The sequence below is a fragment of the Arachis ipaensis genome, chromosome B4 (assembly GCF_059453495.1).
Source record: "Arachis ipaensis isolate K30076 ecotype BB chromosome B4, ASM5945349v1, whole genome shotgun sequence".
Classification (NCBI taxonomy): domain Eukaryota; kingdom Viridiplantae; phylum Streptophyta; class Magnoliopsida; order Fabales; family Fabaceae; genus Arachis; species Arachis ipaensis.
The window spans coordinates 39,054-100,001 of NC_142439.1; the positions used below are offsets into that span (position 1 = coordinate 39,054).

Sequence of the window (60,948 nt, forward strand, 5' to 3'; positions counted from 1 at the left end):
GAAAATCCTAGAAAAACCCTATAAAAACTTAGAAAACACAAGAAAACCCTTAGAAATCCCTAAAATACCGTAAAAAACCCAAAAAAACCTAGAAAACCTTAGAAAACCCTAGAGAATCCTAAAAAAACCACAAAAAGTCTAGAAAACCCTCTAAAATTATAGAAAACCCCTCGAAAACCATAGAAAACCCTAAAAACTCTCGAAAACACTAGAAAACCCTAAGAAAATCCTAGAAATCCCTAGAAAATCCCTAGAAAATCCTAGAAAATCTTAAAAAACCCTAGAAAACCCAAGAAAACCTCTCGAAATCCCAAGAAAAATCTAGAAAACCCTTAGAAATTCCTAGAAAACCCTAGAAAACCCAAGAAAATCCTAGAAAACCCTAAAAAATCCTAGAAAAACCCAGAAAACCCTAGAAAATCTTAGAAAATCCTAGAAAAACCCTTGAAAACTGTTGAAAACCCTAAAAAATCCTCAAAAACTCTAGAAAACCTTAAGAAAACCTTAGAAAACCCTAGAAATCCCTAGAAATTACTAGAAAATCCTAAAAAACCCCTAGAAAACCCCAGAAAACTCCTGAAAATCCCTAGAAAATCCTAGAAAATCGAAAAATACCTTAAAAACCCTAGAAAAACCTAGAAAAACCTTAGAAAATATTAGAAAATCCTAGTAAAACACTGAAAAATCCTAGAAAACCCAAGAAAAACCCTAGAAAACACTAGAAAATCCGAGAAAACTCTAGAAAAACCTAGAAAACCCTAAGAAATCCTAGATAACACTAAAAAACCTAAGAAAACCATAGTAAATCCTAGAAAACCCTAGAAATTCCTAAAAAAACCCAAGAAAATTGTAGATAATTGTAAAAAATCCTAGAAAATCGTAAAAAAACCCTAGAAAAGCCCTAGATAATCCTAGATAATCCTAGAAAATCCTAAAAAAATCCTAGAAAAGCCTAAAAAATCCAAAGTACCCTAGAAAACACTAAAAAATCCTAAAAATCCTAGAAAACCCTAGAAAAACCTAAAAGACCCTAGAAAAACCAATAAAAAACCCTAAAAACCCTAGCAAACCCTAGAAAATTCTAAAAACCTCGAAAACCCTAGAAGCTCCTAGATAATCCTAGAAAACCTAAGAAAAACCCTTGAAAACCCTAAGAAAATGCTAGAAAACCCTAGAAAAACCTAGAGAACCCTAGAAAAATCCTAGAAAACCCCGAAAAAATCTTCCAAAACCCTAGAAAACACTAAAACCTGTAGAAAACCCTGAGAAAATCCTAGAAAATCCTAAAAAAATCCTAGAAAAACCTAAAAAATCCTATGTACCTTAGAAACCACTAAAAAATCCTAAAAACCCTAGAAAACCCTAAAAAATTCTAAAAAACTTCGAAAACCCTAGAAAGGCCAAGAAAAACCCTTGAAAACATTCGAAAACCCTAAGAAAACCATAGAAAACCCTAGAAAAACCTAGAAAACCCTAGAAAAACCCTAGAGAACACTAGAAAACCCTAAAAAATCCTCAAAAAGCCTAGAAAACACTAAAAGCCATAGAAAACCCTGAGAAAATCCTAGAAACCCCTAGAAAAACTCTAGAAACCCCTAGAAAACCCTAAGTACCCTAGAAAACACTAGAAAATTCTAAAAACCCTAGAAAACCCTAAGAAAATGCTAGAAAATCTTAGAAAAATACAGAAAACCCTAGAAAATCCTAAGAAAACTCTAGAAAAATCTAGAAAACCCTAGAAAAATACAAAAAAATCCTAGAAAACTATAGAAAAACACTAGAAAACCCTATGAAAACCATAGAAAATCCTAGATAAACCTAGAAAACACTAGGAAAACCTTGAAAAATCCTAGAAAACCTTAGAAAATTCTAATAACCCTAGAAAAACACAAGAAAATCCTAGAGAACCCTAGGAAAATCCTAGGAAACACTAAAAAAATCTAGGAAACCCTAGAAAACTCTAAAAAACCCGAGAAAACCATAGAAAAACCCTAGAAAACAGTAGAAAATCCTAGAAAATCCTAAGAAACCCTAGAAAACCCTAGAAAAACGTAGATAATCATAAAAAATCCTAGAAAATCGTAAAAAACCATAGAAAAACCCAAGAAAATCCTAGATAACCCAAGAAAAACCTAGAAAAATCCTAGAAAATCCTAAGTACCTCCTAAAAATCCTAGAAAATCTTAGAAAACCCTAAAAGACTCTAGAAAAACCCTTGAAAAATCCTAAAAATGCTAGCAAACCCTAGAAAATCCTAAAAATCGTCGAAAATCCTAGAAAACCCTAGATAACCCTAGAAAACCGAAGAAAAATCCTAGAAAATCCCAAAAAAATCCTAGAAAACTCTAGAAAAACATTGAAAACCCAAGAAAAACCCTAGAGAACCCTAAAAAATCCTCAAAATCCTAGAAAACCCTAAAAAACCTCGAAAAACACAAGAAAATCCTAGAAAACCTTAGAAAATACTAGAAAATCCTAAAAATCCTAGAAAATCCTAAGAAAATCCTAGAAAACCCTAGAAAAATCCTATAAAACCCTAAGAAAACCCAAGAAAATTCCCAAAGAATCCTAGATAAATCTAGAAAACCCGAGATAAACCTAGAAAATACTAGAAAACCCTAGAAAAACACTAAAGAGCCCTAGAAAATCCTAGAAAGCCCAAGAAAAACCCTAGAAAACCCTAGGAAAAGCCTAGAACACCCTAGAAAATCCTAGAAAATCCTAGAAAACCATAAAAAATCCTAGAAAAATCTAGAAAAACCCTATAAAATCCTAGAAAACTCTAGAAAACCCGAGAAAACCCTAAAAAACCTAGAGAACCCTAAGAAAATCCAAGAAAACCCTAAAAAACCCTAAAAAATTCTAGAAGTTCCTAGAAAACTGTAAAAAATCCTAGAAAACAATGAAAAACCCTATAAAATCCTATAAAACCTAGAAAACCCTAGAAAATCCTAAAAAACCTTCGAAAATCCAAGAAAACTTAGGAAAACCCTAGAAAACCATAGGAAACCCTAAAAAATTCTAGAAAAACCCTAGAAAACCCTAGAAAAATCTACAATACCCTAAAAAACCCTCGAAAACCCTAGAAAATCCTAAAAAACCCTAGAAAACCCTAAAATTATCCTAGAAAATCCTAGAAAACCCTAGAAAATTTAGGATATCCAAAAAACCCTTGAAAAAACCTAGGAAACCTTAAAAAACCCTAAAAACCCCTAGAAAATTCTAGAAAATCCTAGGAAACTCTAGAAAAACTCTAAAAATCCTAGAAAACCTTAGAAAAATCCTAGAAAATCCTAGAATGCCCTAAAAAATCCTAAAAATCCTAAAAAAATTCTAGAAAAATCTGAAAAATCCTAAAAATCCTAGATAACTGTAGAAAACCTAAAAATCCTATATAAATGTAGAAAATCCTATAAAAACTATAAAAAATCCTAGAAAATTCTAAAAAACTCTAGAAATCCCTAGAAAATACTAGAAAAATCCTAAAAACTTAGAAAAATACTAAAAACCCCTAAAAAATCCTAGGAAATTCCAGATAATCATAAGAAACCTTAGAAAGCCCTAAAATACCCTAGAAATCCCTAGAAAAACCCTAGAAAATAGTAGAAATCCTAGAAAACCATAAGAAACCCTAGAAAACCCTAGAAAAATCATAGAAAACCCTAGGAAATCCTAAAAAACCCTAGAAAAACCCTAGAAAAACCCAAGAAAATCGTAGCTAATCGTAAAAACTTAAAAAACCGTAAAAAACAATAGGAAAACCCTAAAAATCCTAGATAATCCTAGAAAATCTTAGAAAAACCCTAGAAAATCCTAAAAAATCCTAAGTACCCTAGAAAACACTAGAAAATCCTAAATACCCTAGAAAACCCCAGAAAACCCTAAAAGACCTTAGAAAAATTCTTGAAAAATCTTAGCAAACCCTAGAAAACCCTAAAAAACATCGATAACCCTAGAAAACCTAAGAAAAAACCTTGAAAACCCTAGAAAACCCTAATAAAACCCTAGAAAAACCTAGAAAACTTTAGAAAAACCCTAGAGAACCCTATAAAACCCTAAAAAGTCCTCAAAAATCCTAGAAAACGCTAAAAGTCATAGAAAACCCTAGAGAAACCTTAGAAACTCCTAGAAAACACTAAAAAATCATAGGAAACCCTAGAAAAACACTAGAAAACCCTAAGAAAACCATAGAAAATCCTAGATAAACCTAGAAAACACTAGAAAACCCTAGAAAAATCCTAGAAACTTCTAATAACTCAAGAAAAACACAAGAAAATCCTAGAAAACCCTAGGAAAATCCTAGGAAACACTAGAAAACCATAGAAAAACTCTAGAAAACAGTAGAAAATCCTAGAAAACCCTAAGAAACCCTAAGAAACCCTTAAAAAACCATAGAAAAACGTAGAGAATCGTAAAAAACACTAAAAATCGTAAAAAAATCCTAGAAAAACCTAAGAAAATCCTAGATAACCCTAGAAAATCCTAAGTACCCTAGAAAACACTAAAAAGTCCTAAAAACCCTAGAAAAACCTAGAAAACCCTAAAAGCCCCTAGAAAAACCCTAAAAATCCTAGCAAACCCTATAAAATCCTAAAAACCCTTGAAAACCCGAGAAAACCCTAGATAACCCTATATAACCCAAGAAAAATTCTAGAAAACCCTAAAAAATCCCTAGAAAACACTAGAAAAACCTAGAAAATCCAAGAAAAATCCAAGAGAACCCTAAAAAATCCTTGAAAACCCTAGAAAATCCTAGAAAAAGCTAAAAAACCTAGAAAATACTAGAAAATCCTAAAAACCCTAGAAAAACACAAGAAAACCCTACCAAAACCCATAAAACCCTAAGAAAATTCTAGAAAAATCTAGAAAATCCTAGAAAAATTTAGAAAAACCCTAGAAAACCCTAAAAAACCCAAGGAAACCCTAGAAAACCATAAAAAACCCTAGAAAACCCTACAAAAACCCTATAAAAACCTAGAAAATAGTAGAAAATCCTAAGAAAACCCTAGAAAAACCCTAGAAAACTGTAGATAATCGTAAAAAACTCTAGAAAAACCCAAGAAAATCCTAGATAACCATACAAAACCCGAGAAAAACCCAAGAAAATACTAGAAAGTCCTAAAAATCCTAGAAAACGCGGAAAAACCCTAGAAAAACCCTTGAAAAACCATAGCAAACCCTAGAAAACCCTAAAAACCCTCGAAAATCCTAGAAAACCCTAGATAATCCTAGAAAACCCAAGAAAAATCCTAGAAAACCCTAAAAAAAAACCTAGAAAACCCTAGATAACCCTAGAAAATCCAAGAAAAACCTAGAAAACAAAAAAAAATCCTTGAAAATACTAAAAAACCCTAGAAAATACTAAAAGCCGTAGAAAACCCTGAGAAAATCCTAGAAAACTCTAGAAAACCCCTAAAAAACTCTAAGTACCCTAGAAAATAATAGAAAATCCTAAAAATCTTAGAAAACTCTAAGACAACGCTAGAAAAGCCTGGAAAAATAAAGAAAACCTTAGAAAACCCTAGAAAATTCTAAAAAATCCTAGGAAACTCTAGAAAAATACTAGAAAACCATAGAAAACCCTAGATAAACCTAGAAAATACTAGAAAACCCGAGAAAAATCCTAGAAAACCCTAGAAAATTCTAATAACCCTAGAAAAACATAAGAAAATCCTAGAAAACCTTAGGAAAATCTTAGAAAACACTAGAAAACCCTAGGAAACCCTAGAAAACTCTAAAAAACCCGAGAAAACCCTAGAAAAACCATAGAAAATAGTAGAGAATCCTAGAAAATCCTAAGAAACCCTAGAAAAATCCTAGAAAACCGTAGATAATCATAAAAAACCCTAGAAAACCGTAAAAAACCCTAGAAAAATCCTAGAAAATCCTAGAAAATCCTAGAAAACCCTAGAAAATCCTAAAAAACCTTAGAAAACCCTAGAAAACCCTAGGAAACCTTAAAAAACCCTAAAAAATCTTAGAAAGTCCTAGAAAAATCCTAAAAAACCTAAAAAACCCCCGAAAATACTAGAAAACCCTAGAAAACCCTAAAAACGCTAGAAAATCCAAAAAAAATCTTAAAAAATCCTAGAGAACCCTAAGAAAATCCTGGAAAACCCATGAAAATTCTAGAAAAAATCTAGAAAATCCTAAAAAACCCTCGAAACCCCCAGAAAACCCTAGAAAATAAAAAAACCGTAGAAAACCCTAAGAAAACCCTAGAAAATCCAAGAAAAACTTAGAAAATCCTAAAAAAACCCTAGAAAATCCTAGAAAACTTTAGAAAAACCCTAGAAAATCCTAGAAAAACACTAGAAAATCCTAGAAAAATTTTAGAAAAATCTAGAAAACCCTAAAAACCCTAGATACCCCTAGAAAAATCCAAGAAAACCCTAAAAACTCTAAGTACACTAGAAAACCCTAAGAAAATCTTAGAAAAACCTTGAGAAACATAGAAAACCCTAGAAAAACCCTAAGATATTCTAAAGAACCTTCGAAAACCATAAAAAACACTAAAACCCTAGATAACCCTAGAAAACCCTAAGAAAACCTAATAAAACCCAGAAAAACCTAGAAAATCTTAGAAAACTTTAGAAAACTCTAGAAAAATCTTAGAAAACCCTTGAAAACCCCTAGAAAACCCTAAGAAAACCATAAAAAATCCTAGAAAGTATTAGGAACCCCTAGAAAAACATTAGAAAATCCTACAAAAACCCTAGAAAATCCTAGAAATCCCTATAAAACCCTAGAAAACCATAGAAAATCCTAGAAAAATCCTAGAAAAACCTGGAAAACCCTAAAAATTCAAGATAACAAAAAAAAACCTTTAAAAAACCCAAGAAAACCCTAAAAAACTCTAAGTACCCTAAGAAAACCCTTGAAAAACCTATAAAAATATAAAAAACCCTAGAAAAACCCTTGAAAAATCCATTCTAACTTGAGCGTCGGAATGTCTTTGCAGATACCACCCACATTGCTCTAATCAGACGATCCGGCCATCATTCCGACCCGCAAGTCCCCGATCCATCTTACAACCCATACCAGAGTCTTCCAATACAATTTTTAATAAACATATTTTAACTAATATTAGTAAACATACTATTAAACATTCGTAAACTTATTTTAAAAAAAAAATTTTAATAATAACTTTTAACATTTTCATTCTAAACATATTATTACTGTTAGTAACAATTTTTTTTACAAAAATATTAATTACAACTTTTGATATTCCACTCTTATTAATCACGTATTATTTCTATTAAGCCTAAATATATTACAAAAAAATTATAGCACAAAAAATCTAAAATTTTAACTAATTACATCAATTTTATATTAACTCTAAATATTTTTAAAAAACTTTACTCTACATATTCTAACATTTTAACTAATTACAAATATTTTTTAGTGATTTCAAAACATATTCATAAATTCTAACACATTAACCGTCTCCAAATAATACTAACTAATACAATAAACACTAATATTAATTAAAATTAATATTAAATAAATTAACTTACATATTTAGGATAATTTAAAAATGGAATAATGTATTCTTTATATTTAATGAAATTACGAATCACCAATATTATTTTACTCTTTTAAATTTAAAATTTTACTGAACTCCCGATTAGAACACCATCCATACAACTCTTCCTCCCTCTTTGTAAATTTTTTAGTAAGTGAAGATATGAAAATGACTTCACTTGGCCATCCAATTATTTTGTTGTGGTTTATCCGTGAAGGAAAGAGACAGGAGCAAGCAGCCATGTGTTTCCCCTGGTCAGCTGCATTGTGGATAGTGGATACTTGTTCTCTTCCTAGCAATTCCTCCCTTGGGCTGCCCAGGCGCTCCCTCCATCTTTTCTTGAAGTTCCGAAAAAGCCCTTCAAATTGGGCCATCATTTTCAACGCTATACTCGTTTTTTTTCTCCCGAACAGTCACAATTCGCCGCTTTATTTGGGTTTGGTGACTGGATTCGACGATTTCGGTCCTCCCAATATTTTCTTGTTTGGTATTCGGTCCTCCTAATATTATTTTTTATAAAATTAGATTACATACTAAATGGGCCCTTATCAATAAATACACCAAAACTGATCCAATTTTATGATTCGCCAAAATAATAATAATAATAATAATAATAATAATAATAATAATAATAATAATAACAATTTACATAAAGTTAAGATGATGGTCATCCTCCATAAGCTCTGCAACAAGAAATTTTATTAATCCTCAATTAAATAAATGAATTGATTCTGGGCAATTTGCTCATTCATTTGGATTAATACCAGACAAGAGAGAAAAATATTGTAGCTTTGTCCATTTGAGGGCTAAAGAAAAGATACCCGGATACCCCTATTGGGCTCGGACAGAGACGCATCTTCATGTCAGCCACAGAACCACCTTCATTCCAAGAAGCAGCGCGATGTGTTGTCTGCAATTGCAGTTTCAACACTTTCAGGAGACGGGTACTTCAGATCCCTCCCATCATATCTTCACGTTCTGTCTTAGATTCTTAATTTGAGATTTTATTTTACTTTTTTTTACCAATTCCATTTGCATTTGGGGATCTCTTAACGATTGATGCGATCTTGCCTGTTTTAATGATTGTTGAAGGGTCGATTATTTCACATCAATTTTTAGGTGCATGGAACGATGTTCAGTAACTTTTAATGTTTGCCATAAGTAAATAATACCACAACTCCGAACAGTTTTGATTAAATGCTTATTTAAGATCCAGTCCATTTGTTGTGAAAATGGCACAAAGTCTAAAGTTGTTACAAACTGTTTAATTTTACTTACAGAAGGAGCCTTAAAGAATTTGTATTGACTATGATATTGCTCATGGTGCATAGCTTGTGTCAAACAATCATTGCATGTTAAATATGCTGTGATCATCCTCTTTTAAAATGTTGGCGAACTACTTCTCTTCAGTGTACGGTGTATATGTGGCTGTGTGTAAATTCTGCTTGTCTTACATGGCTTTAATTTGCAAGCCCAATGCACACGAAATTCTGTTTATAATAAAAATCTTCTCCTGGCAACTGACTGTATGCTTCTTTGAGGTGTGTATGCAGCATCATTGTCGATCCTGTGGGAGAACTTTGTGCAATGAACATTCATCAAATCAAATGGTATGATACTTTTTCTTGGGAGTGAAATACTTGTTCTAGTAGTATCCTTGAACTTCATAGAACAATACTTTACTATGCAGGCTTTACCTCAATTTGGCATTTACTCAAGTGTCCGAGTATGTGCTGATTGTTTCAACAATTCAAGGTAAACTACTTGGTCTAAAGTTTCAATGTATGCATGTTACATTTATTTTATTTTTTCCCCGAATTATCATGTGACTACAAAAATCAGATACATATTTCTTAAAACATGTTAGATAGTCAACACTTACAAGGAAAAGATGGTTAGGAGAACCTGTGTGACTTATGATCTATATTAAATCATAAAATATGCTAATATCTTGGATTGTATAGTTTTTATCTTTTTAACATGTTGGTTCAATGTATTCTAGTCTGTGAAGTGCTCCAGAGATCGATTGAACATCTTTTTTATTACTTTTATGTTACACGCCGCCCGGGGGGGGGGGGGTGGGATATTGGATTGAGTCAAAACGTCATATCAATCACACCTTGGTGTTTAGGTTAGGTTCTGTGGGATATGAGCTGTTAGCCTGTTACTTGTTAACAAGTTCAACGTCATAATTAGTGATTTTAAGCCAATATGAATGTCCTTAATTAAGGAAGTAACTCGTTAGGAAGAGAGAAGAATATTGAATAAAGTTAGGAGTGTAAGTTATTACAGAGGGGGTCCTTAAGAGACCCTTTATTAATTTTATCAATGTAGCCATGCTGTACTGTTTTCATTTTCATTTCCTCTTCTTGTAATAATAACGATGCTTTCTAAATGAGATCACTATTATATGATAGTCATACATACCACACATGCCATCGTGTCTTTGACACAGGTCTGGGAATGGTTTAAGACAGGCTTCTTCCGGTGGAGTGAGCAGCATAACGGATACAATTTCTAAAATAGATATCGATGCCAATGATGATCCAAAAACCATTCCTACTGCAGGGAGTACACTTGCATTGGGCATTAAAGAGTGTATGTGTGGAATGCCTCTTTGCATTTGTGAGTCTGAGGCTCCCACACCTTCCTCTTCTGCACAACCTCGGCAGGTAATAATTCTTATTGTTATCGGGTACCTTTGTTGTTGCAGTGCATAAGCTCATGTTTTCTTTTTAATCCTTTGTGACGGAAGATATCCTCTCCGGCTATTACCTCTGAATCAAATCCTAAACCTAAGAAGGCAGATACTGCTCCAAAAAATAGAAGCTCCAGTTCATCTAGCAAGTTTAGGTAAGGACCTGCTGGACAAAAAACTGCTTTTGCTGACACTAAGTATGTCTTGAATGTTAACAGTTTAATTATGTAGTTGTGAATCAAAACCTGACGATGTAGAGTGACAGAAATCGCGTTTCTATTTTCTAACCCTTGCATTGTCTACTACCTACATAACTAAAAACTTGTAGCAGGCCATCACTGTTAGGAGCTATTTCTTTTTAAAAACTGAATTCTCCATCAGCTAAAACCACTGTGTAAGCAAAGGGAGAAAAAAAAAACAACTAAAAAAAAGGAAAAGGCCTATGAACGTGTAGAAATTTATGTGTCTATGCCTCTGTGGTATTCAACTGGTGATTTTTTGTTCCTAAGCTTATTGATTATTTATAATGTAAAATTGCAGTTCTGCTTTTGGTCATGTAACCAATGGGACATCGGAGAGAAGCCAGACCGATTATGGAGCCAATGGAGAGGTAACTCCTCCCCCCAATTGTTTACACTTGTGCTATTGCATTGTGCGAAAAAAATCTTGGGTATTGAAAGTCACTTTGAACTGAAGACAGTGCTCTCTCTCAGGGTTTAAGAGAAGCAATAAAAAATGGTGACGTAGCTGCTGTCAAGAAACTTCTTGATGAGGTTTTTCACTTTAAAATTACATACTTACAGTTATAGTTCATTTTCTGGAATAAGTATTTACGGATGCTAAAATGTGCAGGGTGTGGATGCAAATTACAGGGACAAGCAAGGGCTATCGTTACTGCATTTGGTACCTCTCTTACTGTGTGTAGTGTGTTTGTGCTTGCGTGCTTCTGCTTGTTTGTACTTGTGCCTTTCACCGTCAGAATTAATATATTCCAGATTTCCAGTTTTCTTGATATTGGATAGTAATTTTAATATTATCTGTAGGCTGCGGTCTTCAATCAAACTGATATAGTTTTCATTCTCATGGATTCGGGTGCGAGCCTGGAGTACAAAAATGCACAAGGCAATTAATCCTCTCCTTTCTTGATATTATTGTTCCTATTGTTCTTAACAGTGGAAAGTAACAAAACTCCCGGCTGCAAATCATAATCAACTGCTTTTTCTTTTTCAGGAGAAACACCTTTAGATTGTGCACCAGCTACCTTACAGTACAAAATGCGAAAGAAGATAGAAGACGGTGGAACAATGAACCAAAGCATTTGAATAGGTGGAACAATGAACCAAAGCATTTGAATAATCTGTTGCTTGTATTCGTAATCTTCTTATTCGGTGCAGCAACAGAGCTTGAACTATTACCAGTGTCAAAGAACAAAAGAATATTGTGTGTTCCAGAGTAAAAATCTTCTGCTTCTATGTAACGTGATCGAATCGGATTTAAATTCATCAGATTGAGGATGCAGTCCTGTATAAGACACATCTTTGTTCAGCTACCCAACATAGGGAGTAGTTTTGAGTTTGTAAACATGTGAGGTATGACATAAGAGCATCTTTTATAATATGCATGTTACTTACAGTGAAAGGCAATGAATTATGAATGGCGAATTCAATTGATACCACTATGTTTTTTTGGGTGAAGTATGATTTTTGTCCCTAACATTTCTGAAATTTTTTAAATTATCCCTAATATTTAATTTGATTCAATTATATTCTTAACGTTTGAACTAGTTTCAATTCTATCCTTACTGTTAAATTTTTAACCGTCAAAATTAGTCAAAATTTCTTTTTTCAATTTTAACTTTAACTCAATCCCTCATCCCAACCCTAATTGTCCAATTCAATCCCCCCACCAAACCTCCCACACTTTCAAAACACAGCCACTTAAAGTCTTCTTCTTCGGACAAGGGGATCACTGCGTCGCAGCTGATGCTGCTAGCATGTGTCCAACCTCTCCTCCCCTTTGCCATCTTGTTGTCCTTGCTACCTCCCGATCTCTGGCTAGTCGCGGCTCGCCGGCTTCACCACCTTCCCTATCGGCCCTGGCGCCCAGCTCGCCTCTTCTGACCTCCTTGCAACCTTCCTAGCTTCACCTTCCTTCCCAGCGGCACTTCCTCACTCAGCCTCGCTTCCTCTGTGGACATATCTCTAGGCTCCTCATCGTCAGCTATATGCCTCCCCCATGTCGTCCAGACTCCGGATCCCCCAACCTTCATCGGCGACGACTCTCAACATTCATCAGTCACATACATCTCGTTCCTGTTGAATTTATTGTTTTTTATTTCATCTTGTATTAAGTTGTAACCCCCAAAATAGATTGAAGTTCTTCAAGATTGTTGTGCTTTCTGCTATACTATTCCTTCATCTTCCATAAGATTTGAGTTTGAGTTGCATGTGTATATGTTTCTTCATCTTTGTTGAATTTTTCAAGGTTTATGTGCTTTTTCTGCTGTTCGATTTAAATTTCAGTATCTTTTTTATTGTTGTTGTTTGGAGGGAAGAATATGAATAAAGAAGAGGTGATGGTGGTTGCAGTGGTGATGGCAATGACACTAGTAGAGGCTTGGATTTGCCAATTGGAATTGAAAAATGGGGAATGAGTTAATGATAAAATTGAAAAAAAAAGTTTTGACTAATTTTTTACTGTTAAAAATTTAACGGCAGAGATAAAATTGAAATTATTTCAAACGTTAAGGACATTGAAATTTAACAACAACAACAACAAAGTTTTGTCCTACTAGGTGGGGTCGGCTACATGAATCAAATGACGTCATTGAGTTCTGTCATGTATCATGTCTACAGAGAGACCGTTAATATGTAGATTTCGTTTGACCATCTCATGGATGGTCTGTCTGTCTTCTTCTCACATGTCCAAATCACCTGAGACGCGATTCTACCATATTTTCCACAATGGGTGCTCCTCCAACTCTCTCCCTTATATCTTCGTTCCTTATTTTATCCAATCGCATATGATCACTCATCCATCTCAACATCTTCATCTCTGCCACACTTAGCTTATGTTTGTGCTCCCCTTTGGCCACCCAATACTTCGTACCATAAAGCATAGCCGGTGTTATATCAGTACGATAGAATTTACCTTTAAGTTTTAAAGGCATTTTTTTGTTGCATATAAAACCAGATGCACTCCGCCATTTTGACCAACCTGCTTAGATCCTATGATTTACATCCTATTCAATCTCTCCATTATCCTGTATGATGCACCTAAGATACTTAAAACTTTTAACTTTTCGTAGGATGTTTTCTCCAATCTTCACCTCTATATTAGGGTTTTCCCTTCTAAAACCGAACTTACATTCCATATATTCCGTCTTGCTACGGCTTATGTGCAGACCATACACTTCTAGAGCTTCTCTCCATAAGTCCAACTTCTTATTTAGGTCTTCCCTTGACTCTCCCATAAGGACAATATCATCGGCAAAAAGCATGCACCATGGCACAGGCTCTTAGATGTGCTCTGATCTGTGAGTACTTCCAAGACTAATATGAAAATGTATGGACTTAAGGATGATCATTGGTGTAATCCTATACCAATAGAAAATTCTTCTGTCACACCACCTTAAGTCTTCACACTAGTTGTGGTCCCATCATACATGTCTTTAATTGCACGAATATATGCAATCCTTACTCTCCTCCTTTCTAAAACCTTCCATAAAACCTCCCTTGGCACCCTATCGTACGCTTTTTCCAAATCAATAAACATCATATGTAGATCCATTTTATTACTATGATACCTCTCTATCATCCTTCTTAATAGGTATATCGCTTCGGTGGTGGATCCATCTGACATAAATCCAAATTGGTTCTCTGTTACTTGTGTCTCTTTTCTCAACCTCCGTTCTATCACCCTTTTTCCATAACTTCATGGTATGGCTCATGAGCTTGATTCCTCTATAGTTTCCGCAACTTTGTATATCCCCCTTATTCTTGTAGATAGGTACCAATGTGCTCTTTTTCCACTCATTAGACATCTTCTTTGACCTTAAAATCTCATTAAAAAGCTTAGTTAACCAGTTGATGTCTTTTCCTCCAAGGCCCTTCCAAACCTCAATCGGGATATTATCAGGTCCTACTGCCCTGCCATTTTTCATCTGCTTTAGAGCCTCTTTTATCTCGAAGTCTCGAATCCTTCGATAGTAGTCAAAGTTTTGATCTTCTTCCCTTGTACATAACCGACCAAGGCTCGGAAGAGTCTTATGTCCTTCATTAAATAACTCGTAGAAGTAGTTCTTCCACCTTTCATTAATCTTTTCCTCTTGAGCCAGTACCTCTCCATCCTTATTCTTTATGCATTTAACCTGATCCAAATCTCTCGTTCTTCTTTCACGGATCTTTGCGTTTTTATATATACATTTTTCTCCTTCTTTCGTACCCAAAGACTGGTAGAGACCCTCATATGCTCTTGCTCTTGCTTCACTTACAGCCACTTTTGTCTCTTTCTTAGCCGCCTTATATTTTTCCCAATTATTTGCTTTGCGGCATAAAGACCACTCTTTAGAACACTCCCTTTTTATCTTTATCTTTTCTTGTACACTTGCATTCTACCACCAGGACTCCTTGTCTCTTGGTCCTATTCCTTTAGATTCACCAAAACTTTCTTTTGTTATTCTTCTAATAACTCCTGCCATCTCCCTCCACATCTCTTCTGCACTTCCATTCCATCCCACTTTGCCTCTTCTCCTACCCGTCTTAGGAAGCTTCTTTGTTCCTCACCTTTCATCTGCCACCACCTTGTCCTTGGTTTCTTCGTATGATGTCTTTTCCTCAACATTTGCTCAACGCGAAAATCCATGATGAGCATCCTATGTTGTGTTGTTAAACTCTCTCCCGAGATAATTTTACAATTAATGCAAAATTTTCGGTCGACTCTCCTCAACTAGAAGAAGTCGATTTGAGAGCTTGTCATGCCACTCTTATAGGTTATAAGATGTTCGTCTCCCTTTTTAAAACATGTATTTGCGATGAGAAGTTCAAAGGTTGAGGAAAAGTCCAAAATACTTTGTGAACTAGCTTATTTACCCTTGTCCGTTCATGAAAACGCGGGAACCCTTACTCATTTAACACTACATCTGGGTACCGATGCAGCGGCCCTTACTCATTTGATCGAGCCATATAGTGCATTACTTCTGGGCAATGACCTAGTTTTAGCGCAATAACGTCTTTGATTCATGTCATGAGGATTAGACTATGTTTTTATGTTGGTTGTCAAAGATCTAGCATAACCCTCCTCCTTTATTCGAATTTGGGACCAGCTATGTACCTCAAATGTAACATAGGTAGACAGACGTTAAGGACATAATTGAATCAAATTAAACGTTAAAGATAATTTTAAAATTTTTTTAAAACATTAAAAACAGAAAACATAATATTGTATTCAGAAGTGTAATATACTCATGTAGACCAACAAAAAGACATGTTCCTTTATATATAGGTACTACAAAATTCTGAGTTAGATTTGTTATCACACTCAAATATAATGGTCTGATTTGTTAATTATAATTTAAAAAAGTTAAACTTCATATTAGAGAGAAATAGACAAACTAACCATAATAGTAAATAACACACAACCTTTATCTATTTATAAAAAATTAGCCACAATGTGCATACGTTGGATCTGACTAGGATGTTGGGATTCAACACATGCAATACAAGCATTGTGACGTTTCATGATCCTGTATAAAAAGCAAAGCTGACCTAGCTTCATGACCAGAGTGAACCCCCTTTAAAATCTCATAATTCCATAATCAGTCATTACTAATGGCCATATATAATTGATGGCAAGCAATAGTTTATGGAGAAAAAGAATATTTTTATTAAAGCTAGAATGGTCCATCAATTACACGGCTCAATAACTTTAGAGTGCACATTACATTTCAAGTGGCTTGTAAGTGGCCTTGTGTTGATTTTTTCCCCTTGCCTTGTGTTGATTTCATACATGATATATCAATTCACTTTTTTTAACATCCCTAAAACTACTTGCTGCATATAACTAAAATTTATTGTTGAAATATGTGGGATTAAAAGACGGTCAAAGAAATAATAATTTAAAATTATCATATTTAATTTAATATTTATAATTGTATATATATAATTTTTATAATTATAAATTTATTATATTTAATATTATTTATTATAATAATTAATAAATATAAATAAAATAATTTTAGATCGATTTAGAATAATTTCTATAGTCTCATTTGTTTTTGTCCAAAAAAAAAAAACAATATATATCAATGCATGTGTTCATCACTTCATTGTAAAATTAATCGTAACAAATATCACATAAGGAACATCCATTAACAAACATATATGACGATGATCCAACTGAAATCGCTGCGTTTCTCAAAATATTTATTAATCCAGTGGCTTCTGACGAGGACACGCGGAAGAGTGTCAATTAGTGGTCGCGAACCTTTATACCTAATCCCCTAAAAGGACGGTGCGTACATCTATTAAGTAAAAATTTATATGAAGTTATTTTGATAGAAAATTGGTAGTTAAAAATTATTAGATAAAATTTAATTAAATTTATTAAATTATTTAATTATTTTAAATATTAAAATAATAATCAAAAGTAAAAATATTAGATAATTCACAACGGACATCTTTTAAAAAAATTAAGTCTAATTAAATAATAAATTTTAATAATTTTTTAATATTTTTTAAAATAAATATTATAATTTTTAAAAAATAGTATATAATTTATTAAAATAAATAAAAGTTAATATTTATTTTTTAAAAATAAATTGAGTAAATTCAACACTTAATTAAAAGACAAAGAATTTACTTATATATATATTAATGAGGTATAATTTAAATAACATTATTTTTTCATACTCAGTTTAATATATTGATGGAAGAGAGTATAAGTGTATAACTAAAGAAAGAAGGTGGATGAGAGTGAAAGCATAAAGAAAGTAAGAAAAGCCGCCAGCACCACCTTCTTCATTGGCTTTATATAGAAGCCATCTATAACGTCTTGAACTTCCCCCTTTTCCTTTTCTCTCTCATTCACTCTATTCTTTTTACTTCAGAATCACACATTTCTTCAGAACATATAGAGATTCATTCTTCACTGCTTTTACATTTCAATGGGTTTCTATGCTGAGGACTCATCATCTGCATATGGTTGGACAATAGGTCAAGCCATATATGAAGCAGCTCTAATCGTTGCAGTTCTGAGATGGGTCTTGTGCTTGGTTTTCAGGCTCATCAAAGATAGAGGAACAACACCTTCTTCTTCTTCTTGTACTCTTGTGTTGACCACGTTTCGTGAGATAATGGAGAGGCTTCCAGAGACAGAAGAAGATACATCTTGTGCAGTGTGCTTGAACCAGATGAAGATGGAAGATGAGGTTAGGGAACTAATGAACTGCTACCATGTCTTCCACAGAGAATGCATCGACAAATGGTTGGACAATGATGACAACAACCATAACCCTACTTGCCCTCTTTGTAGAGCACCTTTGCTCACTCTTAATAATAATTGCAGTTATTCTTCATCAGAGAGCTCTTTTGGTTGTGTGCCACCATCTCCTCAACCTAGTTGGGCTGTGGAGAGACTTCTCTACCTCTTCGGAGATGATCTTCTTCCTTGCTAGCTATATGTGCAATAAGAATTGTGAAGAGATGATTAATGTAGATCTATTAGTTAGTTAGTTAGTTAGAGGAATTCATTATTTATTGCGTTTGATCATCAATGTTTGGAGCTGCAATCAATTAGATGATACGAGTAGAACTAGGCACATTATTTAGGATTTTAATTTGTTTGTATATAGATTTTTTTTTCCCCCATATCTGCCATATGATGATATGATATATAATTCCATTCTTGAATTAATAATGGCCATCTGTTTATTCTGCAAATAAATGTTGAAATATATACATCTTTATTTTTATTTTATCCTGTCCTCTAATATGTTTAATTAAGTTCCGAGTTTATGTTATGAAAGTGGCTATTCCTTCGTTTTTATATAGATCTAGGCGACACTTTTTTCAGTAGAAAATGATTCATTATTATTTCTTCAAATACTGAGCAAGATGTACCGTGGCATAATAAGAAGGCCAAGTGTGCGTCATGCTGCAAAAGTTGCTATGTTGTTAGTGGCACATGCACTAGCACTCTAGCATCACCCTCCAACAAATCACAACAATCCACACACCCATAGAGAGTCATCTCTCTTATTCTTATCTCTATATGGCCAATAATTAAGTGCCTTATTGCCCTTCATAGTTAGTTATGTGCCAGTGCTTAAGTTTTATTAGGCAAGCGTCGGTAAGTTCGTGAGAAAACAAAATATGAAAGTATGATTAAACTTTCTATTCCCTACTTTTTAAGTAATTAAAAAGTAAAAAGTGCATTAATTCATACAGCTACTACTGTATCACACTTAATCAATGATGAAAGCTATTGCGCTCTGATCTGTTCTGTTTGTGGGGTTACTTCCAGCAAAACTATCTACAGCACATGTTACATCAATAATTGCAGGATTTTTTATAATAGCATCAATTTGATATACCTTTCCCTCCTTTATTATTCTCAACAGAAAATATACAATCTTCCGACTCAAATTCTCATTCAATATTTATACAATATTATTCTAAGTGATCAATAAACTAAAACTCTTCAGCTTTCTGTAAGCCTTGCTGTATGTGGTAGCTAGTATTGTATTGTATTGTATATTTCAAGCATGTGAACCAGACCAAAATGACGTAATCTAATCTTTCGGATAAAAGAAAAATGATGCATTTATTAACAGAAAGATCTTAGATGTCCTGAGAACAACCATACCATCGGTATATTAAACATCAATTAATAAATCAACTACTCATATAAAATATATATTAGAATAAAATACACATTAAAAATAAATTAAATAATATATCTATTTATACACAAATATATAATACCTAATTTAATATCTGATTTTTTTGTATGTAAATAATATTTTTTCTCCTAAAATACATAATGCCTAATCAAACCATGCAAATTAAGAGTTGCATCAAGATGACCTTCTTTCTTCTTACCTTTTTTTTATTTTATATAGTGAGGCTCTTTCATTTACTTTACAAAAGAGAACAGAGATTGAATTTTTTTATTTGATGCTAAATCTTAGGTGCTCCAAAGTTAGTCACTTATTTTTTGCAGATGATTCAATACTATTTGGAAGAGCAACTGAGCATGACTGCTACAATGTTATTCAAATTCTTAATGCATACGAAGAAATTAGTGAATAGAAAATGAACTTAGACAAATCCTCAGTTTTCTTCAGCAATAATACTCTTACTCGCGTTAGAGATCAACTAGTTGATATTTTACTAGTTCCGCATGTAAAAAACAAAAACAAATACTTGGGTTTGTCAACTGTAGTTGAGAGATCAAAGAGAGCCACTTTTAACTATATTAAGGATAAAGTTGAACAAAAATTGCAACACGGCAAGAGAGTTTTGTTATCATCAAGCGGAAGCTGAGGGAGGTTCCTATCAAAATTATTGTTATTGTTGTTCCTATTTACACCTTGAGTTGTTTTAAACTACCGAAATCTCTTATTAATGATATCCAGAAGGCTATTCTTCAATTTTGGTGGAGTTAAAGAGGGTCGGAGAAAGAATACAATAGGTTAGTTGGAGAATCTCTTCTAGACCTAAAGTCTAAAGAGGCCTAACTTTTAAAGACCTAAAAATCTTTAATCTCGGCATGCTAGCTAAGCAAGGTTGGAGGCTCTTGACTAGACTGAATTCATTGGTGTAAAAGATCTATAAGAGCAAATACGTTAAATACTCTAATTCTTTTAGAGCTTAAGTTGGGATTATCCTTTATGGGGATGAAAAGGCATTCTTGAAGGGAGAAAAGTGTTGGATAAGGTAAGAAATTTTGTGAAAAGTGGGCAGAGGTTCATCAATCAGAATCAGAGAGAACTCGTGGGTGAAAGACTACACAGCTATTACCCTTAATCCATACTCGACTATATAGTACTCTCCAGAATGGGACTCAAAGTTAATCCTCCCAAATAGAACTTGGAATCAGGTTCTAATTCAAGATATGTTCATAACAAAAATTACAACAGTCATACTCGGTACAAAAATTTATCAAGGAAAATATGAATTACCTGGATGAAGGAGAAGGGTAGCTATTCAATGGCTTTTAGTAACCATGTAGGATCCAAATTTTTCACCTTTCAGTGGAATTTCTACTGAAAAAGTGTGGACACAAGGAATTATGGTCAGGTCTATGGAACATCAATTTTCAACCCAAATTAAGAATTTTCTTTGGAAAATAATACACCAGGGTTTACCAATGATGCAGCAGATGAAAGCCACATTCCAGTACGTGAATTCTTAATGTCCACCATGTAACAAAGTTATTTTGATAAAAAGCTAAATAAAATGAAAGGATATAAGCACTCCTATTTTATAATCATTGAATTTTAATGGGAGAGTGATGGTTATCCGTGGCTAAGAGAAGGGAGTTGAATCTTAGCTTCTTTTTCTGCTGTATAGTGCTTTTACTTTCTCACAAAAACTTAGGAAATATTTTTACTTTTGTCTCATACCTAGTTGAGAGACATTTTCATTTTGTCTCCTAATTAACAGAAACATAATCGAAGTAGAGAAGGAATGATATCGGATATATCCTGGTTCAGCTACTTAGTGCAATGTAACCTACATCCAGTCTCCATTACAACTATGACACAAAATAGAAAGATGTACAAAGCAAACCTGAGACATCTTATGCTTTTTCTCCTAGTTTAACTTACTGCCTTTTTCTTCTCATTGGCTTTTTCTTACAAACCTCACCATATTTGTATTTTACAATGAGACTCAGACAGATTAAACTGAGAAAAAGAAAATATTAAATGAAGGCTTAAGTACGATTTTAGTCCTTAACGTAGAGGCCGAAAATTTATTTCGTCATCGGCTTTTTTTTCGCTACAAAATGGTCCCAAAGGTTCCAATTTGTTTTAAAATCGTCCTTTGGACGAAAATACCCTTCTCCTTCTTCCCCAAAATCAACAAAAAACAGAAGCTCAACCAGAAGCGAAAGAACAGCAGCGGAAGAACAGTAGAAGCAAAAAATAATGAAACAACAAGCTCAACCAGAAGCGAAAGATCAGCAGAAGCAAAAAATAATGAAACAACAACAACTAGAAGTAGAAGAACAACAATAACAATGGATCTTGTATACAATTAACCATTAACAGAAATTCAATAACCTAAGCTAATTCTATCAAATCTAAGCTAATTCAACAACAACAACAACAACAATTCAGCAGCAACTTTCAGCAATTCAATAACCTAAAATCAACTAATAGAAAATTAAAATCCAGCTAAACTAACCTAGAATCAAATCAAGGAACTAACACTAACCAAAAACCAAAATTGAAAGCAAAATAATAACCTGGATTATGAAAATAGAAAACAGAAAAGATGGGACAGGGGGCAGTGGTGGAGCGTCGGCGGTCTGGGCATGACGGGAAGGGGCTGGAGGGAGGGTAACAGGCAGTGGTGGCTCTGATTCCTTCTGTGACAGGGACTGAGGGAGGGGAAGCAGGGAGGCTCGCTAGCGGTGGTGAAGCAGAGGAGGCTCCACGTTGCTGCATAGTGGTGAAGCAGGGGAGGTTCCACGTTGCTGCGCCATGGTGAAGCAGGAGAGGCTCGCCAGCGGTGAGCTCTGGTTCGAGGAGATCCGAGACAGAGAAGGAGAGAAGGAGGGGAGAGAGTCGTGGTTGCTCTGGGGTTAGCGCGAAGGAGAGAGGAACAGCGGCGGCGGCAGCCCTTCCCCTTCCCTTCCCCCTCTTCTGAACCAACTCCCCCTGGCCCCTCCCCCCAGCATGCGTGATCCCTTCCCCCTTTCCCCCTTATTCAACGCTTTTTTTTAGGGATATTTTTGGAATAAAATTAAAATTTTGGTAAAAAATATGATTTTAAAACAAACTGAAATTTTCGGGACCATTTTGTAGTAAAAAAAAGGCCGAGGACGAAATAAATTTTTGATCTCTACGTTAGGGACCAAAATCGTACTTAACCCTTAAATGAACTACATGAAGGAGAAGGACTCAAACAGTTTAGGTAACTATGAGAGTGAACTCTGTATTTTTTTTTTTTACTTACTCTCCTTGCCTTCAACCATTGGTCGTTCACCCTTAATATAAAAGAGTGAAGTTTCCAAGGTTGAATCAAATCCAATCCTAACACTGTCTTCTTCTCCAATATCAGAGACTAGCAGCGGCTTCATCAGAGAGGAGAGAGAGAGCCAAATATGTTGCATGCATCTCAACTGTTCTCTCTCATCATTTTTCTTCAAACTTCTTCAATCTTGACCGTTGAGCTTGACTTTGGCTCCAAATTTTGATTCTGAGCGTTGATAAGCTTCTGAACCAAGTTGACTTCACATTCTCCATTGTTTCTTCTTATGTGCTTGAGATCTTGTGGCTTTTCTTCTTGGTTCCTCGGTGTGTCACAAATGAGGGAAGATGCTTGGTGTGCTTTGACCGAGTAAGATGAGCTACTTGGTTGTAGCCTATTTTCTTTGCTTTGTTTTGGCAAAGCTCCTTTTGTCTTTCTTCATAACCTTTCTTCTGTGTTTTTCATTTTCTTCTTTCTTCTTCTTTGATTGAGTGATGTGACCAAACCAAGAAAGAGAAGAGAGAAGTGATGGCTTTCGGTGGAAGTTTCAAGGAACTTAATTGAATTGAATTTGAAGTTTCAGTTACCAAAAGTGAGAGAATCGTATGGGGCTTGTGGTCTCTTGAGTTACTTTCTTTAATTTTATCATACTTGGTTCATGGGCTTGTGATTGGTAATAAACCCCAATTTTGTAGTTTATCTTGTGTTGAATTTAGTAGATTTTATCAACTTATCTCACATTTATTCAATAAAATAGCATGGTTTTGTAATTCTCCCTAAATTGTGCTTAATGATTAAAAACATACTTTTTAGGCCTTAAAAGTGCCAAATTTAATTCACTTTAATTCCATTTGATGCCTTGATATATTTGTTGAGTGATTCCAGGTTTATAAGGTAAGGATTGGATTGAAGAACTGAAGAAAAAGCATGCAAGCGGAGAATTCATAAAGAAATGAGGATTTGTGAAAATCATAGCAAAGCGCACGCGTGACCAAGAAATTTCGCCAAGCGACGCGCAAGCGTCACCCAAGCGTACGCATGACACTTGTCATGTAACCTCATTAAAGGAACACGCTGGAGGCGTTTTCTGGACTTGCTAGAGCCCAATCCAACTCATTTTTGAAGATATTAGAGGCCAAATTCTTTCTCAGAATTAATATCAATCATTCCCAGTTCAGTTCTCAGCTTGCAAAATCTTTCTTCACATAGTGGCTTAGTAAAAATGTCAGCCAATTGCTCTTCAGATTTTACAAATTGAATATCAATAGTTTCCTTTTGCACATATCTTCTAATGAAATGATATCTCACTTCAATGTACAAGACTCATATTAAAGGTGGGATGTTGAAAGTTGTTAAAGGTGCTTTTGCGGTAATAAAAGTTGAAAAGATTGAAACGAATCTATACATGTTTATGAGAGATACTTTGCAAGAGGCATTAGTTGCTTCGGCAAGTTAAGAAGAAATGACTATGATATGATATTGTAAACTCGGCCATATGTCAAATTGGGACTTGAAGTGTATATATATATATATATATATATATATATATATATATATATAGAGAGAGAGAGAGAGAGAGAGAGAGAGAGAGAGAGAGAGAGAGAGAGAGAGAGAGAGAGAGAGAGAGAGAGAGAGAGAGAGAGAGAGAGAGAGGTGCTACGACTCCGATGGCGGTGACAACTAGTGAGGTTGTGAGACGAAGACTACGACCCAAAGATGAAGGTGGAGTGCAATGACAACAGCGCAATAAGTCACGACATAAGATGCAAGCGAGAGGGGGCGAGTCAACGATAATTACGACTATAACAGCAGCGAGACAGGTGACAACATCAAGGACAAACGTCAAACAAGTGAGAAGAAGTTAGGTTGGGTCGAATAGGGTGAAATAAAAGTGGCTACAAGTGAGATCAGCATAGATGAAGCGGCAAGGCTACAAGTGAGGTAGAGTGGGATGAGATAATTGTGGTTGTAGGTGAATTAGAATGATGGTGAGAGATTAGAGATCGAGAATAGGTGAGATTAGAATTATTATTGGAAACTTGGAATTAAGCTAGGCAAGGTAAAAAGAGAGTTTGAAATTTTGAATAATTTTTTAATAAAAAATAATAAAATTTGAGTAAAATTCCACTCCAATCCTTAACCATTTATAAAAAGGATCTGGCATTTTCTGACCAACATAAAATGACAATGCGATCCTTATTCATTCACTCCGTGTGACCAAAAGGTCCTCTAATAGCTCTTCCGTGAAATATAACTGAGAAATCCTATGTGTAATGGTAACTCTCCTACGTGGATTCAAACCATTTGATGACATAATTAGGTCTCTACACAGTCATAAAAAACGTTACTATTTTGATGCACCCTCAAACCATATTTTAAAAGAGACTTCTCATTCTGTCCCTAACATATCAAACACTCTCATTCTTTGCCCTCATCTCATACATAGAATTACCTTAAACCCTAGAGGCTGTCAGACTTCCCGCCAGAAACTACTGACGAAGGAGAGCCGGCGAGGGAGAACGTGAGGGCGAGATAACTGCGATGTGGCGTTTACTGATGAAAGAGGTGACATGTTGTTGACGGAGCAGTTCTTCGAGATTAGTTTCTTCAACCGTTTGTAGACCACAATATTGTGGTCCTTCATTTGTTTCTTTGAAGAAAGTCTTTGAAGAAAGTATTGTTCCTATAGATCACCATAAAGTATGATATATGTATTTTTTTTTTGTTACATTTATGAAGAATAGTCGCTTTCACTAGGGTTTGATTATTACTTCAAGTAAAGAATTTTTTTGTTTTGGGTATATTAATGTTTGGTAATTATAATTTATTGTGCCTTAATGAGTATACTTTATATGTTGCAAAAGTCCTTTGAGATTATATCAGTGTTTCACTATGGAGGGTAGTTTGAGAGAGACAACAATAGAGTGCTTTGCTACCTTTATGGTAAGGTGCATAGATTCTCCAAGTTGGACATTAACTTTGTTAATTTTAAAGATTTAGAGGACATGTTCAAAGGTCTAGGATATACAGAGTACAAGACTATGTATTGGCAAGACCCTGCCCCTGACCTAGAGTTTGGCCTCCATATTTTGAAAGGTGACAAAGAAATTAACCAAATCTGTGATAACAAGATGGTAATTTTTGAAACTGATGAATTGTATGTGTATGCTGATCATCCTGTGATCCAACCAGTTGTGAATAAAGCACGAAATGTTCCTATAGAGTTGAGTGATTCCTCTACTGATGATAGCATTGAGAGTGCTGAAGATGAGTCTTATAAGCCTCTCCCACTTGGTTATGAGACACTCAGCAGCAGTAGTAGTGAAGAGTTGAAATCAAGAAGACATCAACACCTAAGAAGAAGAGTGTGACTCCTGTAAAGAGAAAAGTTAATGATGATGATTGCTTATCTCCTAAAATCAAGAAGAAGAAAAATAAGAGATATGGGAGGAGAAAAAGAAGGCGTATTTTGAAAAAGGATGAAGCTGTGAATGGGTCAAAGCAGGGATAACATGCTAGAGATAAGGGCCCAGATTGTAATGACACTAATGGGTGAGGTTGAAAGCCCAAATGAAGTGCCTAGAGCATGGGCCAATGATGAGCCCATTGTAAAAGAAGTAGATTCTGGTATTGAAGAGTCATATCAATATGAATCAAAAGCATTCAACTCTCCAATTTCATCTTATGATGAGGGCAAGAAGCCTAAATTTTATGAATTTGATGATGATACTAATTATGATGAAGTGAATTTCGAAGTTGAAGAAATGTTTGATACTATGCACAATTCAAGCAAGCACTGAAGGACATGTTTATTTTTGAAGGAAAAGAGTTAGAGTATATAAAGGTTTTCATTACTTATTAAATATGGTTAATTCTTATTCAACGGCATTATACCAAAACATACTTCAAATAACAAAACACTAATAAATTGTCACTTCAACTCACAACAATGATAAATACTAGAGGATTATAAATTATATTTTTACTTGTAATTTAATTCACTACAATCTTTCCATCATCAAAATCCAACAATCTTTACATCTTAATCACCATTCCTAATGTGCATCTAACTTATAACAATAATACCCAAAATCTAAAATAAGTTGCAATTTTTTACCTCCTATTTGTTTGCAGTGCAGTAAAAAAGAATCTGAGAGCAACGACAATGAATAATGCCATGATGATACATCCAGTCCGTGTTGTGTATCTTCTTCTTTGAACTCCTTCGTATAGCTTAATCTTCATTTCTTCAATTTTATCCTCCAACTCCTTTAATCTACCTTGAACTTTCATCTTCTACACTTCCACAACCGTATAGTCAGACTCAGTTATTAGCTCATCCAGTCACTTGAAATATTTGCAATGTGTTGAAGGAGTCTACAATTATGGACAATTATTTTTAATCAACCTAATTACAGAGAAGATTGTAAGCTGGAGTGAATACTAATGTACCTTGAAATAACTGCAACCAAAGAACAACCTATTTGGGTTATTTGATGTGGTGGATTCAAAAAAATTGCATAAGCTCTACAATTGCAAGTTAGATGTGTGAACTTCTTTCTCGCCATGCCAACATTGCCAAAGTTGTTGCTTGAACAGCCCATCGAGTTCTCTTTCCATGAACAACGGATTGAACTTGATGAATGATCTTCCATTATCATCACTAAAGGTAGGGTTTGAGATTTAGGGTTTACAAACGATTAACATTTGGGTCCGTTCTTTTTAAGAACAAGGATCAAAACGGCAACGTTTTTATGATTGTGTAGAGACTTCTTTGTCCTATCAAATACATTGAGTCCACGTAAAAGAGTTACCGGTACACATAGAATTTTTCGGTTACCATTTCACTGAAAATCTACAAGAAATGCCTTTTGATCATACGGAATGAATAGATAAGCGTCGCATTATCATTTTATAATGGTCAGAGAACGCTAGGTCTTTTTCGTAAATGGTTTAAGACCGAAATGAAATTTTACTTTTAAAATTTTAAATTTATCTTTTTCATTTTTAAATAAAATTTTAATATTTTTAAAAATAATATATTTATATTTTTGCTCATTTAAATATTAAAATAACAATTAAAAAGATAAATTAAAATTTCCAATCATTAATCTTTCAATAGAATCATCGAATTTTAATTGAATCATCGAAAGTTGACATTTGGATGGTTTTGTTGATTGGAATTTATCTTTTATGACATTTGGATGGTTTTGTTGATTAGAATTTATTTTTTATGAATACAACTTCAGTTATATTTGTTCATGAATAAATTTGTTTGCATTCAAACCATTTAGTATGGAAATAATAATTTACTCGTCAATTTATGCATGTTATTTTTTTATTTTATTTTTCCATCAATGTGATAAAAATCAAACTAAAATTATCAAAAAGTGAATAGTGATATCCCTTACCTTTGTATCCGTCTACTCTCCATAACATTGTCACCGTATTTGGTTGGAGTTCACAATTAATGCGATGGATTAACAAGAGTACAGGATATTGCATACTAATGGTTTGAACTTTGAACTTGTGGAAAAAATAAAAAAGGTAACACAAAGGGAAAAGAGAACTAGAGAAGTCGAGGGAGACTCTGATGTATACATTATGAAATATGAATAGCAACTATTTAATTTTCTAATGAAAAGATTTAGGGGTTTCACATGGTACAGAACTATTATCATACAACAAAATACTGATCGTAAACAACCCTGATCAGAGTTTAGCTATTGTCCAAAAACAGCACGGACGAATATGGAGAGATGAAAATGAATATTGGGACATCGGATGAAACCAATATGATGTTTTCTATTGCCTTTCTACAAAACTGTTAGAGAGATTATATAAGATAGCTATGGTAAAAGAGGTTTCAGCTGTGCTTGAAATAGATCACCAAGAGCTCCTCGAACATCCATCTGATTAGAAAAGGCAAAGGATTAGGATTATCAGTTTATGAAAGGAGGGATTTTTTTTTTTACCAAGAGCACTATGACTGTTCAACCCTATTATTCTTCCCCCTAACATCAAAATTCGTCTGAATAATCCAATATAAATAATGTAATCATCTAACCGTATTGGACATGGAACACATTCAACACAAACAAATTCTGCCCAAGTACAATGGTACTAACTACTAAGATTTAAATAGCTTTTGTTTCATGGAATAGGATTTAGACGCCTAACATCTATTTGGTGTAAAGCATATAATCTTTACATGAGACATCCTCTCAGACATGTTGAGAAATTGAAAAGTTTTATAGGGAAACCACTATCCCCAATTTGTATAATCCTCTTCCTCATCTTAATTAAACTTTTTCTTTTTTTTTATAAAAAAAAATTAAGTAGCTAATTTTAGCTTTTTTTTAGCCATTAGTAAGGCATTTAAAAAGCAACTGGTTTAATCCTATTCAATTGTTTTAGCTTTGTCAAGGCAAGCATAACTAGCAAATATATATATATATATATTAAATTCATTGAGAATTAATTTCCATTTTTAAACTCGGATAATTTTTATTTTGGCTTCCTTATTATTTATCAACTAAAGGAAATCAATTGGTGTCCCAATAACTTCCTATGTATATTTTTTTATTTCCTTAAATTTCACCAAGTACCTACAAATTACCAATTAAATGCAGCCTGTAGTCATCACAGAAAAAAGCAATTACCTGGTCACAGCAAACAAGCTTCGTTAGCAAAGGATAGATTTCTCTCAGGTGTCTTCTAAAAATTTTATTGTTCATCAAGCACATGCTTTTAAGCACCTGAAAGAGCAAGGTTAACGGATATCAACTTATAATACAGGGAAGACAACATCAAGAAATTAAGAAACAAGAAAAAGCTACAATGAATTTCATCCAATTAAGTGTACGTGTCAGGTACCAGTATAATGAATTTTTTTTTATTAGGGTTCCAGTATAAGGATGCAAGTAAACGAGGTAAAACAGGTATGTTACTAGTGCAGCTGCTACCAGTGAGGTATCACTCTAAAAATGGCGTGATAAGAACAGAAATTAGAAGAAACAAGTATATGACAGGCAACTCCACAACAGTTGGTAGAATGCAAGTCAACTTTCATGCTCTCATGGATTATAATCCTTGTACCTTAACAATGACAGGAGCACGAAGTTCCAAGACTCGATGAATATCTATGTTAGCAGTTTCTCCAGAACTAGACTGGAGATCAGAAGCCTCCCTGAGAACCTGTTCACAGAAAGAGACCAGTTTCTCCTCAGCTATCCGTTCAAACTTCTCTTCTGCATCAGAACCAGCATCTTGAAATCCATCAGCCTGTAGACCTTTTTCTGAGTTTGTTTCAAATCCATATGTCGATTTCTGTAAGATGTTTAGATATATGCCAGTACCCGCTAATTCCTGGCGAAGAAGATTCATTGGTGGCCTGTTCAAAAGTTGGCAATGCTTTAAGTCCTTGAATTGAACAAAATGTATACACATACAGATAATTTTAATACCTTTCATCAGGAATTTGGTGCATGCGAGTCCTAAGGCTGGTGGATGAATTATATGAAGCAGCAAACTCCAACAAGGACAACAAAATGTCCAATACAGCAATCTTCTGTTCTGCTTTTAACTTGGTCCAATATTTCTTCTGTTAACAATAAGATAAAAAGTTATATGGGAGAACATATCAAAACTTTCCCTTTTTCATTATTGTTGCAGAGATTTGCAACCGCTACCAGGTTAAGTATATTCTACCTCTTTCCCTTACATATGCATTCTTAATATTTACACACACACACACACACACACAAAATAATAATAATAATAATAATAATAATAATAATAATAATAATAATAATAATATACAAACCTGAATGCCATCCATTGCACCAAGAAGCAACAATTGTGTAATGCACTTTCCCCTGACAGTTGCTAGCAAAGGACTCTCCTCATTCTTGGTATCAGGCTCTACGATATCAGCAACCTAAAATGAAGCAAAATAAGAGAGAGTATCCCTGCAAAAATCCAAAGGTAAATGTTATATTGCTAGCACCAGATAGCAATATACCCTAACTGGAGAAGTTGGCTGAGAAGCATCTGACACGCCGCTTTTAGATTTTGAAGTAAGATTCCTAAGGAACAGATTGTCCATCATATTTCCCATGATACGTTGACCTAATGTTTGACTCCTATGGAGGCCTCCATCCGCAGCTCTTGGAGTTCTTCCTGATGGAGATGATAGCCCTACAATAAACAATTCGTCAATGTCACTAAGTATATATTCATTGATTCTTCTAAGTCTCAACTTCCAATCAAGACCCAGGTTCCACTTCATTTTTCCTTTTAAGGTAACATCTGAAATCCCCACAAAGGCAGCTGAGGAAATCAAATCAGCCAATTCACAATCTTTTTCCCCCTGCCCCCATGCGTTAAATTTTTTACAACTAATCTATTTGATAGTTGATACCTTTCCATAGTTATCTGACTACATCGTCGTACTTAAAAATGCACCTAACTAAAATTTGAAACTCTAACCTTCAGACTGCTCTACATTTGTGTGAGATGCCGAATCTTCAACTACATCGGCATTTGTATTTGGGGATGCCAATGGGGATAATCTTCCATTATCACTGCCATCCAGTTGATGCTCACCTACCTCATTGACAATTGGCTTTATGGTAACATTGTCACCAACATTTTCCCCTGAATCTCCAACAATGCCTCCATGCTTTCCCAGGTTTTCAAAACCCAAAGCATTGAGCAGTTCTACCGGTTGTGTTGTGTATGAAGCGTCCCTGAAGATCAAGAGTAAACAAAATGGATTATAGTTATCATCAGAGAAATTACAATGAATATTCAGGAGTTGACAGAAGTTTGCACCTTATGCTTTTAAGTAATGTGTCCCAGTCACTGTCACTGAATTGATGTCCACCAACTTCAATGAGATGTACCAAAGCACCAAGAGATATTGAGACCACTGTTTGATCCGTCTTTTTTGCACAATCTAACAGCAAACTCAGCAGTGGCGGCAGCATAAAACAAACCTCCTGTAATGAAGTTTCCTCATCAATGATCGTTTTACAATTCAAGGAAAACTAGATAACAATAATCACATTCTTATAATACTAATGCAATGAATTCGTGATTGATAAAACATCTGACAATTTTACTTTTTAGCAGAAATTATTTTTAAGCAATCAATGGCATGTACATGAACAATAAATTTTTCCCATATCAATGACCATCACTGCTCCACACTGAGAGATAGACACACACACACACACACACACACATAGAGATAGAGAGAGAGAGAGAGAGAGAGAGAGAGAGAGAGAGAGAAACCAGAGTATTCTATGCAATCCCCAGTCCTTTATATATTTATTTATCTGTTTTACACACACACATAGAGAGAGAGAGAGAGAGTATTCTATGCAATCCCCAGTCCTTTATATATTTATTATCTGTTTTACTAGGTTACCAGTTTTACTTTTGGCCAACAATCAACCAACAGAATACAATAAGGGTTAAGGGATTGGGTTGCTATTGTAGAGAGAGAAAGAGAAATATTGACTGATTGTTGGTTTGAAAAAGTTAGGGTTCCTTTGGTTTGTGTTTTCATTTTCAGCATTTTCTGTTCTAGAATTTTGTGAAGGAAAAGGACAAAAAATAGTGAAAACAATAAAATCCCGTTTTATGTTTTCTCCTCCTGTTTTCCCTTTTTTTTTTTTCTTCACAAAATTTTAAACATAAAATATTGAAAATAAAAAAAATGAAAATGCAAACCAAATGCGCCCTTAGTTTCTAATCTTTTTCCACTTCTTGATTTGCAAAAAGCTCAAATTCCAGAAGCAAATGTTGCATTTTGCACTCTTAAGTACCATGCAACTGTTAAATCCCCAAATAGTATTACACACAACACCCAGGTCTCGTGATGTTTAGCATTTAGGGTTTAGGTCTAGTATTTCATATTAACCAGGAAAGTGTCATAAGGCCAATCATCAGCAAGCAGAGATCACAAGAAAGCATTCTCAATAGTGTAGTATACCTTATAGAATGTATTAAAAAGGTTGCAAAGCAGCTGAAGTGAATGTATGCTTGTTTCACGAAACCAATCATCATCAGTAGAAACAAAGCCCTCTTTTCCAGCATGTCTCACATGATCAAAAATTGGAAATAGAACTCGATGGAAAATACTCTCCCAAAATGATGTAGAGAACTTGCTACCTCTTTCATTCAATAAATCAAACAATACTTCAAGCGCACAACTTCTGACTTCAGGTCGCTGATCTGATGTTAGATCAGATAATCCAGCCAGCATCGGGAACCAATAATGCTCAGTTACATCCATAGTTGCATCCAAATTGGCATCAATAGGCATTAAGGCACCTCCAGGAATAAGACCCTAAGTTGACAAATAAAACATTAAAGTAGAGGCACTGACAGTAAAAACCGAATAAAGAATCCACTTCTTGAAACAGTCAACAATTTTACATAAAGTACTCAAAATTGGAGCAAAAAATGGCTCATCTACAATGAAAAGATTGAGCATTTGGGAAAAATAATGAGAATTAGGCTTAGCTTCCAACATCCTGTTATCATACCATGCTCCAAAATAGTGTGCATGCACACACATATATATGGGTGAAACATACTAGACAGTGATAGAAAAATAACACATCCCACCCCGTTTGTTAATTTAGAGGGGCTCAAAAAGACCAATATAATCATTTGAAGTAAAAATGAGATTTCCGACTGAAAATACCAAACCAACCTCTGCTAGACGGTCTTCACATATACGCAGGAGTGCAATAGCCTTCAAGCTAATACGATGTGAAGTTTTATTGTTGGCAAACCTTATCAGACAATTCACGCAATCCATGAAACAATCTCCCACTACTTGATCAAAATGTTCTAAGATGACTGCAAAATTTCCATCCGTTAGATGCACCACAATTGCAACAGAAGACTGCAATGACAAGATCAAAGAAACCTATTCTTACCCTGCTCAACATTCTCAAATGCACTCTCAACAATCGATTCCAATTCATCATCTGCAGCAGCTGTAAAAATCATAAACACACTACGCCATCCAGATTTTATGTTTCCAACTTTAGATTTTGTCATCTGCAACATACAATCGTACCAACTTAAATATAGAAAATATATCTAATGACATTAAGTACAAATGGAAAAGAACCAGAATTCAAGCCAACTAAACCTGAACAATGCAATCAACAATTAGCCTCCTTTTGGATTCACTTTGACTATTCCGCATAAGAACAACAAAAGGTTTGAGAATATCATTTTGGAAACTGAAATTGGCCAGTTCAGCACGCTCCAAATACTTCATACCAAGTTGCCTTAGAGAATCTATGGCATACATAGCAATTTTCTCATCATGATGACTCCCTGCAGATATAAAGTGATTCGCTAGAACAGACCAAATTCTAGCCCAGACCTGGAAGACAATAAACAAAGCTTACAGATGCAATTTATAAGGCATGAAATATCAAGATGAAGCAAATACTTGCAATTTGCATTGATAGAATACATACCATACGTATACGAGCCATATTATAATAACTGATTTCAACAAGCTTTTGCAAGCTGAAAACACGAGCTGGCGATTGTTTCAGCTCTTCTGCTGACACACCACAGAGAGCAGTGAAGAATTCCACAACTGAATCACTAGGTAGTTTAACACTATTCATGAAAACTTGTTCAGAAGGTTTGCCAGCTAACTCTTTCAGAGACTGAACAACAGCATCCCTGGAGATTTGGTTTGACCCATGCATGACAGTGGCAGAAATTGCAGGAGTACTTGTTATAAATTCAAGGCGAGAAATACATTCCAGAACAGCATTCCATGTGTCTTGAAGGGAATTCATGTCTGAGTCACTAATAACCAGCAGTGTACGCAACGCTTCAACATTTTTACTACGCATTTCCTTGGGAGCATGCAAGAAAGTAAACCTGAGTTCAACAAAACCAAAAAAGAACATAGTCAACTGTCCCAAAATCATAGTTGAAAGATGGCATCCTTATTGTCATGTATAAAATATGTATATTTCCTAGTATGTCAAAATAAAGGAAAAGAAAACAGAGGGGAATGCAGAAAAATATCAAACCTGACAAGAGAAGTTAAAAATGCATAGCGCATAGTATCCATTCCAAGCACATATGTAATATGTATGCCAGCTTTGAAGCCTTCCATCAACAGAACAACACGAGGCTTATTCTCACCTTCCTCCATTGTTACAGAGAAGGTAGCAAGCAAAGGCCACCCAACAGCTTCTACCATGGGCCTTACAAGCTCAATCTGCTGGGCAGTGTAGAAAACCCCTCTTTTCACCTCCTTATTCCTGAATATAGCTTGTGTTTTCTTAATGATGGCCTCACTTTCAGACTTGGCATCTTCTGATAACTTTCTTCTGGGCAGTGCCAAATTAAGAATACTGACAAGGCGCCCTTCTTCACCTTCTGGCTTTTGTCTGCTGCTTTTTCCAATGAATGTTGTGTCATCTTTCATTTTAATCTCTTCTTTGACAATAGAATCATAGATCTCTTCCAGAAGCTCTCTAGGAGCACATTCCTCAGCATCATCCCTGGCATTCATGCGAACAAAGTCTGACTTGGACATCTTAGGCCAAACCATTGGGTTGTGAGCATCAGTATTTAACATGATAACAGCATAAGCAAGAACATATGCTGTATCAGCATTTTTAAAAAGGCTTGGATTGTCTGCACAATATCTGCCATAGACAACATGCACAAAAAGAAACTACAATTATTACATAAGACACAAATTATTAGTGGAGATAGAATTATCATGACATATTGAAAAAGTATTAGTCGCAGAAACTATATGCACAAACCAAAATCTTGAAAGAAACAAAATATCTATGACACAAATCATCCAATGTTTGAGATTTAAAGTAACAAAGGATAAATTAAATGATAACTGACTTGGGAAAAGGTCAAGTACAATATGTATTTGATAGAACTAGCTCCTTATCAATCACAAGATTTTCTATCAAAATTCAACACCAACGGTGTATTTTGCACGTGGGTTAAAATACACATGGATCAATTCCATGGAGCTTCCATTCATAATTTTTACCCCAATACAAACAAGCTGCAAAAGAGATTCCAACAGAGGCAGAAATAAGTATACCCAAAACATCCGACCACAACTCTATAGAATGACAATCAACCCTGGCCTAGGGAAAGAATAATGAGGGGAACTTGCATGTTAAAATAGCCATTACCTCTCTGCAAACTTTTCCATGATTCGATCTATCTTTTGGGCTTCACCAGGAAGTCGGAACCCTTTAAGAAACTCCCGGATTGCAATATCAAATTTCATTCCAGCAAACTTCATCGAATCTACATAAGCATGCATGACAGCAAGGGGAAACTCTTCATGTTGACCTAAATAGTCACCAATTACAGCCTGAAAGCAACCAAGAGGTATATATTACAGAACAAACATGAATCTAGAATTAAATTGCACTACATGAGAGTTACAACCTTATCCAGATTGGGAGTGATCTTCAAAAATTGAGCAACCGAAGCAGGTTTGTTTTCCACTAACTTATTTGATATTAGATATTCCAACCCTTTTGTCGGTTTCCTGTTGAACTAAAAAGATTATTAAAACCATAAGTCAGCTCGAAACTACATATTGACCATTATACAATGGAAGGTTCTGACAAATTTCACTTCCCTTCTATAAAGTTTAAAGACCATAAGATCTGATACCTCAGCAATGGCAGCCTCCAGTGTAGATTTATGAGCCTTGGCCTTCTCAAAATTACTGGTTACATCTTCCCTGGATTTAACTTCAAAAGAATCTTCCACTGAAGACCCTTCTTGCTGATTGTTATTCAGGTTCAATTCCTTATGTGATTGCTCCCACTCAACCAATGATTTAAGAACACTAACAAGAGCCTATGAGATAAAGAAAATGTGATCAATCAGCAACATTACCAAGAGACAATGATTCAATGGAAGTATAATTTTCCCTCAATTTTCAACCCCACTTTCTTTTACTTCCCTTGCCGCAATCATTCAAGTGAAGACATCTTGCATTTAAAACACAATTCATAAATATTTTGTATTATTATTAAATATGAAATAATTAAAAAATAAATGTGAAAAATTCTTTCATGCATATAAATATAAATATTAGTTTTAGTATTAGTTTTATAATAATATCCACAAAAAAAAAAAAAAAGCAATTTAATACCCGATATGGAAGTTCAATGAAACTATAGAGAATTTTAAAGTAACTAAACCTCGAATGAACTACTTGCTTCCCATAAAAAAGGCAACAGCTAACCTACCTGAAGCGATGAACCTTTAATTGAAGCTGTTTGAGAAACAGCAACAGCATTTGGATCAGTATTTTGAGTACCCTGAGCTATTTTTGATAGAGCTGTAACCTACATGTTAAATTGGAAGACGGTAGAGATTATTGCATTCACCAACATGCACATAAATAACTTCAATGATGTTTATGCCATACAAAATCACTGTCAGATTTTACCATTCTTTCAAACAAGTTTGGTGCATCAAGATCACAGTCATAATTCACAAAAATGTCAACAAGCATCTGTGGATCCTTGCATACTTTTTCTAGCATCCTACAAATCAACACCAAATCAAATTAATCATACCAAAAAAAAGAATGGAAAAACAACATATCATTTAAGGTCTTTAAACCATATTACAAGAAATTTTAATCAACAGCAAGAACATCATACCGAAGAACACTAAGTTTTTGGTTGATGGGAAACTCTAAACTGTCCAGTGGTCTAAGCACTATCAGCGGAAAGAAGATGCCTATTTCACCCTGAAAACAAAAAGAGTGGTGCAGAAACAGATTAGACACATTAAATCAACAGTGGTCTCTGCTAAGAAGCCTCTATGAGATTTGCAAAAAGATATGACGCATACTTTGAGACTTTCTCTGAATCGCAACAACAGCACCAAGAATATTCCAGTTGCATACTGCCAACAAAGAAGAACAAAATAACAAGATTTACAAGTAGATCCTTAAGGATATGCTAAAAAATGTAACTTAGTTCAACCAACCTGAAATATGACAGGGGATTGTGAAACTGAAGCTCGCAATAATGCATATGAAAGATATGCCTTCACCGAATCAATAAAATGAAAATTCTTTGTAAATGAGTGACTAACTCCCTCCAACAAACCCTGAGAAAATAAAATAAAAAATAAAAAAATTCAATTGTCGTCAGTTATGAAGAAAAGAGTAATTTGAAACATTGAGAAACCAATTCACAGCAACGTGAATGAGTTTCAAAGAATAATAAAAAGACAATAATGTGCCGTCCTTCCATAAGGTTTTCTTTAAGAAAGAAAGCATTAAATACAAATATCAGCATCAAAACAAAAGGATATGTAAGTTTTCTTTACATCATCTTGACATTAATTGCATTTGTAGATCTAAACCCAAGGCAATACAATTAAAAGCACCAAGTATATCACGGAAAATCAAATGGACCTGTAACTTGGTCCAGAGTAAAGCAAAAAAATGCTTATGCATCATTACAAGGAACATAATTTTCTATGAATTTTGCTACAACCTATAAACTAGCAGTTAATAGATGCTAGAATCACTTTATAACCTGCAGAAGCTCAAGAGATAATATCCTTGTCTTGGTTGTAACTTCATCATTATCTTCCTTCATACCCATCTGCCAAATTTACAGTTGAAAACATAAGAGATATTGAAAGAAAGTAACCGTGATGCTAGTATTTAAGTTGCAGAACCAACCTTGCAAAGAGTGCGAAATACCAACAAAGCATCACGTTGTACTATACCCATGCTCTCCAAATCAATCCCACTTGACAGAAGATTAATAGTTTGGGTAATTAGTCTCAGTGAAAAAAATGCAGAACAGAAATTTCTATAACATATCCATACCGTATAATCTGTTTACCATCTTCAGTATGCACGGCCTTGTCCAGCACAGCTTCTAAGCCCTATAAAATATACACAATCTTATCATAATAGGGATTAGCTAAATAGGATTGGATTAGTAACATATTTGTAAACTATTCACCTTAATATCAGCACCCCCAGCAAGATGTTGAAGTTCCTCAAGAGATGCTGGTAAAGCATCCTTGGCTTGGCTAAGTGCATCACCTAAAGTCATTTCTTTTTCATTTGACTCTCCCAAAGATGTTTCGTCATATTTTGTGTTTGAATTCTCAGCTGAAGCTGCCTCTGTAGCTGTATGTCCACCTGAAGTTTCAACCTGGACACTTAAAGGCATTACTAAAAGAGAATTACTGTGGAACCAATAGACTTAATATACTTAATAATAAAGAATAAAAATAAGCCCCCACCGGATTGGTTTCCATTCTCCTAAAGATGATGCTGATCATCTGTGTTAGCATAGCCTTTGATGTTGCTTGGTTTATAGGACTCTTGCTACAAAGGCAAAGAATGAATCTGAGTACTATAGATTAATAACTAAGCATCAAAGACAAAATAGAAATGAGTAATACCTATTTAGTGCAATATTGTAGCATACTCTGATAACTCCCAACAAGGGTTCGCCATGCACTGAATAACACAAAATAAGGATCGTTAATTATACAAAAAGAAGAAAGCAATATGTAAATAAATACATACGAACAAGACAAAAAAGGTGGCCTAGAGAACCAAGGCGTGGTTTGAAAACCAGAGGACCGATATGATGATCAGGGTGACATAGTGAAAAAAACTGAAAATAAAAGCATAATGCATGTGTTAAATTACATCACAATTAGTTGTGTAAACAGCAATACTCTAAGCTTCTAACTGAGACGAAAGCAGGCCTGTATTGTCTCTATTGATGGAGTTTTTCTCCCTTCTCCTTAACACAGCAGTTTTGCATAATTTGTTTTCCAGTCATGCCTAATCAGAGCACTCACAAGTCTCAATTCTCAATTCAGTGTAATTGAATTCCATAGAAAGATGAGGAGATTTAACTAAATGAAAAACTAATGGAAGCCGCAGATTCCTGAGGCTACCAATTTAATGGCAAAAATGGGCTTGGCTCATTAAAAGAGCCATGATCTTCTTCATAGAGTCATCTCATCTCATCAATGATATTCTGTGAAGCATGCATGAGTAACATGACCCATAATGGTTTTCATATTTAAAAGAGTGAAGTCATAATGCCAATTTTTCATCTTTGATTTCAATAGTAATGCCATGGTTTTCTATACCAACTGTTATGCAGCATAGACATGGTGAATGTAAGGATAAAGCATCTAAAACAGAAAGCTCTATTGCCAAGCATCCTCCCCAAACTCAAAGCGGGAAACATCGCCATGGTTTGTCTTTCCAAGTTATCTTTTTGAAATATGCCAAAATTTAGTTACACATCAAGTTCTAGAGAACACAACCTCATAGCATCTACTCAGAAAATAGAAATATACAAAACAAAAACAAAGGGGAAGAGGAACTACATGATTTTCATATACCTTTTCTCCTAGAAATAAAATCAACCGAAAAAGTTCTTTACTGCTTTTGACAGGTTATATTAAGAAAAGCAATTATGCTGAGTTATGTTTCCAACCAGCTATGGTATGGGGTGGGGTAAAATAAATAAAACAAAAAAAAGAAACAGCAACGGCAAGACTTAAAAACATTTAACTTAACTGCTGTTACTTAAAGCTAACTCCCTCACAAGAGATTGTATGTCCATCAATATAACATGTTATCAGTAGATATACTTAACAGAAGAGTGGGTTCATTACTACAATAAACACACACCTCTGAATTTTGTGGAAGCCACAGCAGTAAGGAGTACCTTCAGCACTTGGAGAATAGTACTGCATATTGATTCACAAGAATGAATATCACACAGAACTTATATTCAGTCAGCAAAGCTCGAGGGGTAGAGATTTGCATACCTATCTGGTGATGAATTATCAATACAACTGCACACCATATTTAGAATGTCTGTAAACAGTGGGACATTTTTACCGCCATCTAACCCAGGATCTCCTTCCAAATGATCATAAGCAATAAGTTTCTGTATTAATGGAAATCAAGAAGAATGAGCAAGATTTTGCAATTCGGCATGACTAAGCATCATAACAGCTATAAGAATTAGTTGAACAACTCATTCAGCAGCATCAAAAACAGATGCACATACATGAAGACAATCCAAAGCAGGATCTAGAATTTTCAAGTTCTTTGTCTCAAATGCAAGACGAAGTGGATTTAAAATAAGCTCTGCATCAGGTCCATCAAGTGTCTGCCCAGCATTCGCTAGAACAACCGTAATATTACCACCCTTAGCCTTCTGTGACTGATCTGCTTCTGTTCTAGTCGCTGCTCCATCTTCAGTTTCATTTGTGCTAGCAACAACCCAAAATGTATTCAATTTAAACTACACCAAATACATCATGTCCAATGTTTTATCCAAAAGATGTTTACCTGGCCGATTCAGCTGACGATGCCACTTGATTGGCCTCACTCGGGGCTTCTTGCTTTTTCTGACTTGCCTCTTTCGCAATTTCTGAAACAATAGCATAGCATAAATAATAATAATAATAATAATAATAATAATAACAATAATAATAATATTATTTAAGATAAGATTATTAGTAGCACAACAAATACATCATCTCCAAGGATCAATGGCGCAAATTGAACAGTGAACAGCTTAAACAATATCATCTAAGCTGAAAATAAAATCATGAAAATTGAATACGCATCAAAGTTCAAATCAGAAGGGGAGGAACAACACAAAAGGCAAGAGAAAGTAATTGAAACAGAGATCTAGGGTTGAGAATCGTATAGAAAAAGTTAACCTGTATAATTCTTAATAGCTTTCTGGAGGTCCTGGTACTTCTTGCTGGAACACTCCTTCAACATAGAATCAAACGCTCGAGTGACGAAACCACCGGCCGCCATTTCCTCTGGCTCTCTCGAAAATGCAGATCACATGCAGTGCTGAAAGTCGGAGACCGGAATTCGAGGAAATGCAGGCGAGATTCCAGATCACGGCGAAATCGAAACGAGATGGTTTCTATCTGAAGAGCTCGCAGATTTTTCCGGCGAAGATGGAATTCGGTGACGCAGAGAGGGATCTGAGAGATGGAAGAAGCAGAGGGTGATAGTGTCAGATCTGATGGGTAATAACTAATAAGAAGAGGATGATGTCGTCGGTTTTAATTTGATATTTTGACGTGTCTGCTTTGGTCACCGTAGTGGAACCATTCCATGGGCATTGCATTGCTTCCCCGAGCTGAGATTTTAGAACAAAGCTAAATTTTGGAACACTGACTGTACAATGATTTTTTTTTTTTTTTTATTCCTCTATAATAGAAATGAGTAATACTAGATCAACGATTTTTTTTGTCAATATAAACTATTTTTTTTTATTGGAAGAATGGACAAAAATATAACCGAAAGCACAGTGGTAAAAAATTAAAAATCCAACAGATAATTAAACTGGTTAGGTTATTAATTTATTGGTTTATTGGTTCAATTGATAAATTACTAGTTAAATCGATAAAATTGATTTCACGTAAATAAAAAATAAAAAATGATAAAAAATTATATATATATATATATATATATAAAATATAGAATGGTTTTTTTCAAATTCCACAACTTATTTACAATAGTCCCATGCATGATCGATTTTTGCTCTATTGTTAATTTTTGGATTCTAATTAATATATTAAGGCTGCGTTTGTTTCTGAGAAAATGACAAGACAAGATATTGAGAACAAGACACAAAAAAATAGAGATACAAAATTTTGTATTTTTGTATCTTGTTTAGTGATAAACTTGAACAAATTATAAAAATCTAATTTATTCTCATTTTTTTCTTTCAAAAAATTTGAGAAGAAAAATATAATAATAATAAATATAATTATAAAAAATTAACAAGAGTAATGAAAGAAAAAATAAAAAATAAATTGTGTCTCTTGTTAGTGTCTCCGTGTTCTTCCTGTTATGATGGACACAAAATACACTAATTCAGTGTTCTTTGACACAATATCTTTGTCCATGTTTCATCTCTAAAACACAATTTTTTGTCTCTGTATTATTGTCTCAGTGTCCCGTCCCTAAAAACAAAAGCAGCCTAAGAGTTGATCCTTGTTCTTGCAAGAATGATGTTTCTGATGGTGCTGAAGTCATTCTTAAAAACTATGGAATAACAAAGGTGTAAAACGACAGTTATTACAAATTCACATCATCTATTTCCTATTAAGTAACCCTAAATTCACAGTAACATCAACAAAAATAACTATAAACATCAATAATCAAACAAAAGACATCAACTTGCCATTAATCTAAACAGATTTATAATAAAAAAATTCAACAAATTCAAGAAATTCATAATCAAGAATCAACAAATTCAACAAGTTATAATTAACAATATAACATAAACAGAATAACTAAAAAAAACAGATGCAGAAGTAGAGAAGTGAGGAATGAGGAGACCACCAACCTATGCGAGAGAGGAAGCGACGACGGCGATGGCGACGACGACGCGAAGCAACAGCCACGAAGCAAGGAGCCGAAGAAGACGACTTACGAGCCAAAACACGACGATGCAGGAGACGTTGTTGGAAACGCACCGTGTCCGGCGAAACGAAGAAGACGAGATTGCCGGCAGTGAGGTGAGGTGAGGTTGAGAGAGACTATAGTGTGATGAGGTGAGGAAGAGACTTAAAGGAGGGTTGGAGCTTGGGCTGGGAGTGAGTCAAGCCAGCTCATGAACCAGCTCGACTCATTAATAGCTCGATAAGCTATTAAGCTAAACTCGTGAGCTAGTGAGCCAAGCTTGAATATAGAATTGAGCTCATAAATTAAATGAGCCAAACTTGAGTTTAGATAAGTTCAGTTCATTAGCTTGTGAGCTGGCTCGATTATATATATATATATACTTAATTACCTAAAATTTTATATTTATTTTTAACATATAGTTTTGATGTCGGACATAAATAAAAAATTTATAGTTTATTGATAGATAAATAATATATAAAATTGATCTTTTTAAATGTTTTTTAAAATATATAAGTTATAATTTATTGATATAGAATTATAGATTATGTTCTTATTATTTGAGTCAGCTCGTGAGTTTTCGGTGAGGCGAACTTGAGCTTAAGAAATAGACTCAATTGTTAATAAGTTGAGCTCAATTTTTGTGAGCCGTGAGCCAAGCTCAATTTTTGTGAGCCGAGCTTGAGTTTGGTCTAGCTCGACTCAACTCGGTTCACTTCCAGCTCTAGTTAAAGCCTCGAGGGATTACTGGAAAATGGGTGCCGTTTAGGGGATGTAGGGTGAGAGGAAATGGGGTATTCGAGTGTTTTTTTTAGACCCAACGACTTCGTTTTAGCAAAGAAAAAAAAAGTTCCGAACCGGTTGGGTTATATAAAATCGACGATTCTTCGATTTTCATTAAAATCGGACAATCTTTTCGGTTCTGTTCATTGTCCAGTTAGATTACTCAACCGGATCGACTAAGTGACCGGTTCACCAGTTTTTTGATCGAACTGGCCAGTCCGATCCGATTCTTACAACTATGACTGAAAGTTAATAAGCTGATCACAATTATACCTAAATCATTTAATGAGTCATGGATACATGCTATTTGTTTAAACATATTCACCTTTTCCATCATGGGCGTGTGTCTTTGTTAGTTTAAGTACACACGTGGGGCTATGGTCCATGCTGGGACTATCATTGTGAGTGATGTGTCTTTTTTATTGTGAACTCAGATTAAATAATTTAATTTCATATTTAAATTATTATAAAAATTAAACTTAAAACCATTCCTCTCTTTTATCTCCAAAAATTGCAGAGAGTCTTGAAATCCTAATGGAGAATTAAAAACATGGGTTCACTCCAGGAGATATCGAACTGACGGTGGATCGTCATTATTGAGGAAGAAAAAGAAGAAGAAATTCAACTACAACAATAGCAAGTATTTGTACGGAATTGAAGCAGTGATATTAAAGTCTATAACAGATTGGAATCTGCGATGTCTTCTGTGAGAGTTATTTTTTCAAGTTGCCTTACTTTTTGAAATTGGTTTTAGGGTTTCATCTATTTCTTTCCTTTTGTATATGGATAATTATGTCAAATGCGCAGAGTACTAAACATAGGTATGAGTATTTTGTATGAGTTGACTAAGTTGAAGAAAAACTAAGAAATGTGGAACAGAGAATAGATTTAAAGGACGTCTATAGAAACAATCATAAACAAAGATGACTGAGTTTACAGAGAGTGTGACAAAAGTGAAAGAAGATGACAGAAATTACAGAAGACAGTTAATTAGATTAATAAAGAAATAAAGTGTATTAAAAAGATGATTATGAACATTTATTTTGGATTGGAATTTTGGGCATTGTGGATATTTATGATATATGCTCAAAAGTAAGAATTAAATGTAATAATTCTGTTATTTGGATTCAATAAATGAAAAAATAGTTCTGTTTTATTGTAAATTTTATATTACAACCTATGTAATACAAATCTATGATAAAACAAACAAGTTTCAACTTGTGTAATGTAAGAGGTTTTTTAAATTTATGAAACAAACAACAAAATTTTCTAAAGAGTTTGGTCTCTTCTCTCTTGAATAGGTCGTTGTTGACATTAAAAGGAAACCTTACGTGGAGATCCGTAGCAACCTTATATCTGTGGATTGAGGACTCCTATCTATACATCTGAATGATTCATATTAAAAATGCAAAAGAGATTATTTAAAAATATGCTTTTCCCCCTAATGAGATTTTTGGGTCAAAAGCAAAGCATCCAAAGCTTAACCAATATAGGCATATAGTAGTACAACTGAATTTCATGTTGCCTTAACTTTTAGTTTGATCCTACCTTTCTTTGCTTGATTATTCTCTCTTGGAATCCAGTTCTTTATTGAGTCGTCATGTAATTCTTTGCGTAACTTTATACTGAATAAAAGGACTGAATTCTTCTTTTCCCACTTTTTAATAACTACGGAGAATAATCATCAGGTTCATATATGTACATGTTTTGACACATAGGAACTCCAAAAAACATAACAACATGGCATTATTCAACCAACAATATGCAACATGTTTTTTGTTATCACTTTGCATTCTAAGCCAATGCTTAACAGAGGGTGTTATTGGCTTTGCTTGCAACTGGGGAACGCGTTCAACGCATCCCTTAACACCTCAAATAGTAGTGAGGCTGATGAAGGACAATGGATTCAACAAAGTGAAGCTCTTTGAGGCTGATCCCGGAGCACTCAAGGCACTTGGAAGATCTGGTATTCAGGTCATGGTCGGTATCCCAAATGATATGTTGGATTCACTTGCAAGCAATGTCAATGCAGCTATTGCTTGGGTGACACAAAATGTTTCCACTTACATATCCAAGAATGGGGTTGATATAAGGTAATATATGAAATTTTTTTAGATGATTTTGAAGCACTTTGAGAATTCTTATTCTATTTCATTTATACTGTGTCGCATTAGTAATATTAAAAAGAAAAATAAGTTAATTAAAAAAATAGTGAATTTTTAAAATAGCAATATTACGTGACAGTAAAGATTATTATTTTTTTTATCAATACTTAGCTAGTAATAATTTGCACCTATATTTATAGAAGTTTTGCACACAAATATATAATTTATACTTATATTTACAAAAATTTGTACACATAAATTAATTTTGTACTCTCGTTTTATAGAATTTGTATATATGAATTAATAAAATTTATTTGTTAAAAATAATTTAATATTTATACTAATTAAATGATAATAAAAAAAATACTAAAAATTATTAGTTTTTAAGAGTTTTTCTTTTTAAATTTTAACAATTTAATTTTAAAGGATAAAAACGACCAACATTATTAATTTGTTACAACATAAATGAAATTGATCATAAAATTGTTTCCTCATGCTCATAAATCGATGCCATAATACATGCTACATTAATAACTATATATTTATTAAAATGCATATTGTACTATCTAGTTTATCTTCATGATATTAGTTAATGAAATAGTAACATTTTACACAAAACATTTAGATAAACCTCAAGATGAAGCGTTTCCTATCAATTAATTTTTATGTTAGCCAAATCAATTTCTAACAGAAAACAAGAATTATTAAATCATAGACAATAATTGAATAACCTAAAATTACGTACTCAATTTTTATTATTTAAATATGTTCTGGGTATTTTTTTTATCATAAGTATGTTCTACATACAAATTGTAAAATTAAATATCTACAAGACAATAAAAATATTTACTTCTTTTAAAAGACAATAAAACTCATTTTGTCTTGATATTATGTGAAATAAAAATATGTTATTATTTAAATATCTACAAGATAATAAAATATTTTTTTATTAATGCATATAGCTATAATATTGTAGGTACTCAATTATTTAAATATGTTCTACGTACTCAATTTAAATTTGTTATTATTTATATTTTTTTTTGTTAAAGACTCATTTGTCTGGTATAAAACTTAGTAATTACTATTTTAGAGGATTTATTTTCCTATCTATTCATTCTAATGGTTAATTATAAATTTATAATGCAACATATTTTTTATTATTAAATCCTAACACAATTCATGCACAACAATTATTTGTAAAATACTCAGGTACGTTGCCGTGGGTAACGAAGCTTTCCTCAAAACATATAACGGCCGGTTTGTGAATGCTACATTTCCCGCCATCCAAAATATTCAAGCTGCCCTGATTAAAGCTGGTCTAGGGAGGCAAGTGAAAGTGACTACTCCTCTAAATGCAGATGTGTACCAAAGTGACAGTGGCCTTCCATCAGGTGGAAACTTTAGGCCAGACATTCAAGATCAAATGATCAACATAATAAAGTTCCTACGGCAAAATGGTGGCCCTTTAACATTCAACATCTACCCATTCTTAAGTATGGATGCTGACCCAAACTTTCCAAAAGAATTTGCATTCTTTGATGGCTCTGCTTCCCCTGTGGTAGATGGGTCAATAACATACACCAACGTGTTTGATGCAAATTTTGACACACTAGTTTCAGCTCTCGAAAAGAATGGCTTCAGCTCCATGCCAATCATAGTAGGAGAGGTTGGATGGCCAACGGATGGAAGCGCTAACGCAAACATAAAGAATGCTCAGAGGTTCAATCAGGGACTATTTGACCGGATAGTGAAAAAACAAGGAACTCCAAAGCGCACCACTGCTCCAGATATCTACGTGTTCGGCCTCATAGACGAAGATGCAAAGAGCATTGAGCCAGGACCTTTTGAGCGGCATTGGGGTGTGTTTAACTTTGACGGATCAATAAAGTACCCTTTGAATCTTGGTGGTGGAAAATCACTAGTTGCTGCAAAGGGGGTGAAGTATTTACCAAAACAATGGTGTGTAATGTCAAATCAAGCAAATCCAACGGATCCTAGTTTTGCTGACAGCATCAGCAAAGCTTGCACTTATGCGGATTGCACTAGTCTTTCTCCTGGTGCATCCTGTGGCAATTTGGACCCTAAGGGTAATGCTTCTTATGCATTTAATATGTATTATCAAACCATGGATCAACGCAAAGATGCGTGCAATTTCAATGGACTTTCTGCAATTACTACCATAAATCCTTCACCACCTCAAGGTTCTTGCAAATTCGAGATCATGATTGATCTTGGAAAGCATGAGAATAAGTCAACTACTTCTTTTGCTGCATCAATGAAGGGAACATGTTCAATGGTCATGCTGGTATTAAGCTTTATGTTCACGATGTTAGTGTCCATTATCAGCGCTTAGTTTTTACTAATTATTATGTGTGTTGTGATGAGAGTTTCACAAATTCACAGGTTCAATTTGTTTTCTCCTCTTTTATTTTTGTATATTCTCACCTTATATTTATATTTCCGATCCCAAACATGATAAATTGAACGTAGTATATATATGTTTAATAATTAGATCTGGTTCTTCAAGGGCCGCTCTGCCTTTTATATTTAATAAAATGTAGTTCATCACATATCATTTACCGGAGCACTTTTACTTTATAATAGCCTAATTATAATGTAGATGTTAAATTCAACAAAAATACTATTTGCACACTAAATTTAATTATCAAAATTAGTAATTATATATTTATGTATAAATATATGTATAATTTAATTTATTGTTAGTGTATATTTAGTATTTTAATGTGTAATGTAATAGTTGATTTTGATAATTAATTTTAATATATACCTAATAAAATTGTAAATTCAATTAATAAGATGTTGCTAATTGTAAACAATGCAATATGCAAAATGATAGCAAAAAATATTTTTAAAAACAAAAAGGTTTGAAAATGACAAATGATGACACTGTGTTTACCGAAAGTGAAATATCATTCTCTTAAGGGTTAAGGTATTGAAAACACCCTAAACGTTTCCACTTTGTTCTAAATCTCCCTCTTAAATTTGATTGCTATTACTTATACGGTAAATTTTTTTATTTTGGTTTTAATTTTATTCTTGAATGGAGATGAAATTAATTTCTTAATGAAAATATGAAAATCTCAAATTATTCTTATTTAGTAAAAGGTCTAAAATACTTTTAAAAGAGAATAATATTACATGATTAATAAATTTTATTATTTTTAGTTAATATTTAATCAACTCTAAATATTAAAAATTAAATTCTAAACTTATATATTATTTTAAATAACATTTGAAATTTATTATTTTTAGTTAATATTCAATCAACTCTAAATATTAAAAATTAAATTCTAAACTTATATATTATTTTAAACAACATTTGAAAGAGAGACTGATAATGTGCCTTTAGCATCAAATGATGCAATGTAATCATCAAGCCATACGAAATATTTACAGTGTAGTCTTGAACTCTATATAACATAGAAAATGGTAAGAACATACTAAAAGGAGAGAAATTAAACAAAGTTAAGAAAAAATTATATTACTTTAAAATTTGGACAATCATAAAATAGCCTAATAAGTTTAACTATGTTGAGAATAGGAATAAAATTGCATTTTGTCTACAATGGCACTACCGCATTAAATCTCCTCTTCTTCTTCTTCGTCGCTGCAACACTTACACCAGAGCTCACAATTGCACTCTTTCCCTCATTATTGTCTACATTTCTTCCAAAACTGCGAATAGACGTCGAACCAAACTTTCTGCTGTTGTTCATGGTGACTTAGGGCTCAACAAATTAGACTCAATGGGAGAGATGAACACCAACAATGCATAAAATGTGGTGTCCCATTGAAAAGATGTTTTTTTTGGCCGATATGGATCAGGACAACTAAGCCTCTAACCATTTTACATTGTCCACGTATGCAACAAACATTCACTTTAGCAGCGAAATGTGCTAGTACACAAGGTTAATGTGACACATCAGTATTTTTCATTTAGAATTGATGGAAAAACATCTATAGAAACCGTGTTGTGTTACGGAAGTAGAGAACAGGAATCGAAGTAAATCGTTTTTATCTTGAGAGATCGTGTTGTTATTTATGAAAAACGACAGAAACTGAGTTAATAGTTTACTCCAATTTAAAAGGAATCAACTGCCACCTGCACTTAAAGAAATCTGAAAAAAATTGAGAAAGATGAGAGCAGAGAGTCAAGAGACGTGAGAATAATTGAGATTATTGCATCAAATGAGAACTCATTTGAAATGAGACTTGTATAAAAGGACTGCTATTTGTTGAAAAGTGTAATTATTCTTTTACCAAAAAAGTAAAGGTAATTATTTCACAATACACTTTATATTTACAATAGTTTTAAACATAAAATATTTTTTATAATCTCACTACACATCTAAGTATTTTTGTCAACTAAATTCAATTAATTTAGTCCAAATTTAATAAAAATTACTCACATAATATGCGCATGAATTTCACACTGTTTCTTCATGCTCCTTTTTTTTTCTTAGCATGTTTCCTCCTCGTGGTCGTTTTTTTATTGTTGTTATTGTTAATGTTTTTTTTTTCTTTTCCTCCTCTTTCTTCTAGTAGTTATTGCAACATTTTTATTTCTTCTTCTTTGTTTAATTTTTTTTTGTTTTTATTTTTATTAAGAGGATGACATAAAAAGAATTATAAAAATATGAAACAAGAAGGAAAAGATGAAGAAGATGATGTTAATGATGAAGAAGAAGAGAAGAAAATTTTGAATTGTGTAGAAATTATCAGAAAAATAATACTAAAATATTCTAACTACGACACAAAAAGTTTCTTAATTTTGATATCGAAATTTCTTAACCGTGACAAAGGTTTTTGTCATGAGAGTAAAACAATAAGAATGATGAGAATGTGAAATAAGATAATAATTATGATATGAGAAAAGTTTTGAATTGTGTATAATTTATTAGAAATAGCATTCAAACTTTTTAACGGTGACATAGGGAGTTTTTTAATTTTGACATTGAAATTTTAATTACTTAACAATGATACATATTTGTGTTAAAAGAATAAAATAAGAAGAATTATGAGAATGTTAAAGAAAAAGAAGAATAAGAGGAATGGGAGTTTTGAATTATGTAAAATTTATTAAAAAAGTAACACCGAATTTTTTTAACTATGATATAGTGTTGAGTTAAGAAATTAACTAAATTAATTAATGATGACAAATATTATTTTATTGGATAAAATAAATAATTAGTGTTGATTATTTATGATGATATGTTGTAGGCCAAAAATAAACATAATGGAGCAGCCCAATTGGATGAAAATAAAAACAAGGCTAGTGGGTTAATAACAAAAACGAAGCCCAAAAGAAAACAAAGCTGAGAAATCAAAACGGGTCAAGCAAATCATAACCCGATCCAAGCCCGATTTGATTTCAGCAAGCAAACCCCTCTCATTTGCTTTACCAAAAGCAACGTTCGCTTTTGTGCCTTGGTCAGAAATCAGAGAGAGAGAGAGAGAGAGAGAGAGAGAGAGAGAGAGAGAGAGAGAGAGAGAGAGAGAGAGAGAGAGAGAGAGAGAGATTCTTCCCTAAGCTAATCACCAAAGAAGCAAGAGAGAGAGAGATTAAGCTTGAAAGGCAGATGTCAAATCAGCAAGTTCAAACCAAATCAAGCTTAAGAAAAGATTAAAGGTAACCCATTTCTTTTTACATGCATCAGATATTCTTCTCTTCATCTTCAATGTTCTGCCTATCCATTATGAGATACATGGAAAAGATGTTGTCTGTTCTTCTCTACTGTAAATCCACGGTTTTAAACATATCTTGGGGACTAAGTTGGTTTTCAAGGGCTGAGATAAGGTTTTACCATTGGAACCTTTTGTTCATGATGTTTTATGGATTTCGGTCAACCAAAGAGGTCAAAAGCAAAGTCCCAAATTTAAGTAAAAATGGGAGAAAGTGAATGGATGGGGGTTGGTGAAGTACACTGCTCAAGAAGTTGACCTAGGAAGAGCAACCAAGCAACTTGCAAGGAGATAAAAGAAGGTTGATGTTCATTGAGAAGCCAAGGAGAGATAACCAGTATATTGAGGTTTGGTTCTGTGAAGAAGTTCTCTAAAGAAGTTCTTCTACCTAGACAGTGCTTTCATTCAAAGAAGCATTCTGCAAAAAATGAAGAACTGAATCAGAGACATGTAAATCTGGTTTATCACATAGCAAAGAGGCTGTTGTAGAGTCAATCTCCTTCATGTTTTACAGATTGTATTTTCACTTTTCAATGTTTATCTTTCTGTAATTTCTTGAGTGAAAAGGCACATTGAGAGAGCTCAAGTAAAAGCCATGAGTGGAAAGAGGCTGAGTGATACACTTGAGAGAAAAGCCTAGAGTTATTTTCAGATTTCTTTAGGTATGTCTATGTCTTGTATCTTGTACCTGTGAGGTATCCCTTTCTTAGTTGGGTTAGCACTAAGAGTGAAGAGTTAGGTATTAGCATAGTTAATGTCAAGTTAGGTTAGAACTTGAGTTTGAGAGGATTGTCAATCCTGTGAAATTGATGTATGTAATACTTTTAACTATAGTGGAAATTCCTCCATTGTTGTGGAGGAGACTGGACGTAGGTTGCATAGCACAAGGCAACCGAACCAGGATACATGCTGGTGTTAGCTTTTCTCTTCTCTGTAATGTTTTATTTTCTGATATTCATGAGACAAAAATAAATTATCTCATAAATTTCTGCTGCTAAATTCAAACAGAAGCAGAATTTAAAGTTTGCATTAAAGGGTCATTTTAGTAACTTAAAAGAAAGGCATAGATTCAATCCCCCCTTCTCTAAGCCTACCACAACCTTCAATTGGTATCAGGAGCTAAGGTCTCAAGAATCAAGCTTAACCGCTTGGAGCAAAGATCCAATGGCAAACAACTTGGGCACAACCACAGTTGCCTACAGCCTCACTGAAGGCCAATCAAATAATAGGTCTCCCTTCTTCAACGGGAAGAACTATGCCTACTGGAAAGAGAGGATGAGGATCTTCATTTAATCCATTGACTACAACATATGGAATATTGTTATGAGCGGTCCCAAGATTCCAACAAAAACAAGTGCTGATAGAGTGGTAACTCCAAAAGAAAAAGTTGAATGGAATGAGGACGACAAGAAGAAGATGGAGCTAAATGCTATCAACCTTCTTCACTATGCTATCAGCTTTGAAAAGTACCGAAAGGTTCTAGATACAAGACAGCCAAAGAAATCTGGGAAAAACTCCAGGTTACACACGAAGGTACTAAACAAGTCAAAGAAACAATGATTGATATGCTGCGAAAAGAATACGAGATGTTCAACATGAATGATGGAGAAAGCATTGATGAAGCGGTTGAGAGATTCTCAATCATAATCAACAACCTTGATGCTATGGGTACAAACTACTCAGAATAAACCCTAGTGAGAAAACTCCTTAGAAGCCTCACAAAAGAATGGAAAACCACTGTCACTGTCCTAACCGAGAGCAATAACCTAAGCCCTATACCTATGATGAGCTGAGAGAAAAACTCCTTGCCTATGAAACCACACACACAAACCTGGACTCAAAGAAAAAAAGAATAGCCCTCAAGTAAAAAATAGAACCAAAAGAGATTGAGTCCAGTGATGGTATTTCAGATGATGAGCTTATGTTTTTTACTAGGAGATTTAGAAGGATGATGAAGAACAAGGGCAAATACAAGGGTTCAAGCTCAAAGGAACACATGATGGACTTGAGCAAGGTGACATGTCATCATTGTAAAGAGGCTGGACACTTCAAGCTAAACTATCCAAAGCTCAAGAAAGAGGACAAAGAAAAGAAGAAAAAGAAGAGAGTGCTCATGGCAGCTTGGGAGGATCTCGAGAATGACTCCAATGAGAAAGAAGACTCTGAAGGTGAAGACAAAGACTGTTTCATGGCTGGAAACAATAACTTTGATGAGATTTGCCTAGCATCCAAGAACAAAAAAGATATGTGGTACTTGGATAGTGGATGCTCAAGGCACATGACTGGAAGGTCAACTTACTTCATCAAACTAAACAAGTATGATGGAGGTTTTGTGACCTTTGGAGATGATGGTAAAGGTAAAATAATTGCTGTTGGAAAAGTAGGTAATGAACAATCTACTTTCATTGATGATGTATTTTTGGTATGTGGTTTAAAGCACAATCTTTTGAGTATAAGTCAGCTGTGTGACTTAGGATATTTAGTGACTTTCAAAAGGCTTGAATGCTGTGTTATAAATGAAAAGACAAATGAAGTACTTTTTGTTGCCAAGCGTTTTAATAATGTATATGGACTTACTCTTGATGAACTAAAGGATCAAAATGTAGCTTGTTTTCATTCTAAAGAATCTGAAAAGTGGTTATGGCACAAGAGATTGAGCCATGCAAGTATGTTTCAAATAAACAAACTTGTAAAGAAAGAATTAGTAAGAGGTCTTCTTTTGATAAAGTTTGACCTTGCCAAATGGGAAAACAAACAAAAAGTTCTTTTAAACCAAAGGAAGACATCTCTACTAAAAGACCACTTGAGTTGCTACACATTTATTTATTTAGTCCAACAAGAACTCAAAGCCTAGGTGGTAAACATTATGGTTTAGTGATTGTGGATGACTATACTAGGTTTGGTTAGGTTTTATTTCTTGCACACAAAAATGAAGCCTTTACGGCCTTTGAACCTTTTTGCAAGAAAATTCAAAATGAAAAGGATTTGAAGATCTCTTCTATAAGAAGTGATCATGGAACTGAATTTGAAAACAATGTATTTGAATTCTTTTGTGAGGAATTTGGAATATCTCACAACTTCTCTTGTCCAAGGACACCACAACAAAATGGTGTGGTGGAAAGAAGAAATAGAAGCATACAAGAAATGACAAGAGCTATGCTTTGTGAGAGTAATGTTCCGAAACTCCTTTGGGCTGAAGCGGTTAACACAGCTTGCCACATTTTGAATAGAACAATCATAAAGAAATTTTTGAAGAAAACCCTTATGAACTTTGGAAAGGTTACCCACCAAACTTAGACTACTTACACATCTTTGGATGCAAATGTTTTGTTTTAAATAACAAGGATAATTTGGGTAAATTTGATCCATAGGCGTATGAGTGTTTGTTTGTAGGATATTCCACAACTAGTAAAGCATATAGAGTTTATCATCAAGATGCTAGGATTATTGAAGAGTCCATACATGTTACATTTTGTGATACTAACTTGGTGCAAAGTATTTTGGAAGATTGTGATGCAGGGAATCAAGCTCAAAAAGATGTTGAAACTGTACAAAATCAAGAAAATGGAAATTCTGTTCAAACTGAACCAGAAACTGCAGTTGCTGAAAATTCAAGAGACAATTCCATTTTGTCTCATGAATCTGAAGGAAATCCTGAAGCCAACAGCACCTAGAATTCTTTGGTATCTGAATCTGCCTCCAAGTCCACCAGACCTCATGAATGGAGATTCTTGAAGAATTATCCTGAGGAATTTATCATTGGGGACGTCTCTCATGGAGTTAGAACTCGGTCTTCAACAAGAAAAGAAAATGAAGGAACAAACATTGCCCTTCTCTCTCAAATGGAGCCTCAAAATGTTAAGGAAGCCCTTGGTGACCCTTCTTGGAAAGGCAATGGAAGATGAGCTCCAAGAGTTTGAGAAGAACAAAGTTTGGACATTGGTTCCTAGACCAAATGGAAAGAAAGTGACCGGAACCAAATGGATTTTTCGGAACAAGCTAGGAGAGGATGGTAGCATTGCAAGAAACAAGGCAAGGCTAGTGGCTCAAGGATATGACCAAGAAGAAGGAATAGACTTTGATGAATTCTTTGCTCCTGTTGCCCGAATAGAAGCCATAAGACTTCTCTTAGCTTATGCTGCATTTTGTGGTTTTAAATTATATCAAATGAATGTGAAATGTACATTTTTAAATGGTGTGATAGATAGGGAAGTGTATGTGGAGCAGCCACCAGATTTTGAAAATAAAGAGTTTTTCAACCATGTTTTCAAATTATCTAAAGCTCTCTATGGTTTGAGACAAGCTCCTGGAGCTTGGTATGAGAGACTTAGCTCTTTTCTCTTAAAAAATAGTTTTCAAAGAGGCACCACAGACACTACCCTCTTTATCAAAAATTCTAATGACTCCTTCATTTTAGTCCAAATATATGTTGATGACATTATTTTTGGACCAGCCAATGAATCCTTTTGTACTGAATTTGGAAAACTCATGAAGTGAATTTGACATGAGTATGATGGGTGAACTTAATTTTTTTCTTGGGCTACAAATTAAACAAACTGAAAATGGTATTTTCATTCATCAAGAGAAGTATGCCAAGTAATTAGTTAAGAAATTTGGTATAGAAAATGCCAAACCCATGGGAACACCCATGCACCCTAATTCAAAATTAGACAAGGGAGAAACTGAGAAAGATGTGGATGAGATTAGGTATAGAGGAATGATTGGTTCTCTTATGTACTTAACTTCCTCTAGACCCGATATTGTGCAAAGTGTTGGATTGTGTTCAAGGTTCCAATCCAAACCAAAAGAGTCACATCTTTCTGCAGTTAAGAGGATCGTTAGATATGTTCATGGCACATCCAATTTTGGTCTTTAGTATCCTAAGATTGATGATTTTTCTGTAGTTGGTTATTGTGATGTAGATTTTGCCGGTGATAGAGTTGATAGAAGGAGCACATCAGGCTTATGTTGCTTCCTTGGAAAGTCCTTAAATGTTTGGTCAAGTAAGAAGCAGCCAACAGTGGCTTTATCCACTGCAGAGGCTGAGTATATAGCTGCTTCCTCTTGTTGTTCTCAGCTTATGTGGTTAAAAATACAGCTTGCTGATTACAAATTAAATGCTGAAAATATTCCCTTGTTGTGTGATAATATGAGTGCCATTAATATTTTAAAAAACCCAGTTTTGCACTCTAGGACTAAACATATTGAAGTGAAATTTCACTCAATAAGAGAACATGTCCAAAAGGGGGATATTAGCATTCAATTTGTTAAATCAGAGGAGCAATTAGCAGATATTTTCACAAAATCACATGCTGAGGACAGATTCTGCATGCTTAGGACTAGCCTAGGAATTCTGAGCTATGATTCATTATTTAAAAATTGCTGATGTGTTTGTTGGAGTTTTTGTCTCATAAACAGGTATGAGACAATTCTGGGCATGTGAAGAACTTTCCCTTCAATCAGCGTGTTTTGGGCTTGTTGCAAGTGAAAGTTGATCTGGGTCAACCTCAAAAAATCAGATCATGGGTGGTCCTACATGCTTCCTTAATTCAAACCACCTCTGGACTTAATATGAATGTTACATTTTTTTAATATTTGTTTTTGTTAGCTTGTGTGTTTCAGATTTTTGTCCAGAAAGACTTTTAGGTTGATTTAACTTTTTGTTCAAAAAAGGTTTTAAAAATTTAAAATTAGTTTCCTATTTTATTTTAAAATCAAATAAAATCTTTTTTTATGAGGTCATGTCTTTTCAAGTCATATCAAAAGGTGATGCAGTTGCATAGTTTGTGAAAAACTTCTTTTGGGTACGGTTACCAACACTCCCTCTCTTCCTTCCATTAACTTCTCCACAACTCATCGGTTTACTCCACCATCTTTACTGCTTCTCTTCCCTCAAAAGCCTTAAACTAACCAAATGAGGAAGAAAACCATTGCTAAAAGGACTCCTTGTGAAAAAGTTTACAAGCTTCTCACAAAACCTTCAACTCGCTCCCAAAACCGAACCTTCACTCCCTCTCCTTCTCCTCCTACCTCATCTCCTCGGACTGATCCTATGGCACGCACTAAAAACCCATCTAGGGTTCCATCTTCAGCCAAGCCAACTCCTCCTCCAAAGGAACCTCCTTTAAGGCTGGATCATCAAAGCCAAGTTCTTCAAAAGGGAAAAGACCAGCAGCGCCTGAACCTGCCTCTGAGCCCCATCAACCCAAGTCGAGGTTTGTTCTATTACGTTCTCAGTGAGGTAAAACTCAAGTTCCTCTTAAATCTGTTAGAGAACCTGACATTGATCTTTTTGCTCATAAATCCCAGTTCATGACATCACACTCCAACTATAATCCTTTTAGATTTAGGTATGCCATGAACAATGACTTTTATGATGGAGTTATTAAGTACCATATCCTGTGTCCCTCTTTTCTTGCTGATTTACCATCTTTGAAAAAGAAAGGCTTTCCTTTTGTTGAAAACTTAAAATTTCTGGACTGGAATCATCTTTTTGATATCAAAAAACCTGTTTATCTTCTATTGGTCAAAGAGTTTTATGCAAACATGTCATATCATGAGGGTACTGTTCATTCCTATGTAAAGGGAAGAGATATTGTGCTAAATAATAAAACCATCAGTGATTTATTGAAGTGTATTGATGTTGGTCCTTGTTCTTATACCTCTATTAAGTGGGATGAAGGAGTTGGTGTTTCTTACAATGATGCTTTGGCTAATATTTGTGAACATGTCTCCTTGATTGATGGCATTACACCCACTCACGAAGTCCTAGGATATGAACGTGCTCAGTTGCACAGAATCGTCAACCACATCATACTTCCTCAAAGTGGTTCATATCAAAGGGTTTTCTACACTGACACTCTTGTTTTATATGCCCTTCTCACCAAAACAGAAATTTCATTTGCATATTTGATGGTTAGATACATGTTTGACTCTGTTAGGAGTGAAAAAGACAAAGCACTTCCTTATAGCATGTTTCTAACTTGCATATTTGAGCATTTTGGTGTTGACTTGACTAATGAGTTTTATGAAAATAGACATTCATATCTAAAGGGAGGTGGTGCAGTGAAACAGCAAAAAGGATCTACTCGATCTGAGAGAGTGGTTCTAGATGATAATGATGAAGAGTTCATTCCCGATGAATCTCCTCCTCCTTCCACCGAGGGTACCTCCATCTCTACTGGCCAAAAATCTGCTCTGCTAAATGTTATCAAGGATGTTGTTCAGGAGTTTGTCTCCCAATCTAATCACATGATTCCTATGAGCAAAGAGCAAAGAAAGTTAGCCAGCAAACATGAGAATTCCCTCCGAAAATCAAGGGATAGAGTGGCTGTGTTTATGAAGTTCATTGATAATCTTAATCAAGATGAAGATCCTGCCACTGATGTTGAAGAGAAAGCTGATTCAGAGGGAAATGGTTCGGATGCCTAGGATTGTTTCATGAAGTTACTGCTGTCTGCTCTTTTTGTCTCATGAATTCTGTTCATTTTGCTACTTTGGAACTTATGTTTGTTATTTCTGAATGACTGTAATACCTTAACAACTGCTGCAGTTACTTTTAATTTATTTGGTATTTTGAACTGTGTTCTAACAACCTCTTGCAGGTTTTAAGGTGATGTTTTGATTAAGTTTGCCTATTTTCCATCCTTGATGACAAAAGGGGGAGTAATAGCGATATACTTGATCAATTTTTAGTTACTTGATCATTTTTAGTTAATTGTTGCTACTACAATGTTGTTGGCATGAATTTGCAAATGTTTGCAACTGTTGTAATCATTTTGGCATGAGTTTGGAAACTTGCTTTATGATATGTTGCTGTTTTAACCCTAACCCTGGAGTTTTAATGCTCTGCTTTGACTCAAGTATGATCTGTCACGAGCTATTAAAAACTATCATTGTCTGCTGCAACTTTGGCTTGTATATGGCATTTATTTGGTTCCAAATAAGTATATATAAACAGGAAAGAAGAGAAGAGCATAAATTCAGGGGGAGCTACTCTTGAAAAGGAAAGAGAGAGCAACATAAAATCAAGCAACATTATTCAAAGGAAAGTTTCTTAACCTTACTCAAATTCATTTTCTTTTGATCTATTGCTAAAATATGTTTGTCATCAAGGAGGAGATTGTTGAGTTAAGTAATTAACTAAATTAATTAATGATGACAAACATTATTTTATTGGGCAAAATAAATAATTAGTGTTGATTATTTATGATGATATGTTGCAGGCCAAAAATAAACATAATGGAGTAGCCCAATTGGATGAAAATAAAAAAAGGCTGGTGGGTTAATAACATAAACGAAGACCAAAAGAAAATAAAGTTGAGAAATCAAAACGGACTAAGCAAATCATAACCCGATCCAAGCCTGATTTGATTTCAGCAAGCAAACCCCTCTCATTTGCTTTACCAAAAGCAACGTTCACTTTTGTGCCTTGGTCAGAAATCAAAGAGAGAGAGAGAGAGAGAGAGAGAGAGAGAGAGAGAGAGAGAGAGAGAGAGAGAGAGAGAGAGAGAGAGAGAGAGAGAGCCTCTTTCCTAAGCTAATCACCAAAGAAGCAAGAAAGAGAGAGATTAAGCTTGAAAGGCATATGTCAAATCAGCAAGTTCAAACCAAATCAAGCTTAAGAAAAGATTAAAGGTAACCCATTTCCTTTTACATGCATCAGATCTTCTTCTCTTCATCTTCAATGTTCTGCCTATCCATTCTGAGATACATGGGAAAGATGTTGTCTGTTCTTCTCTACTGTAAATCCACGGTCTTAAACATATCCTGGGGACCAAGTTGTTTTCAAGGGCTGAGATAAGGTTTTACCATTGAAAATTTTTATTCATGATGTTTTATGGCTTTCGGTCAACCAAAGAGGTCAGAAGCAAAGTCCCAAATTTAAGTAAAAATGGGAGAAAGTGAACGGCTGGGGGTTGGTGAAGCACACTGCTCAAGAAGTTGACCTAGGAAGAGCAACCAAGCAACATGCAAGGAGATAAAAGAGGTTTGATGTTCATTGAGAAGCCAAGGAGAGATAACCAGTGTATTGAGGTTTGGTTCTGTGAAAAAGTTCTCTGAAGAAGTTCTTCTACTTGGACAGTGCTTTCTTTCAAAGAAGCATTCCGCCAAAAATGAAGAACTGAATCAGAGACATGTAAATCTGGTTTATCACATAGCAAAGAGGCTATTGTAGAGTCAATCTCCTTCATGTTTTACAAATTGTATTTTCACTTTTCAATGTTTATCTTTCTGTAATTTCTTGAGTGAAAAGGCACATTGAGAGAGCTCAAGTAAAAGCCATGAGTGGAAAGAGGCTGAGTGATACACTTGACAGAAAAGCCTAGAGTTATTTTCAGATTTCTTTAGGTATGTCTATGTCTTGTATCTTGTACCTGTGAGGTGTCCCTTTCTTAGTTGGATTAGCACTAAGAGTGAAGAGTTAGGTATTA

At 34.3% G+C, this 60,948-nt stretch overlaps 4 protein-coding genes across 5 annotated transcripts; 3 read left to right on the forward strand and 1 right to left on the reverse strand.

Annotated features, from left to right (window-relative positions):
• The first annotated feature begins 8,167 nt into the window (after window positions 1-8,167).
• LOC107638434 (Ankyrin repeat family protein) lies at window positions 8,168-11,920 on the forward strand. The gene is made up of 10 exons (XM_016341696.3): window positions 8,168-8,469; window positions 9,079-9,135; window positions 9,216-9,280; window positions 9,981-10,197; window positions 10,281-10,378; window positions 10,764-10,833; window positions 10,937-10,996; window positions 11,076-11,126; window positions 11,267-11,345; window positions 11,454-11,920. The coding sequence occupies exons 1-10, from the start codon at window positions 8,386-8,388 to the stop codon at window positions 11,543-11,545; spliced, it is 873 nt and encodes a 290-aa protein (XP_016197182.1). The 5' UTR covers window positions 8,168-8,385; the 3' UTR covers window positions 11,546-11,920.
• A 5,277-nt stretch (window positions 11,921-17,197) lies between these two features.
• On the forward strand, window positions 17,198-18,037 carry LOC107638433 (E3 ubiquitin-protein ligase ATL9). Its single transcript, XM_016341695.3, has one exon. It carries the CDS (start codon window positions 17,386-17,388, stop codon window positions 17,893-17,895), a length of 510 nt encoding a protein of 169 aa, XP_016197181.1. The 5' UTR covers window positions 17,198-17,385; the 3' UTR covers window positions 17,896-18,037.
• Window positions 18,038-28,000: 9,963 nt separating this feature from the next.
• ATMIN7 (HOPM interactor 7) lies at window positions 28,001-41,746 on the reverse strand. The gene is made up of 33 exons (XM_088483709.1): window positions 41,216-41,746; window positions 40,839-40,920; window positions 40,555-40,759; window positions 40,310-40,431; window positions 40,170-40,228; window positions 38,915-38,972; window positions 38,753-38,837; window positions 38,467-38,661; window positions 38,328-38,386; window positions 38,178-38,247; window positions 38,029-38,097; window positions 37,472-37,594; window positions 37,334-37,387; window positions 37,141-37,229; window positions 36,924-37,020; window positions 36,721-36,819; window positions 36,137-36,325; window positions 35,906-36,016; window positions 35,644-35,828; window positions 34,504-35,127; window positions 33,931-34,348; window positions 33,594-33,833; window positions 33,376-33,499; window positions 33,147-33,295; window positions 32,421-32,777; window positions 31,256-31,422; window positions 30,911-31,170; window positions 30,444-30,619; window positions 30,246-30,359; window positions 29,887-30,023; window positions 29,519-29,813; window positions 29,083-29,178; window positions 28,001-28,332 (listed from the first exon to the last, which is right to left on the reverse strand). The coding sequence occupies exons 1-33, from the start codon at window positions 41,316-41,318 to the stop codon at window positions 28,270-28,272; spliced, it is 5,274 nt and encodes a 1,757-aa protein (XP_088339835.1). The 5' UTR covers window positions 41,319-41,746; the 3' UTR covers window positions 28,001-28,269.
• Window positions 41,747-44,222: 2,476 nt separating this feature from the next.
• On the forward strand, window positions 44,223-48,337 carry LOC107637507 (O-Glycosyl hydrolases family 17 protein). 2 transcript variants are annotated; one of them, XM_088484093.1, is made up of 3 exons: window positions 44,223-44,412; window positions 45,520-45,799; window positions 47,021-48,337. In XM_088484093.1, exons 2-3 carry the CDS (start codon window positions 45,597-45,599, stop codon window positions 48,162-48,164), a joined length of 1,347 nt encoding a protein of 448 aa, XP_088340219.1. In that variant the 5' UTR covers window positions 44,223-44,412; window positions 45,520-45,596; the 3' UTR covers window positions 48,165-48,337. The 2 variants fall into 2 exon arrangements, with proteins under 2 accessions (XP_088340219.1, XP_016196403.1); XM_016340917.3 differs by lacking the exon at window positions 44,223-44,412 and having other exon boundaries at window positions 45,394-45,799.
• The last annotated feature ends 12,611 nt before the right edge of the window (window positions 48,338-60,948 follow it).

Excerpts from the sequence above, each read along its gene's own strand:
- LOC107638434 (XM_016341696.3), top strand. The coding sequence starts at position 8,386 with ATGTCAGCCACAGAACCACCTTCATTCCAAGAAGCAGCGCGATGTGTT. Across the intron at positions 9,281-9,980 it reads GATTGTTTCAACAATTCAAG|GTCTGGGAATGGTTTAAGAC; the intron begins GTAAACTACTTG and ends TCTTTGACACAG. Across the intron at positions 10,198-10,280 it reads CTTCTGCACAACCTCGGCAG|ATATCCTCTCCGGCTATTAC; the intron begins GTAATAATTCTT and ends TTGTGACGGAAG.
- LOC107638433 (XM_016341695.3), top strand. The coding sequence starts at position 17,386 with ATGGGTTTCTATGCTGAGGACTCATCATCTGCATATGGTTGGACAATA.
- ATMIN7 (XM_088483709.1), bottom strand. The coding sequence starts at position 41,318 with ATGGCGGCCGGTGGTTTCGTCACTCGAGCGTTTGATTCTATGTTGAAG. Across the intron at positions 31,171-31,255 it reads ACATTACTTAAAAGCATAAG|GGACGCTTCATACACAACAC; the intron begins GTGCAAACTTCT and ends CTTGATCTTCAG. Across the intron at positions 29,179-29,518 it reads GTGCTCCTGTCATTGTTAAG|GTGCTTAAAAGCATGTGCTT; the intron begins GTACAAGGATTA and ends TTGCTCTTTCAG.
- LOC107637507 (XM_016340917.3), top strand. The coding sequence starts at position 45,447 with ATGGCATTATTCAACCAACAATATGCAACATGTTTTTTGTTATCACTT. Across the intron at positions 45,800-47,020 it reads AAGAATGGGGTTGATATAAG|GTACGTTGCCGTGGGTAACG; the intron begins GTAATATATGAA and ends TAAAATACTCAG.